The sequence below is a fragment of the Oryza brachyantha genome, chromosome 5 (assembly GCF_000231095.2).
Source record: "Oryza brachyantha chromosome 5, ObraRS2, whole genome shotgun sequence".
Taxonomy (NCBI): domain Eukaryota; kingdom Viridiplantae; phylum Streptophyta; class Magnoliopsida; order Poales; family Poaceae; genus Oryza; species Oryza brachyantha.
In genome coordinates, this window is record NC_023167.2 from 18,646,848 (window position 1) to 18,710,029 (window position 63,182).

A 63,182-nucleotide genomic window follows, 5' to 3' on the forward strand; every position below is an offset into this window, starting at 1 on the left:
ACAGGCACCCTAATCCAACCCAAGGTTTTTGTGCTCACCAACCATCAGAAAATGGCAAGACAACCACGATTTCTTATAGCAGTTAGCGAAAACCACGAGAAGCGAGGGGGTTAATTGCAAACGACACGCAACCTCCACCTCCGACGGCGACCCGGCCGCCGTTTGTTTACTCGCTCCTCCTCCTCCCCTCTCCTCCGCCTCCTTTTCTTTTCCCTCTCTATCCACCACCTCGATCGCCATCACCAACTCCACCCCCGCGTCTCGGATTGCGAGGAGAGGACGAGAGGAGACGAGCTGAGCTCAGCTCGCCGAGCTGATTAGCTCAAGCCCAGAGCGGCGGCGGCGGCGGCGGAGAGGGGAGAAAGGGTAGAGGAGCGACGTGCAGGCGCCTCGGGAAGACGGCCGACAGCGGTACGTGCATCCATCTGGCGCTCTTATGACACAAGAGGCCTGCTTTCCCCTCCTCCATCTCGCTCGCTCGCCCTCTCTTTCCTGCACCTCTGCTCTCTCGATCCCATCTTTCGCTCTGCTTTCAATCTGCAGAGGCGGATTGAATCGATTGTGTTGAGAAAGATGTCTCCTTTCGTGATCTTTGCTGTGTTCTTGTAGATCTTGTTGGTGAGAGGGATTCTGATTTAGCATGTTTGTGGATGGGCTTAAAGGGATCGAACTTACGCTGAGCTGACGTGAGGTGTTTCTTGCTACTGATTGCTTCTGCAGGTACAATTCTGCATCCGTATCTCCACATGAGCAAAAGGGACCTGAAAAGCAGCAATCTTGGACTGAAAAGCACGCGGTTTTGAGAAATTTGGAAAAAGGATACATGCATAGCGAGATCTTGATCTTGGGATGGTGTCCAGTCGAAGGAACACCGGGGCACTCCAGCGGGATGGGTCGGTTCGGGACTGGTCTGAATTTGTTGACCCCTCACCATCTCCTAAATTGTTGTATTCGCAATCGTATGTTGCAATGAGAGGATTGCTGTCTTCTTTGCTCTCAATGGACTTTGCCTTACTGTCGAGCAGGCTGAAATCTGCATGGGCGGCTATACTGTCCCAGAGGCATACTCGGTCTCCAGAGAGGTCAAAATCAAGGGGGCTGAGCTGCAAGAGACTTGCATTTCATCTGTTTCTATGTTTCATGGTCGGCATCTTCATCGGGTTTATGCCGTTCTTCTCGGTCGACGTATCTCAGAAGATAGTATCTGAGAATGGGAGGCTTCCTTTTGATGAGGGGGTAGTTGACAGGGGAATGATGGACACTAAAGTTAAGGAATTGGAGACAATTGTGGTGGAAAAAGAGGTTGACATAATTGACGAGAGCGAGGTTGCAGAGAGTCCTCCAGTTCCTGCAATGTTGGATGATGAGGCTGACTTTGTGGAATCATCCCCTGCAATACCTGATATCAATGATTTGGATATCCCTGTGAGAAAGCTTCTGATAATTGTTACGATTACTACTGTTCGACCACAGCAAGCGTATTACCTGAACCGTTTGGCTCATGTTTTGAAAACTGTACAGTCTCCTCTTCTGTGGTTAGTGGTCGAATGGCCTGATCAGTCCTTTGAAACAGCAGAAATCCTCAGGTCTTCTGGGGTTATGTACAGGCATCTTATCTGCAGGAAGAATACTACTAGTGTACGGAAAATTGCTGTCTGTCAGAGGAATAGTGCAATCTATCATATTAAAAAGCATCGTCTTGATGGTATAATGCATTTTGCTGATGAAGAGCGGTCATACATGAGTGATGTATTTGAAGAAATGCGGAAAATCAGGTAATACTTCTCTAGGAAAACTTCATCTTCTGTAGTGGCATATTTGACGTTGAATGACTATAAGTTTTTCTTATAAAAATATTGTATATAAAAGGTTATGGCCGTTTCTTATCAGAAATTAGTGTTTTAGTTTCTTCCCTTCCTCTTCTGTGCATATCTAATTTTAGAAACCACTGGTCCTCTAATCATACTAGTTTGGGTGATTGAAATGTTCAGTGTTCCTTCCTTATGGCACAAGCCACTACTAGGTTGAGTGTCACATTCCTTGCTTATGAAATCAGTGAACACTAAGTGGAGTGCTAAATGATTCTGTCTCAAGCATTATGTCATGAATTGAATTATTGAATTATCCAATTAGTTCAGAAAATAGTTCTGATTGAGTAATATCCTTTATTGTAATTTATGAAAAGGAACATCTTGTGAATTCAATGGGAAGTAAAATTTTGACCACAACCAGTCAGCATAATGGTTTTCAAAGTTTTGCACCTATGGCTGGCATTTCCTGGACATTTGCTGGCTATAATTGAAGATTTCTTTTTTTTTTTTTTTTTGCTTATCGAGTTCTATGACATATCATTCTAAAGCTATTTTATGTTCTCCACTATAGTAAGAAGAATGATTCAATAACTTGCTCTCTTTACCAGCAAAAAACTAACTTAAATAAAAAGAGTCTCGCCTACTTAGTTGTTGAACGTTTGACATACTAGTGAATATTTATAGAGCAAAATACTTCACATGTATACCAATCAGGGTAGCAAAAGGGTCGTGCTTTGTCAGAGTGGAGCATAAGTAGTCTTTTCAATAGTGAAACTTCTGGTATCAGGTGAAATAACATTAGTGGTTTGTTGCCTTAATTGTCCCCCAAAAAATTTCCAAATGAACCACTATCGTATTAAAGCAGAAAGAATAAGACTAATGTACTTATTTTTGCCGTAATATTTTTCCTCATGCTCTCTATCTCTTTCATGTGCCTGTACCTTTTTTGCAGGCGGTTTGGAGCATGGCCTGTAGCAATTCATACTGGGATCAAGTACAGGGTGGTTTTAGAAGGTCCTATATGTAAAGGTAGTCGAGTGACTGGATGGAACACAGTCCAGAAGAAGGGTGCAGCACGTCGATTCCCAATCGGTTTCTCCGGTTTTGCTTTCAACAGTACAATGCTATGGGATCCTCAGAGGTGGAACCGCCCACCTATGGATTCTGTCATCGTCCACTCAGGTGGAAGAGGTGGTTTGCAGGTTTGTTCTCGAAGTAAACTGCATAGATCAGTCATAGTAGCATGGCTTATGAAATGTTTTGTGTAAATCCCTATTGCTAAGTAGCATTCTGAAAGTTCATTACTTTGTAATGAATGAAATAGCATAAGATACAAACATAGGATCTCCTAAAGCAACATAGGATCTCCTGAAGCAAGTATAGTAGTCATGGTTACTATAGATGCAACCATCGATTCCAGAATGTGAGGGACTTGCAGCCTCATCTTTCGCTTCTGCTTGTGCTTATAAGCCACAATTTGAATTTTCAACCTAAAATTTGGAGTTTTTTTCATCGTAGTTTATTTTTCAGAATTTGCTTTTAGATCGTTAAGAACACCTATATAAAAGTTTTATTCAAAAATTATTTTTCGTTTGCAAATATAGGTTTTGGCTTTTTTTTAGGGAAAAAGCCAAATGATGAGGGCTTTGATATCTATCGCCGGATGCATCACATTTGACTTGTTGCACATCCACATGCAACCCCAATCTTATAGATCACTCCTAAATAAATAAATGTATATATTTCTATCATTAGGTAGCATCATATTCTTAATGCATTCAAATTGGAGTTTGTAATGAACCAAATTCATCTAATGATACTTGATGTGACCAATGGTTGCATCCATAGTTAGTCATGGTCGCACCAATATCTTTTTGAATGAACATGAAAACCATACAACAAACAACTAAAATGTACGATAATGTAATGTAGATGACCTGACCTGACAAACGTGCCATTGCAGGAGTCGAGATTTATTGAGAAGCTTGTTAAAAATGAGCGGCAGGTAGAGGGTCTCCCAGATGATTGCAACCGGGTTATGGTCTGGAATTTTAACTTGGAACCTCCCCAACTCAGCTATCCCTCAGGCTGGTCATTGCATAACAACCTTGATAGCGTTATTCCTGTAACATAAAGTCTTGCTGCTACCCACTGTGCTCTCCTACAGGTCACTTCTCTTGTCAAGCCAGAAGTTTGATTTGGTTCTTGGCTGTCAGAATGTAGCATGAATTGATTAAGTTTGTGTTGTTGACTTCTCTTTCGGAAAAAAACTGTGTTGCTGACAGGTGGCCATGGGGCTTGCTCAGTGACACCCTCCTGAACAAATTGCACACTCGATCGATTATGCGAAGTTGCTATGGCCTGATCCTACAGCAGTTATCATATCAGATTATCAGTAGCTGTGCAGAGCAAGATGCCTGACCAAACTTATTTTTTCTTTTTTTATGATGTATTCCCTTCATTTTTTCCCATATATCCGCCAGCTAGATGTTGCCATATAGAATTTTTTAGAGTCCTTTGTTATATTATGTGTTACCTTACAGATGTAAAAGCATGCAGCCATTGTAACTGTTAAGAGCAAACAGCACTCTTGATACGTGAAAGGATTTGAATCAAATCATTTACTTAGGTTGTAACCAGGAGTTATTGTGCGTTGCCGAATTTTCCTTTGGAGTTTTCTGAAACCTTGAGTTTACAAACAATGTATTTCTGATCTGCAGAAATTATAGATCCACCTGTAAGGTCTGATTACATTTTTCCTTTCATGTCGCGGCAAGTCTTTGGCGAGGCAAACTTCACTATGGGCCTGTCTGGGGAAGGTTTTTTCGGCTGTAGTTTTTCTCAAAACCTGATTCTGCTAGAAGCTACTTCAAACGGTACACAACTTCTGAGAACCTATTTCCAGATTTTCAGAAGCTGACTACTAAGTAGCTTCTTAGAATCTAAAGCTCACTCAAACAAACCCTAGATAAGCTATAACTGAAACTCTAGAATTCTTGATGATTGTGAATGGTTTCATGTGTGCTTCAAATGGTACAACTAGACTCCGGTTTATGCTGCTTCTGCACGAACATGTAAATGTAAGTTGACCCGTCCTAGCGATGGTTCGGTGATTAGTGGATGGCATTGTGATCTATAAAGATAAAAAGACAAGCACATCGTAGAAGAGCACTACCGTCGATATGTCCGAGTGGTTAAGGAGACAGACTCGAAATCTGTTGGGCTTTGCCTGCGCAGGTTCGAATCCTGCTGTCGACGCTTTTTTTCCCTTTTGTGAGCGATTTTTCAGTGATGGATCGAAAAACCAAACGATGTTAGAAGAGTTCGTTACCTTCTTTCATTTTCCTTCATTTACAGAGTAGTTTTTGTGGTGGCTGCAGCAGCTACTTCCATATCTCCCTAAAGTTTGAATCAAGGAGAAAAAGGCTTGAAGCTAGTTTTGTATTTAAAAAACCTTTTTCAGTTGTTTTTTATCTCAATTATGAGATTTAAGGTATAAACATCCATGTAATTTTAGGCTGTGTTTATTCACCTATGATATAGATGTCATATCTGTGTATATTATCTTAAATAACTCGTAAGTAAGGAATTTGAGTTTTAGATCCCATTGGTTTAATGCCCAAACAAGCTATGCAAAAGAATCAGGGTGTCATTTGGTTTTCTTAAAAAAGGAATGTGAAAGCTCTTTGTCAAGAAAAAATCAAACAAGAGCTTATTGCCAAAATTTTGGCAACGACAAATCTTACCACTACAAGAACTTTGGTAGGGTTTTAAATGACAATAAATACGAAATCTAGCATGAATAGCGTAGATATACTTAGATGTAACAAGCCACTTCTTTCACCATCACATAGAAAATAAGTGAGATGTTGATATGGGAAAATTTATGCCATGCTAACCCACGTGTCATTGACTTATGTGTAACTTTGTAAAATTATAATGGTATGATTGTAAATTTTTTGTTTGAGATAGTCTAATTATACATGCACCACCATTATAGTGTCTATTTGTTATTATTACTTGCCACCTTAACTGCACTCGTTGCTTCTTAGCTGTCACGCCTCTTTTCTGGCCTTCTCTACTGTCACTCGTGATAACGCCGCTCTTTATTTCAGTAGAATCACAAAAGTCATGAGACTCTATATAACGACAATAGTGATACGACATCCGTTAAAATTGCTACGACACGGAAGATATACTTGCTCTCACCTTGAGTTGTCATCCCTATCAAAAGGGGAAAAAAACCACTCTTCTTCCTCATTTGAACCGGGTGCATGGCATGCATTTTCCATGAACTGTTCTACCACCATCCTTTTCCATTACTCTTTGCCTAGCAGAAATGGCACCTGTATATATGTAGCCAACTTGCTCAAGCATACCAAGCGTTCACTGCAGGCAACGAGGTCGCAGAAGAAAACCTCTAAAAAATTCGCGAAAGGGAATCGCGTCGCGGCCACGACGCCGACAGCGCGCATGATTCCTCTCCTTATAATCACCGTGTGCCCGGGCCTCCTCTACCTCGGCAACGTGCTCGGCGGCGGGCGCGGCTGGCTGCCGCCGGTGATCGGCTTCGGCTTCTTGCCCGCCATGCAGGCGGCGGTGCAGCAGCTGGACCTCCTCCTCGTCGCGCTCCTCTACGGCTGCCTCTTCTCCGGGGCGCTCCTCGCCGCCACCGCGCTGGCGCTGCTCGCGCTGTTGTCGGGGGCGGTGCTCGTCGCGGTCGCGCTCGCCGCGTCCGACGCGCGCGGGCTCGTCGCGGGGCCCTCCGCCGCGCGCGCCGCGGACGTCGCCGCGGCCAACCTGAGGCTGGCCCGCGCGCTCGCCGTCTACGCCGTGGTCAGGGCGGCCGTCGGCGCCGCGCTGGTGGTCCGGCGCAAGGCTGCCGCGCTCGCGTCGCGCCTTGTCACGGCGCGCGCCGAGGGAGGCTGGGCGCGTGGCCGCGGCGCGATGAAACTTTTGCGGCGGGGAGCTGGGCGTTTCGCCGTCGTAGCATGAGGGTGTAGTTTTAAGAAGAGGTGGTGTGGTGTAAGAGTAACATGCCCCTTTCAGATTCAATAAAATTGAAAGCTCTGGAAATAATTTGAATATTTGTGTGCAGGATGACTTGTTGAAAACAAATACTATGTTCTTTAAAAAAATTTACCTAAATAATACGGTTTATACATAATAACACGTGATATTCTCTACGAAAAGCACCCTTATCTTTTCTCTTCCGCTTATGCTTATATGCCAAAATTTAAAATTAATTTTAGGTATTTTTATTATAGTTTATTTTTGGTCTTAACTTTTAAATCGTTAAAAATACATATAAAAATTTTAATTCATAGATTATTTTTTATTAAAAAAAACCAAACGATCCCCACCTTCTCACATAGTATTTAAAGTCACAGGCTTCCCATACATACTCGACTTGTAAAGATCTACGAGTGAAGAATTTAGAAACACTATTATGAATATAATTCAGACCTTGGGCTTGAGGACGTAGTTCTCCCTATAAGCCACGAGCTATGAAAACAGTTTAGTTTTTTCATATTTGGAGAAATTAATTTCTCAAAGACTGTTTTCCATAATCTTCAGCTCCCCAAGCAAGAGCAACCACAGTGTGCAGAAAAAAATAGATAATAAGCAATAAATGTTGTCTTCTTACCAGGTAATATATATTATGGAAGGAGGCAGCAACTACTACCGGTTGTAAGCTTATTGCCACCAAGTAAATATAGAATATATTTTGACATGTCTGTGAGTGAGGATCATGCAATGAATCCCACCTTAAATCTCTCCTAGTATACTTATACATTATCCATTATGGTGAGTGTAAATTGCTCTTACCACTTAATTAAGGGACCCACACTAATACCCACTTTCAACATATACATTGAACATATACGTTGAGGTTGCTCGAACCATAGTCATCATCCTCCACACGACACGCCTCCCGGACTCCTTCCCAAGAAAGCCATAAAACGCTCATTTTTACTCAACATCCTAATCCCGCCAAATTATTAATGGATCCATTAATCCATAGGACGGCCAATAGCCTAGCATAACCCAATATCCCATGGCAAAGGGACACCTTACTAGCAGTATACTAGTATAATATAAAAAAGAGTAAAAGAGAACATGAGAAAATGGACAAAATGAGCTCATATTATTTGGGTCGTATTCCGCTGTGATACACTTTTGATCGGATTAGAAGTTTGATACACTTCATTGAAAAGAATTGCAAACAAATAGGCATAAAACTGTAAAGCTATTCAACCTAGTATACAACAAAGCATCCTACTAAACCAAACAACAGTTGGTGCTCGACGATCCAAAAAGACAGGTGCTACAAGATGTACAAAAACGAATATTTTCACACTGCTATTGATATAAACTTTCGGCATTTGCCACGGTTTGAATTTCGAAGAAACACGCCAAGTTCTCAAATCTGCTATTGCAGACTTGGTAGATTAGTGCAACGGGTAAAAATTGGATGGCAGGCCGAAGCCACGTAGAGATTCACTATACATGAGCACCCAATGACTGGAGCTGATAAAAGGGAAAACGATGATTAGGCTTTGGGCAACATCAATATTAGGCCTTCCAAATGAGAGGAAATCATCTGATAAAATTCAAACCTGGCTAACAAGAAGATCCACTTGTTCTCTGTACATCTCTTTTAGGTCAACAATGTCGTTTCTTAGTTCTTCCAACTGAAAACACACCACAAAAGTTCAGAACAAATCCGCAGACAATAACAGGTAAAGGTTCACAAAACAATGCACTATTAATTGAGGAAAGCGAATTGCAAGCATATCTGAACTGTATTGTAAGTTGCCAATGCTTTTGTTGACTAAATCAAAACTAAATATGAATCCAGTCTGTCAATCTATGGAGTAATACAAACATATGTGAAATTGTACTGCTGACTCGAGCATCCGACTGATATATCCCTCTAGTACTGATACTACTGAGGTCTTGCTGAGTTTGCTTTAAAAAAAATGAGGTAGCCTATGTACAACTGCTCACTGTTATGATGAAGCATAAGTGCATCCCCCAAGAGAATAAGGGCTTGATTAGTAGGGCTCCAACTCCTAAATTCTAACTATGGAGTGGAGCTGTGGAACTACCTGAACCCCCTCTCCATCATTCTAGTTCATTTTTTTCAGATCACTCCAGCCCGTTCCACTCCATTTTTTGGTGCAGCTGAACAATTTTATTGGGCTCCAGCACCAGGAATGGTGAATAGAGCAGCAACCTGGCCAAACTGAGCCTATATCTAACATGTATGCATGTATGTACACCTATGCTTAATTTTATGTCTTAGAGGAAGGTAGCTAGGCAGAAAACAGAATGCGCCTAAATATATAACCACACGCCCAGCCATTACAGTGAATCCAGACTTCCACACCATAAGTCACTACAGCCTACTTGGTACAGGAATTGCAGGTTTAATGACCATCTAGGGTAGTTATAGAAAAAAATCAGTATATGCGCGAGCTCCATACCAGTTCAATACAAAGGCTTCTTTTATACTCCGTATATCATATGAAAAGAATAAATGATTAAGTCATGGTGCCTAGTTGCCTACTATGAAAGCCTACCTCTTCATCACGTTCTCCCATAAGTTCTAGCGCTTGAAAGTGTCTTTGTTTAAGAGCTTCCAGCTCAGCCCTTAAACCAGGCAGAGCAGCAGCCTCTGTCCGCAACTTCTCACACTGCATTGAAAAAACCATTTCAGTTTGCATACACAAAGATATAGTTAAAAAAAGACTCGTTGGTTCATCAGGATTTACTTGCTCAGTCATTTTTACCAACTCCTCTGCCAGAGAGTTCCGAATAGATTCTAATGAGGCCTGTAATATTGTAATGTGTTAGATCAGTGATGGGCATGTGCATGACTAGCGTACCAACACTGGCAAGCTCAACTAATAGCAACTACTAGGTAAATTAACAAAAAGGAAATATCCAAATGAGAATTAATACTTTCAGGATATATTTCCAGAGGATGAATAAGACATACCAAACGTGATGTGTAAGAAGCTAGCTCTCCATCTTTTTGACGGAGTGCTGATTCAAAAGCACTTGGAGTCATGCTCCGAAGATAATATGACATATTACTTTCAGCAGACATTCTCCTCTCTAATGAAGTGCTGTCTGATAAATCTAATGATGCTTGAAGGAAATGGCTTTCTTCCAGACTATTGATACTGCCAGCACTAGAGAGCTTTCTCATAGGGGCGTTTCCTTCAAGATAAGCAAAAAGGAAACAAACAACAGATAAAGCAACAGATATAAAGATGGGTTGAACTCATACAAATCAGTCAAAGATGAATGAATAGCATACTTGTCTGATCTGGAAGTGGAATTTTTGGTGCTTCATGTGATGATATTTTCTCAAGTTCTGCCCGGGCAGCCTTTTCCCTTTCAAGGTCCTGAAAGTGTAATTCGTAAAAGAAAATATGTAAGGCCAGAATTTTTTACCAAGTTCGTCATGTATAAAACCAGCACATAAGTAGGTTGATCATTTGATCTGGTCAACCATGTTATTATATAGAAGAGATGATTGATGCCATATACTACCCCCATTTTCAAATTTAAGTTATTTTAGCCTTCTCAACTCTTTCCTAAACGTAAGTTGTTTTGGAACTTCTGCAATAGTTCTTCCCTGTTTGCTCTTTTGATAAATAAACGCTACCCTTCTCACCACTAAATGATTTATCTCTTCCTATAAAGTATAAATGAAGGCCAATTAAGTTGTTCAAGTTGTTTCCTTAAATTTGTGCGCACATGTCTAAAGCAACCTATATTTGGAATCAGAGGGAGTAGCATAGTTCCTCATGGAGACAATATAGAAAGTACATAAGCATATCGGTACCAACTTTACATAAACAAATCCTTCTGTTAAATCCAGAAACAGACCTACTACAACAGAGATTTCAAAGTTCAGCATTTATGTCGGATGGGAAACTGATGGTCAGTTTACAAAGGTTGAAGACAGTTTCTCCAACGCTCAACTAATCAATGAACTTGACAGGACAAATATTGGTCATATAATAGTTACCAAATCAATCAAAATAATGACACGTAGATCCAGCTCTTTCCTGAAAAAAAGATTAACATAGTGAATGGCTACCTTCTCAAGCAGCTCCCTGTGTTCTGTTGCTTCTTGAAGCTCCTTTTTGTGCCTAGCCCTAAGCTCTTTTATTTCCTCTTCAAGCTGCTTTGCCCGTCCTTCTTGCATTGCCGCCTCCTCCTTAATCGCCAGGTACTCCTGTCTACTTTCGGATGCTCTCTGCCTCTCTTTTTCAAGAGATCGGCTGAGCTGTGTCTGCTCTGTTCTAAGAATTGTAATCTGCATAAGATCAAAATATTTGTGTAAAAGTTACTTTTCTGACTAAAAGAAAACCCTGGCCATATATTTTGGTTATGCAAAGAATCTTTTATTTCAGAATAACATGATGCACAAACCTGGGTCTCTAGAACAGTTATCCGGGATAAGCTTTGAGACAAACGCTCATTTACAGACCGCTCCTTTTCTTCTGCAGCAGCAGCTTTTGCTTCTGCTTCCTGCATATTAGAGTAAAGTAACAAAGAATTATGTCACTGAGATATTTATTTTAATGTTTCTGGAATTTTGCATTCACTGAGGCAAGGCAGTTACTAGTATTATTGCTTTGGTACACAAAATAGTGAAATCAGAAGGTATCTGGCACAACTAGGGGTATTTGTAGGATCACCACATCATTGCACTTCTACCATATGTGTTATACGACAATAATAAATATCCTTTCCTGTATTTCTAGATTTCTTCATTGATTTTATGGGATCACTGTTGAACAGGAAATTTCAGAACAGAAGAGACCTGAAGTCGAGAGTTTAAGGTTCTCTCTACACCAGCCCAAGCTTCTGTCCTTCGAGCAGCTGTCTCCTGTTAATGTTAACACACAATTAATTAACCATCTCACAACAAAAAGAGGTCAATTATGAATTGCAGAAGTGCTATCCAGATACCAAATAATGGAAGAAAGCAAAGTAAGCTCACGGGCAAGAACACAAAAGCACCAGTACCTGCATGGCTTCAATTTGCCTTAGGAGTGGTCTGGTGGATTCAGGAACTTGTGTGACCAGTTCATTGTAGCGAAGTTCACTAGCCTGAAGCATTAATTAATGAATGATAGTAAGAATCGGCCAGTGACTGTTTTAGCGTGCAACACCAACAAACTTAGAAGAGCCATGCTTACTTGATACCGCCTTTGAAGATCATCATAATCGCTTTTAAGCCTTTCTTCCCTGAAGGCAGCCTGAAACACCCTCAAAAAATATTTGCAGTTAGTGGGCTCCTAATTGGACAGATTCATAAGGCATGGATTGCCAGCACATATTGCTGACTATTTTTGCTGAGGATGGTAAAAGATAGATATACTGATGCTATTACATATTTTAATTTACCTCCTGTTCTTGCCTTGTGAGAGCATGCCTCAACTCTTCAATTGTCTTAATTAACATATTCTCTTTTTCACAAGCTTCTCTTAAACGGCTCTCAAGTTCAACTTTGGCTTCATTGTTGACTCTTGCTTCAGCTAATGCCTCAGCCTCTTTAGCTGCATTGAGAGCATTGGTGTAGAACTCCTTCTGAGCCGCAAGTTCAGTTTGGTTTCTTTCTATTGTTTCCTGTAGCAACTTCTCTGTTGCAGCCTTATCTCTTTTAATACTCTCAACCTTTGTCTCCTCAACCTGTTAAATCAGGAATTGCTAAATACATGATTACACTCAATACCTGACAGAAAATAGATATGATACTGGGAAAACATATCCTCCATTTATGAAGCTGTAACTAAATCATAAGTTTGGACACAGTTACACAAGTGATGCAAGTAACTGACATGAACACTAAAAGAGGCCCTTGATTTTGCATTATTGTGATCCAGCAGAGACATATTTTTCATTAGGTCTAACAAAGAAAGTTAAGTATTTTGCATAATGAAAGTAGATAAGAAAATTTTGATAAACTTCATAGATATACGAAGTCGATATTCATTTTACCTGGATCTTTGAGTTCAGCCGTTGTTTTTCTTCTTCAAGTTCACGAACCTGAAAATTACAAAAACGGAACAAAGTGAACTTGATAAACCATTTATGTTATAAAAACTTTTCATAATGATAAGAGTTTCATTCCATGCCTGAGCCCTAAGTTTCCGCATAGTAGCTTCTTGAGCAGCTTGTTTTTTTGATAGCTCTTCACCTGTTGATTGTTAAAAAAAAAAGGATGTGATGCCAAATAAATGCCCCAAAACCTACTAAATATAAAAACGAAAGGGGCGCAAAAATTAAATGGGCTCTGATTCCTCTGAAGTGTGAAGTTGGATAAACTTCAGACCCTTTTCACAGAGAAATGTCCATGTCTAAGTGCCTACCAATGGCAACCAGAACAGAACCTTACTGGTATCCAGGTCCATAGTAGATTGAACATTTTCTATTGTTGCTAATATGTTACTTGTGTGATGTCATCATAATGACTGTTATTGACAGAGGGTATTTGACACTGTGCATATACTCCCTCCAGTCATTAATGTCATATATTAGTGACCAGAGGGAATATTTGTAGATTGATGCCTAAAACTATGGTAGACTATATTTAATTAACATAAATGTTGATTTTGCGTGTCCTCGACATTACAATGGAACAATATATTGCAAATTTAACATTTGTACACACAATCATAATAGAACAGCCAAAAAAAGTTGGTTCTTTATACCTTCAGCCATGACCTGACTGATAATTTCATCCTTTTCTTTCAAAAGAGCAGCTGCATCACTTTTTTTATTTTGCTCTCTCCTCAATGTATCCCGTTCTTTGGTTAAGGCATATACCTATACACATTGAAGCATGCAAACATAAAATATTTGAGCTCTAAGCATAATTTTATGTCTATGAACTAGGTACCAAGAAAATTTGGTTAGCCTGTACTAATAAAATAATAAAAATGCAGCATGATTTAATATAAACTGTTAGTGTTAAACATCGAATAAACAAAACCAACTGTAGATAAGTGCATGAATATGTAGATGCACCCAACAAGTAAAATAGTTTGAAATTCATATGGGGTAATAAACTCTAGGGGTTAAAGTAGCATCCTGTTACTTTGAAAAATAAAACAATGTACTATTTGACTGCAGAGACTAGGCAGTGCCATTTAAGAACTTCACTGGAGTATAGTTGTCTAAGCATAATTATATCTACCAGACTAGTGTGCAACTGTGCATCCACGGTTATTAGTCCTAAATATTCAAAATCAATGACCATAGAAGGATTCAAATAAAAAAATGACAATGTGTCTCACCTTCCTTTCAAGAGTTGCTACTCTCTGGTGATATTCATCTTTAAGTGCATCCATTTCGGCTTCAACTGACTTGCTCTGTTTCATGTCAAGAAGAACTCAATCCCAGTTTATCACATGCTTATGGCACTACTGAGTAACTCAGGATATTTGTGTAATATTCATCTTATTTAGTTTCACACAGATTAACTAAAATATTCAGCCATTGCTAAAATTTAACATCTCGGATACCTTTCTAGAGAAGGAAAAACACAGAATTTGCTACCAAGCGTACCTTAAGATCATCAATTGTTGATTTCAGTTGTTCATTCTCATTCATCAGTCTTGCAATTTCATCAGCTTTGGACTGCACGAAGAAGTATTATGAGACACTAAACTGTAGTGAAGGGCCAGGTATATATGTTGCACAGAGATGATAGAATATGGGAGCAGAAGATGTACTTAGTTGTAAAAAGTTCTAACAGTATACTGAATGCACATGAGTAGCATATACTCGAGGAAACTATATTTGTTTGCTCGCGATATATATAAATCATGCAAACATGAAAGCCAATAGTTTTAAATAGCCCATGTTTTCATGCATCCCAAGAATATAAGACAAAAATAAGACTACTCAGTGAGCATGTGGAAAATATTAGACGACTGTGTCACTCTTTATTTGTTGTTTCCAGTAAGAATGTTGCAGCAAAAAAGAATGTAACCTGAATGCAATTAATTGACCGAATAGTCCCAGACTAGCAGCAGTTCATTTCCTTGAAAAAAGACCATGCTACAATTAAACTTTCAAATCAGATACTGTACTTCAATTAGTGTTCTGCGGGATTAGAGCATATTTCAATAAGACAAAAACATTTAGGGATTTTCATTTATAGAAGAAATAGGCATGAATTCACAAACTAAAAAAAGTTTAGCTAAAAGAGGAAAATCTTGTGGTAGTTCTCTTAACATACAGTTTCAACTGCACAAGTATTAACTGTGTTGCTATAGCACCTAGTAGACCATGTGGAAATGATACCTGGGATTGTCTTGCAGCACCTTGCAATGCAGCTTCCATCATCTTCATTTCACGTCTTAATTTCTCGAGTTCTGCGATAGAACCAGCAGATTCCAGATGATTGCTGGTTGTAACCAAGCCCTGAATATTATCTTCTTTTCTCAAATCATTTGAAGTGGAACCAACTTCTACCGGTACAACAGGCACATCTGCAGAAGTAGGCACCGACTCATTTTGCGAGTTTGCATCATTTTTCACAGTTATGGACTTTGAGCTAAGGTCTTCAAGCTGCACCAAAGTATTGTCCTCCCTTTCAACAATAGTTGCTGCCTGTGCTTCTGTTTGATTAGCTTCTTCCTCATTTTCAGCACCATTAGTACTCTCATCGCGTTCTTTGACTTCCACTTGACTAGCTTGATCAATGGAATCACTACTCTCCTGCAAACTGCTTATTTCATTCTGGTCATTATGTCCTTGAACAATCTTCACTGCTTCATTTACATCATCTGAATTGGCTATAATGGACTCTACTGGTTGTGATTGTATTGCATTTCCATCATCTGTGTCTCCAATTCCAGAATGAAGGTACTCAACTGCTCCCATGTTACCTGATTGATCTAATTCAGTATGTGAAGAAGGTTTTGTACCATCAGATATGTCTCTCTCAAATTGTTCAAGCTGACTTTCTAATGCTTCATCATTAGGACCAGAATATTTGGCCTCTTGATGATCCTGGTTTTCTGTCTCTATTGTATTACCTGCCTCAGTGGACCCACCGTTTTCTTCTACTGTTGATAGATTTGTGGGAGATTGTGGTGTTTCTGATACTCGAGTGGGTGATTCAGTAGAACCGGTAGGCTTTTCTTCTGTTGCTGAAAGTGGTGTTGAAGTTTTCAGTGTTGTTGGTTGCTCAGAAACCTCAGCCTTGGATACAGGTGACTCAGTGGAGCTGATAAGAGTCTCTTCGTGTTCAGATGGTTGTTTTGGAGATTGTGTTGATCCTGATTCTTCAGAAGCATCTGCCCTGGATGTAGGTGGCCCTGCGGAGGCACTTTGGTTCTGTTCTGCCGTTGGTGTACTTTTTGGAGGTTGCTGCTTTTCTGATGTTTCAGTAGAATCCTCGCCGTTATTTCCCATGAATGCCATGACAGGATTAAAGAACCCTATTCTATCGGAGTTAGATGTGTGTGATCCAGATCCTACAACAAAAGGACACGCTGTTTGGTTAATCATGTAAACAAAGAAACAAAAAAACCTTAAATGCCCCAAATTTGGCCTCCATACCAATAGAACCAACGACTATTACAAGTTTACAACAGTTGGGAAAGAAGCGTGAATATGCCACTGCTACTAGTATTTGTCGAAGTTAAGAAAATTAAGAGGTATTTTGGTGATCGGATAAACCAATTGGACACACAAGATTCAGCTGGAGGGTACTGGCAGTATTTAAGGGCATAGGCTTCGCTAGCCCAGTACACAGAGTATGACTTCATAGCCTACATTAGATGCTGTGATGGCAATGAAACTATGAAAAGAGTGATAAGCAGAATCAAACTTCCTACGATCAAATCAGCCAATCTATACAGATGTCCAGATATGTAACGGAATAAATGAAACAATGGAGTGTTACCTACACTGGTCATCCCATCACAGTTTCAATTGAACACTTGTAAATAAGCACGCACGCACGGATGCACCAATGCAGCCGAATTACACGGATGAAAAGGGACGAGAGTGAGAATTTCAGTATCAGCGAAGCTACAATACCTTCTTCATCGTCGTGCTTCTCCTCGAGTCCAAGCGCGCTGTCGAAGTTCTTCTCGATGTTCTTCACGCTCTCGCTGATCTTATTCACGGCGCCGGCGATGTCCTGCAGGCCACCGAGAGACACCTTCCCGGACCACCACGCCATCGCTCCGGCTCCGCTCCGATCGCCGCCGCCGCCACCACCAGAACCCCACTAGATCTCGCGCATAGACCAGATCCGCACCTCCCGCCCGCGCGCCACTCCCACTCGCCCGACGCGCGGGATCTGGACCCGCGACCCCTCGCCCCGATCGAAGGCCGGCGGAGCCGGGGAGCGGCGTCGGCAGCGCAGAGCAGAGCAGCGGCGCGGAGAGGAGGAGCTTCACGCCGCCGCCGCGGCGGGCGGACGCCGTGGGTGGAGATGTAGGATCAGCTGGGTCCCGGTCCCGTGTCCCGTCGGGTCAGGCCAGGGCGCACCGCCGCACGAGCACGACGGCGTAGTGCGTTTGGCCGCGGGCGGTGGCGGTGGCGTGGGTGCGCCGCGTCGGTGATCGCGTCTCGCCACCGGTGCGCGGTGTGATCTCGCCGCACCACCAGCAGCAGTGGGTTGGGTGGATCTCGGCCTAAAGTCTCCCGTGGTGGAACGGAAGGTGCAATGCAACCCGACACACCGGCGGCCCAAGAAGAAATGCTGGGCCCAACACAGGATTCCCGGTCACGAATGTTTGGGCCTCGCTAGGCTTTGTTGAGCCATACCCAGTATACGATAGAGTTTTGGTTTGGGCCGGAAGACAGGACGAATGGACGATCTTTGAGACGACGTACACAGTCTGCAATACTAAAGGCGTAGACCGTAGACGAGAGCGTACTACACGGAAATAAAAACTCGACGAGATCCAGATCTCTGTAGTAGTACCAGTGGATTGATGATGGTGCATGCATAATCTTCGATAGGGGTGGAGCTCGTGGCTCGTTATCATGCTCGACTCGTGACAAACTCAGTTCGACTCGTTTCTTTTTCTAACGAGTCGAGTTGATATTTTCGCTCGTTAGTGATAACGAGCCAGCTCGAGCTGCTCGCGAGCCTTAACGAGCCAGAGTACATCCCTAGCCAAATGCCACAATCCCAACATAGAGACCCACTAGCCACATCCCATAGCCCAATAAAGAATAATAACCCTATTAAAGCCTCAAAGAGCGCAGCATAGTCCTTGCTCCCTGACCGCCGCCACATCACGCATGCAGCACAACAGCAATGCAGCAACCATCATACTGTTCTCCCACCTCGAGCACTTTTAGCAAGGGTTGCGCGCCACTCTGCTGGCCGCTTATTGTGTTACTCGTATCACTTTATTCTTCATTTTTATCTTGATATTTACTTGAACGCTTTCTAAACTATTAAATAACATATTTTTAATATATATAAGTTTGTCATCTTATATTTCTAAAATAGATTTTTAACTTTTTAAGTAGTTTATTCTCTCGTTTATACTATTAACTAGTTATAAAAAATCAGATAATATTTTATCTAAACAACTTGACCTATGAAAAGGGGGTAAAACAACCCCTATACAAGTAAGCATAGACAAATGCCTTCTCATACAGGTCAAGAAAACCTATGGCATTGTAGCCATGCAAGAATGTCCACCGACCTAGACCGAGTCTTAGACATTTACTTTGGCGTGGGATAGACAAGAGGATTCTTTTTTACCCCAATATAAAGGCATGGGATCAACGAGAAGATATTTTATCCTAATACAACATTTACTCCCACGGAAAGTCGAACCCAAGATCCAAGAGATGCTACTACAAAAGGTCATAAAATTACTCCATCTGTACAATGTAAGTCTTTACCTAGATTCATATGGGTGTTAATGAATCTAGACATGTATATAAATTATATATATTCACCAATTGATGAATTTAGCCAAGACTAAAAATACTTACAATATGAAATGGAGTTAGTAGTTATGTCTTTTGAGCTAGATTAATCCTTGGTCGACTGTAGTGTACAGAAGTCCATCGCCTCATATCATTTAGAATTTTATAATGGTTAATACTGTTATTTATACTATTAATGATGAAGCTTCTAGATTCTATTGTAATATACTATTTCTATTTTTTTATTTGACCTCGTTGACTTTTAAAATAGTAACTAACTATTTTTTATTTTAAAAATTACATATTTATTAATTATTTTGTTATAATTTATTTTATCACTAAAAATAACTTTGCATATTTAACGAATGATCAAAGATTTAAAAAATCAACCACGTTAAGAAAACGGACGGAGTATTTCTTTTTTCATGCATCCACGCCCAAATTTTCAGCTGAGAAAATCATCTGCATTCGATGCAACTGGCGACTGGTGGTGTTATTGGGTTTGTGCGATCTTTTCTTTTCCAGCATGAAGCATGAAGGGTGCCACGTAGGAGCGCCATGTCAGCGAGCACCTTACTCAGGAACCAGGAGGGCCAGGATAAGGCTATCCGGAAGGGGCCACGCGGCGGGCTCCGATTCGGCGCCGGCCACAGCGGAGCCAGCCGCGGTGGCGGCCGATCGAGATGAGCCACGCGTTCCAAATCCTCACGCCGAATTAAGTCCGTGCACACACGTACGCACAGCAGCGATAATCCTCTCCACCGCCGCTGCACGCACGCACGCACTAATTCGGCTCCAATGGCGTCCCTCGTCGCCGTCCAGCCGGTCGCCGTGAAGGGCCTCGCCGGCAGCTCCATGTCCGGCAGGAGGCTCGCCGTCAGGCCGTCGCCCAGCGCGCTCTGCGGCCGCACCGCCCGCAGGTACGTGCGTGCGTCCGAGTTAATGTTAGTGCGGGAGCAGCGAGAGCGAGAGCGAGAGAGAGAGAGAGAGAGTGTGTGGTAACCGGTGCGTGTGCTGCTGCAGGCCGCGCGCCGCCGTGGTGGCCAAGTACGGCGAGAAGAGCGTCTACTTCGACCTCGACGACATCCGCAACACCACTGGCCAGTGGGACCTGTACGGCTCCGACGCGCCGTCGCCGTACAACTCGCTCCAGGCACGTAACCAATCCATCGATCAATCTTTCTTGCCACTAGCTAGCTAGCTCGATCTCGATGATTATTACTCAATCAGTCAGGATATATATATCTGTGTTCTTTTAGTTAGTAAAAGTTATCTGATTTTCCATAGGTGTTTTTTATAGTATATTACAATGCAATCCAGAAGCTTCATCATTTGTATGCGTTTTTTACGATGGCGAAAAATTATCTGATTTTTTTAACTATTTAACGAAATAAACGATAAAATTATCTATTATAAAATTAAAAATCACTATTTAAAGATTATATAAAAAAACATAAACTGAGAAATAATCTGGTAAAAAAAAAAGGAAGCAGCCGTATACTAACTAATTACTGCATGGTGCAGAGCAAGTTCTTCGAGACGTTCGCGGCGCCATTCACCAAGAGGGGGCTCCTGCTCAAGTTCCTCCTCCTCGGCGGCGGCTCGCTGGTGGCCTACGTGAGCGCCTCGGCGTCGCCGGACCTGCTGCCGATCAAGAAGGGGCCGCAGCTGCCGCCGACGCCAGGACCACGCGGCAAGATCTAAATTAAATCCCCCATCCCCATCTCATCACCTCGATCGTCTGCCCTCCTCCTCTTCTTCTCGATCCGATCCGATCCGATCCACCATCTGTACTGTACTGCTAGTCTCCATGGCCGATTTCCGCTGTTTATGATGTTGATATTGTACTCCCACGGCTATAAGTTATAAAAGGATCCAATTCGATATGCTGCATGCGACGTACGACGATCCCATGTGTTCGGTTTTAGTTATCTGTCTCCCTTCGATTTCGCATCTCGGTTTGCATAGTTACTCGGTTTCTGCAGTATTTATGGTGGATTTCTGGTTCAGGAGTAAATCAATATCCATATTTACTTACTACTGTTACTGTTACTGAATATTTCATTCATTGGTTAATAGTAGTACTCTCTCTGTTTCACAGCGTAAGACTTTCTACCTTTGCCTAAATTCATGTGGATGCTAATGAATCTAGACATATATAAATTATATAGAACTAGAAAGTCTTATAATATGAAACAGAGGTAGTATCAATTTAATCAGTGTTTTTTTTTTGGTAGAAGGGTCATTGTACTTTTTTTTTGGTTAATTCATGCAATGTATGCTATCAACTCATTGTCATAGCTTTGTGCACCAAGCTTCCATGGGAATGAAGGTGAAGCTGGCTAAAATTTGCCAAACCTCACACTGGTAAGTACATGTTCGATTCTGCATCTCATGATGCTATGAACCATCTGAGCTATTTACACACATGTATTTTCTGAATGAGCTGCAGAAGCATGCATCATCCATATGTCTTTCCCCCCTACACATAAACTAGTGCCTAGATATTGGGCTTCTTGTTCCACCCAAAGTCTCAAGTTTTTCTAGGTAAGAAAACCTCTTAGTTGCAATTGGCGAGACCTTTGTTAGCTTTCGACCATGAGCATCCTCCCTGCGTCCTATGTCTTGTGAGTCCATCTTCGTCGCCTCAACTTCTTGATCTCGAGGGCCGACGAAGTCGAATAGTGTCGCCGAAACTGGTTCCATTCTTCTCAGTCTCTCTACCTCAGCCTTAGCATCCAGGACAACCTTATCAGTGTCATCTGCTGATAAACTGGCCATTCTCATTGATTCTTGGGCTGTAGAAATTTGTGTGATGGAGTCAGCATGAAGAACATCTTCGATTCTGGACATAACTGTGAAAGCTAAACTTTCAAGGGTCCTGGAGTAGCTCTCTAAAATAGCCAAGCCAATATCCTGAGAAAAAAAATTAACAGAGCAAATTTATGCATTGAGTAAACAAAAGTGCTGTAGTAAATCCGAAAAGGCAGGTGCTTTTCAGTACCCTGTTGTACTGAATTTTGCTTATGTCAAGAACTGACTGAGCAATGCCGGGGAATCTGTGCTTGATGAGAAGAAGGACATTCTCTGCTCTGGCTTCAAATCGCTCCCGCTTCTCAAATTTGACACCATGACCCCATGTCAATTTACCTTCCTTCTGGACCATTTTCCTTTGCCAAATGACCACCGAGGCTTCAATTCGATTCTTAAGATCTACGGTGTTGTGCTCTTCTGACAAGTCCACAGATCCTAAGAGTTCTTCTGGATCGAAATAATCATCGGTTATGATCTTGTACATCGAATCTCCAAGGGTGGACTTCCCATTCTATCAGGCCACAAAAAGTAACACAATCAGCAATTAGAAAATATGACAAATTGTGGGACTCTTTTTGGTACAACGTGGTGTCATGGTTCACCTTGGGTAAGGACTCTATATACGCTTCAGGAATATCCATTTCCATAAGGACGTTAGCGTTGATGGCCATTGCTGCCTTCAGGACTTGGTTGACCAGGTCCTTCTGATTTTGAAGCCACTTCCTTGATGCATCTGACAGACCACAAGGAGGGACTCTAACAACTGGGAGCCACCATTTGTCATCCTCCCTTGGAGTGTTGCCCTTCTCCGATTCATCTGCGTCTTTTGACACGTACCAAAACTCCTGCTTGTCTTTGAAATTATCAAGATATTCCTGCTCCAGAAGATAAATATGCAACAAAAAGGAAAATGTTTGGTTCAGAATTCAGGTATGAATGTGTTGATTTTGGTGGCTTATAGACCAGCAAAGCAAGCATACAAGGAGCATTCCATCAAGTTTGCGCAATGCAGGGACATTCATCTGTAAATCCTGACGTTGCTGAGTTATCATGATCTGCTTGACAAGAAAATGAGTCGATTAATTTGGAAATACAAGTGTTGAGAATTTGAATGCACTAATTCAATGCACTAATTCAATGTAATAACGTTCACTACCACGTTGAACGTGTATTCAATGGGAATAAAAGGGTTCGTTTTCTTTTTTTACCTCCATGGTGGTTCCATCCTCTGAGACTTGTTTTGATGGGACAAATTCGACGATGTGATCAGTAACCGACAAGAGCCAGTCGATCTCCCTCCTCCATCGCGCCTTCAGATCGGAGGCCATCGGCTGGAGGCGGCGCTGCTCGCCAAAGACGGAAGCTGCAATTTGCAAGAAACGAGGTCAAAACAGACAAGAATATTTTTCTTCAGATAACATGCTCAATTGGGGAGAACAAAGAAGGAAATTAACATTACCTGCAAGATTGGTGATGGCGTTGGAGAGAGCGAGAGCAGAGGACACCCCTTTCCCGGTGCCGGACATGTCCTCCCCGAGGAGAAGCTTCGAGAATTTCTCCCTCACCATCTCCGCATCTGCAATTTCCAATGCAAATCGTTTATCGAGCAATACATCAAACATCTGGCCGGCATTGATGCTTCCCAACAAAACAGTCACCTGAAGGTGGGCCCTCATGCAGCACGGCGGGCCTCGCCTGCGTCGGCGCCGGCGCCGGTGCGGACGAAGACGGCCTCGGCGCTTCCTCCTTATCCGACGGGCCACCCGCCAACGGGGGCAGCTCGAACGACAGCCTCCCCCTCGACCCGCAGCTCCTCGACAGCGCCCGCCTAGCCGCAGGCGGCATCGCCGGGTCCATGGGGCTCCCCATATCGTCGTCCGACGACGCCAACGACAACGGCGACGACGACGACGCCGACGAAGCCGACCTCCGCCGCCTGAACCTGTCGAGCCCGTGCCCGATCTTCAGCAACGGCCGCGCCATCACCGACGCATCACCAGCTACCTCCGCCTACACCATCCACACGCCCACACGCCGCCGCCGCGCACGTCGACGACGACGCAGCTCAGGAGAACACGCCCACGCGCGCGCGCGCGCGGGAAGAAGAGGACAGAGAGAGGCGCGCGCACAACCTGCGGGTTTGTTTGGTTTTTTTCTGTGTTTGTTTCGTTCGGCGTCGCGCCTGCCTGACTTGGAGGAATTCAGGGACGTTGCAAACTTGGACCACGAGATATTTATAGCTGCCTTGCCTGCGTCACTCTGGCTGGCTGGCCGGCTGGATGTATTTAGACCGTATATACGTACGTACGTGTACTGTGTACAGATGTACGCACGCCTATTTTTAATCCTTGGCGTGATTAATTTAGGACGTACGTACTCCAGGTCAGTAATTGCAGTGTACTGTTTTTATGGTGATTTCTTTTCTGATTCTTTCATGCGAAACAGGCGTAGAATTGTAGAAATATAACTAATGTGTAAATTGATTGACTTATTTACGGCTTATAAGTTTTGGGGGTATATTTTATTGGAATATAGTGCTCCTTGCTGGTTATAAGTTAGAGAACATCTTTTAACATAGCTCCGGCTCATGAATTTCTATTCAACGAGGCTGTAGTCGAAAAGTTACTCTATAAGCTAAAATATAAATTTTTAATCTTAAATTTAATCTTTTTATTGTATTGTATTTTTTATTTTTCAGTAATAGTTTTTAGACCGATAAAAACACATATAAAATTCTAATACAAATTATTTTTTATTTGTAATATGCCGTTTGATTTTTTTCCGATCGATTCATAACTTTTTTTATGATGCAGGTAGATCTACGCTAAAAATACATAACAAAGGACAAAACTAATTCTCACTAGAGCAGAAATATTTTAGGTTTGGAGTGTCAGCTGACAATAAAATGATCATTGTCGAGGAAAACATCCTAAACGGAACGACCAACGCTTTTGCACAGCATAAACCACCAGATTTGCTTGCATTTTATTACTCTCTCAACAGCCACGGGCCCAAGGCCCATCTATGGCCCATCATGCAGCTAAGAGACAATTACAAGGGTGATGGGCCTTTTCCGGCCCAGTAAAGTGCTAGTCGGCGCGGCCCGAGCCGTACTTGAGCCCGAACTCCCGGAAGCCGATCTCCATGTCCGCGGCGGCGACGAGCAGCTCGGCCGCCTGCGCCGGCTCCAGGATCTCCACCGCGCGCCTCATCGTGCGCAGCCGCAGCGCGTCGGCGCGGCCGAGCACCGCCTTGACCCGGGCCACTATCCCGTCGACGTCGATCTCCCCGCCGGAGGCGACCGCGCCGTGGCCGTCCTGCACCTGTGCCATCTCCCGCGACAGGCCGTCCTCCTCGGCGACGGTCCGGCGCTGCAGGTCGTCGATCTGCGCCAGCTGCGCGGGGCTAAGGTCGCCGAGGTTGCCCGACCGCACGCCGAGGAGGAGGTCGGGGAGCTGCGACTCGAAGCGGCGGCCGGACTCGGTGTAGAGCAGGTGGACCAGCGTGGTCGGCCGCCAGCCGGCGAGCCAGTACGCCGCGCCGCGCTCCACGGGGCTCGCCCACGGCGCCGACAGCGTCCACACCGGGTCCATCTCCGCCCGCGCCGCGCAGTAGTCCTCCATATGGGCCACGAACCGGCCCACCAGCGCCCCGAGCTGGGCCGGGTCGTGGGCCCACCGCGCCGACCGGAGGTCTCGCCGCAGCCCCCGCAGCCCGCGGAACCAGAGGTGGAACCGCCGCGTCGCCGCCTCCAGCTCCATCACCTCACCGGGTTCCCTCGCGGCGGCGGCGGCGCCCCCGTCGCACCGCAGGCCGGTGGTATTTATAGCCGGTGGCCGCGCCATCCCGGCCGTGGATCGCCGCGCGCGGACGGCTGCGAGCGCGCGCAGTCCCGGTGTATGAGGTGGTGATACATGGCGCGCATGCAGGAGGCCCATGTGTGACCACAGGGGCTGGCCGTGAACGGCGACGGCGACGTCACGCCGCCGCCGAGGAGGGTGGCCGCCGTCAGCCAATGACATGTGGCCCAACCGGGCGAGTGCCAGTGGGTGCCCGCTGACGCTGTATCGCCCAAAGTTTAGTGCTTTTTCGCGCCCCTTCCTCTCAACGATCACGCGAGCAATATTCTATGCTTGCAAAACTGCAGTCCAGTTCATACGATTGTCGCGTCACGTGCAATCGTCCGTCACCAACTCTCGCACGCAACGGATGATCTGGGATCGTGAAAATGATGTTAAATTGTCTGACTTTTAGTTTTTTTACTGTGCAGGATGTTTAAATATTGCTTCTTTCTTGCGTGCTTAATGGAAGAACCCTACAGATCATCTCTGGATTTCCAGCAAGGTTAGTATCTCTATCTGTATCTTGGTACACTGTGATCCTATCAACCCAAAATATGTTCAACTGATAAGCCGTTTAAAACGGGCCTATATGATGCTACCAAAACAGAAACAACAAGACCTGATACCCCCAATACTGATTGCCTTAATTTTGAGCAGTGAACCCCTGGACTGACGACGTGATGATCATGGGCCTGGAAATATCTGTCGCCTGACGTGAGCAATGAGCCGGAAAACCGATCAGAAATCATCGATGCACATCATGGGAGTTTGGGCCGGTCTCAGCAACGCCTTTTGGTTTGGTTGGGTTCCATCTGGCTGGCTACAGATGTTTTGGATGGAGTCCGTAGCCGCAAGAACAGCACAGACCATGGCATCATGCGTTCCAGCACAGTTTTGGCAGATTAAAAATGGGGTGAAATGGTGAATGTGGTTTCTAGTGTTGTGACTTGTGAGGATAGGAACATTTTGGGGGCTGAACATTTTGGGGGCTAGCAGGAGCTCAGGACAATGTGGATAGTGTTGTCTGCTACTGCTCACGAGGTCAGATTTACGTTTTCTGGTGTCAATAATGGGGTTCTCTACGTCGACTATGGCGGCCGAGGGCGGCGTGGCCTGACCGATCTGACTTTGGCCACCTTTGCTCGGGTGGTAGCGTAGAGCGTTTTGCTCTGACTTTGTTTTTTTCTTTTCCTATACAAGTATACATGGTTTTGGATTTCAGACTTTCAGAGATTACTACTACTATCTTGTCAGTAAGCTGCTCGTCATTTGGCTGCATGGTTGTACCAACCGTATGCCAAAGTCTACTGGAGTTTCACTGGTATTATTATTGCACTCAGAAAGTACTAATCTTTAACATTTACAGCAGAAAGCACCAAACATGGAAGAACTGCACTCGCTAAGGATCTAAGGTTGCATGAACAGCAGTATGCACAGCACGATCCTGCAGAATGTTGGTTGAAGAAGCATCCATCCATCCTTGTTTGAGACTTTCAGTTGTCTCTACGTTGCCTCAACTGGTGAGAGGACCTCCAGCTCTGCCCACCAGAGTGGAGACAGTCTCGGCGTTGCTGCATCCGGTGAAATGGCGATGGCCTCTCTCAGCCTTGTGGTGATCTCCCTCATGCTTGGTCTCTTCTTCGGGTCACTCTGTATGCAGTCAAGGATTATCTGACAAATCAAATCTAGCTCGTTTTCTTTATGCGACTCCAGTTTTGGATCAAGCAACGAAGCTATACTTCGGCCTTTGATGATGCACCCCAAAGCCTGTAAGCCAAAAAAAAAAAACAGACATTTTTATTTTCTTTAATTTGATGTTGAATTGGATTCCTTTGTGTAGGCTAAGCTTATGCCTTTTTCAGACTGCTGTCATTACCAGATTCACTAGGGAACCCTCGTTTTCAGAGTATGGGAGCTTCCCTGAGATGATTTCAAGCAGCAGTATACCAAAACTGTAAACATTCCCTGCTAATCCGGCAGATATTGGTTCTTGATGATCACCGTTTGTTCTCGGCATTTTGCCTTCTGAAACCACTTCCTGCCAAACGCTCAAGTCTGCAATCTGCAGAAATGATACATATTTTAATTCTAGCATCAAACCCTAGTACTGCCCTGAATCTATACTAATGAGTAGTGGTGGTGGTGATGGGTGGGCGATGACTCTGCCATCTACCTCACCACCAACTCACTCCCATTTTTTAAAAGAAAAAATAATTAAGAATTATATATCAAATAATTTTTATTAACTCTACTTATTAACATACTAATAATATTTTTTAATAAAATTCCGTTGCAACGCACGGGCGATATGCTAGTTCTGTGTAAAGCCTGGTAGGTACTGAAATTGGGCTTTTTACTGGCACTTAGAAGGTGTTAAGAGGTATGGTGCAGTAGAAGTTTTAATTAATTAATTGGAACAATACCTCTACTGACTACTGAGTATATACTCCTATTAGGAGGCATTATACCTTCAGATTAATACTAAAAATACCTTAAGAAATCACTTAAACCAATCAAAACAAGTGATTATGGCTACACTATAATAATCAAGAAGTGGTAAAGAAGGATTAGTAGATCTTACCTTTGCAGCACTATCTTCAGAAAGAAACATAGCGCTTGAATGCAGATCAGGGTGCACCTTGGCAGGGCTGAGCTCATGCATGTGTTGAATACAGTATGCTACTCCCATAATTATTCTCATTCTACTTCTCCAGTCAATGTGATCAAAGCTCTCATCTGCACAAACAATTTCCCAGCATATCATACTCCGTAACGGCAAGGGCAACAGCGAGATCAGAACAACTTTTGACATAGTATAATTTACCATGGAGATTCTCATAAAGTGTTCCATTCGGCGCGTATTCAAGCACCATGACCCTCGTGAAAGGATCTTCCTCCTCACAAAACCCCAGCAGATTGATGAAATTCTTATGATTTATTCGTGAAAGGGAGTCTATCTGCTTTGTGCATAGGAAAACAGATGGTTAATTTTTTATGCTAATGCATATATACTGCAAAAGGTTTAGCTAATTTGATGAAGATGAAAGATTATATGATTTCTTGATAGCTATTTTATGATAAAAAATAGAGTTAATTATAAAAAAAGGTTGAAAAGTACTTTAAAAATATGAAATGATAAACTTTTATATAGAATCATTTAAAAAACTACACCGTTTAACCGGTCGAAAAGCGTACGCGAAAAAAGCAATGAATAATCTGTATTGTTTCAGTGTAAAAGAACTCAGCCTCAAGTAGGCAGATGATGACTACCTTTTTCCTGAAACAATCTTCACCGTGCTTGGACCAATCCTTGCTGGATTTTATCGTTGTCGATACAACGGCGATCTCAACACCAGATGACAAGGTTCCCTTGTAGACAGTGTAGTATGGATGACTTGCCACAATGTTACTGAAGTCCTCACAAGCACGCTCCAGTTCTGAACGCTGAAGTTGGGGCACTCCTGAATCACATTTAGATCACAAGATACAATGAAAAATTAGACTCAAATAAGATGAATATTTGATCTGAAAACCAGACGTGAACACCATCTGACATGTATAATGGCAAACATTTGCAGTACCTGATACAAATGCCTTCTGCAGCTGGCCACTGAGTCCAGTCTTCCATGGGCCTATAGTTGCATCTGACCTCTTGCGACATGGCGAAAACATCCATGCTATGCCAGCGAGCAACACCCCAGCTGCCACTGGGATCACAACCGTGTACAGCCACTTCTTGGATCCTTTTTTGCTTGACTCTTTCTTGGCATGAACCTCATGAGACTGTGATGAAGACGATGATGAACTGTGTGGAGTCCCGTTTGCATCGTTTCGCGGTTGATCGGATCGTGGAAACGTGCTGCTTCCAACAGATGGGAGATGATCTCTGTGAAGTAGATCAGGATTTCTGTCCTGCAGTAGCCTCCGGTTGCTAGGCTGCTCTGACAGATCGAGTGACGAGCAGCTGCTCACGGCAGCTTGGAGCGTCAACACCACAAGCACCAAAGAACTCAGTGAATCCATCATTGGTGAAGTGCTCGCGAACAACAACCAGATGATCCCTTTGCGAGCGTATTGAGTAAATCAGAACTCACGGGCAGAATCATCAGCCAAAGCTCACCTGAAAAAAGACAGTGTTCATCTCTTACTGTCAAATGTTTTTTTCTGCACGGCAAGAAGGGAGGAGGCAAAGAAACAGCTCGGTTTCAGAAACAGATGAGAACTGAAGATACTCACTCCATCACCTCGAAAGCAATTGGAAGCACATACCTCTCGCCTAGCTTCTGTTCCAGACTTCAGAAAATTTCTGCTCACACCCTGAAGAAACTGGAGCATGCAAGGTTCGGACTAGACGACGGCAAGAGTGGGCAACAGGAGCACATCTTCAGATAAACAGGATACAGGAGTTGGTAGTAAAATCCTTGGCTCACTGCATTCCCTTGTATTCTTTTCTCTATGTCAAACATCGGTTTGTGTTGATCAGTTAATGCATGGAATAATAATAAAGAAGAGCAACGAGAGGACGAAGACGAAGAAGACTACTAACCCCATCGTTATCTCCATGGACAACTCCACTCACACGCTAATTCCACAATTGAAAAAAATGGTCCACGTAATCCTAGCCAAGAAGCAAAGCAACAACCACTGCGTGATGCTTGCTGCAGGTTTTTTGCCGGCGGCTGCAATGATGGTCACAGGCGATGACGCTAACCCTGAACTGGTCCTAGCCATATGCATGGCTACTTCGCCGGATACAGACTCCTGGTTTTGTCAGAGAAACCAAGGGAGACGACGAAGAACTCATGTCCTGCTGCACTAGAAAAAATAAAGCAATTCCTCGAGATAGACGCTAAGATTGATTAGTACTAGTACAAATTACGCAGCAACTGACAGCGACAAAGTAAATTAAGCAGCTAGCCGCGGACTGTTGACTTACATGTTCTACCCCTCTCCTATTGGTTTTTTCCTGAAAATTGTGCTGATGGGGAGCCTAACCTACCAACCCTGTGGATCAACGAGTACGAAGATCGAAGAAGTTTCTGAGTGGGGCACTAATCTAATAGGCCACTATTACTGCCAAATCAATGCTATCAGTGTACACTGATCACCAACGTTTACTGCTAGCGAGAGATACTGTAGTGCATTATACCATTCGATGCATAGAAGCTATGCAAAAGATGTACAGAGGGCAGAGGCAGAACACTGACATAAGCAGACATCTTTGCTAAAGCTGAGACATGTGACACTGCAAGACATACTAAGGCTAAATTTAAAATTTATAACTAAATTTTAGAATTAATTTTAGGTTTTTTATCATAATTTTTTTACTAATAATGTTTAATTCGCTAAAAACATAAATATAAAGTTGTAACTATAATTTCGCTTGTTAGTACGATGCCTTTTTCGTATTTGGCTAGTCGATATCCAGCTCCGTCCTTTACCTATTCTCCTCGATTTACATGTTCTCGTTTTCGTTTTCCACACGTATAATTCTCGTATAATATCATTATACAGTATATATTTTTATAAAAATAACATATCATAAAGTTATATTGAAAATTATATCAATTAATTTCTTATTTTCAGAGCTAATAACTAATTTATCATACAACATATTTTAAGTGCCACTTCCCAACCAACTAAGACCCTATTTAATTCTCTCTCGTCCCTGTCACATCAAACGTTTGGATGCTAATTAGAAGTATTAAATATAGACTATTAACAAAACTCACTTCATACTCTGAACTATTTTGCGAGACGGATCTATTGAGCCTAATTAGTCCATAATTAGCGAATATAATGCTACAGTGAACATTTGCTAATCGAAGCTTAATTAGGTTTTAAAATTTTGTTTAAAAAATAGTCTTTATTTATGTAATTAGTTTTGTTATCTGTCTATATTAAATAATCCTAATTAACATTCAAATATCTGATATGATAAAAGAATTAAAAAAGTCTCTGTATCCAACGGCCGGCCGCTAAAGAGAGCGACCTGCTCCGCATCAAATCAACGAATCCATCTCCGGTTTATGTCGCCGGATGTCCGGTTCGTTTTCACTTCTCAGGCGAACGCATTCAGGGGGCGAAAATTGATTCTTCCGGAAACGGAACCTAGAAGGCGGCGGACTCCATTGATATCAGTGGCCCAGCTGCAGGGACGAGATGTGTGTGGAGTAGGAGAGGCCGTCGCCGTCGCCGTCGTCGTCCACGACATGTTCTCCTGCCCCTCTCTCTCTCTCAGCCGCTGCCTCTCTGCACTAGCCACGTTCGAATTCTTGGTATATTTCAAACAGAATTTAACGGATGAACGAGCACTCTGTCCAAATTTCTTAGATATTTTTTCTTTCATATTATAAGTCACCTTAAATTTATTTTAAATTAAAAATTTAAATTTAACCAAGTTTATAAAAAATACATTTGCTCCGGTCGAACAAAAAGTATCTCGAGATACCGGCCCAAATCATTTATTACAATTGGATAGCTAAGTAGGATGCGCACGGTTAGATTCAATGATCTAATTTGGTATCGCGAGATACTGATATCTCGAATTACTTTTTATTACTTTTTATTGAACTGAAAAAATCTTATATTTTTTATATGACGTCGTTAACTATTATGTTTATTATTGTTCATTCATCTTATTCAAGTTTTTTATCCAGATATATAAAATTACATGTCATACAAATATATACAAAATTACATGTCATACAAATATATACAAAATTACATGTCATACTTAAAGTTCTCATAATAATAAATTAAATTATAATAAAATAATTAACACCTAAATATCGTTTTAATAAAACAAATGATGAATGGTCCACCGTGGATAAACACGAGGGCAAGATTTTGGATCGCAACGGAGCGGCCAGTGCGGGCGTACCAGTCCGGGATTCTAGAAGCGCAGACGAAACCGTCAAAAGCGCAACAAAATCGCGCGCAGCCGCAGCAGCACTGGATCCATCCGCCTTCCCCGTGGCGACTGGAGTGGAGAGCGCTGCCATTTTCCTTCCCCTTCCCACGATCCGGAGGACGGAGTAGCGCCGCGCGCGCACGCACGCACGCGGGAGGCGGAGGGAGATGGCGGCGGAGGAGGTGTGGGAGGAGGCGGAGGAGGAGGACAGGTGGGGCGGGCTGCTGCCGGAGCTCGTGGCGGAGGTGGTGCGGCGCGTGGAGGCGTCGGGAGGCGAGCGGTGGCCGGCGCGGAAGGACCTGGTGTCGTGCGCGTGCGTCTGCCGCCGGTGGCGCGAGGCCGTGGCGGACGTCGTGCGGCCGCTGCCCGAGTCCGGCCAGATCACCTTCCCGTCGTCACTGAAGCAGGTGAGGAGCCCGATGGGAAATTTTATAGGCGTAGCTTTTGGAACGGAGCAGCAGGGCCGTAGAAATCTGTGTTTTGTGGAGGATTTTTGGAATATCAGACTGAGATCGATATGATCTGCGGAGTATTTGGCAATTTTGGACATTGGGTGGTGGTCTGGGGTTGGGATTCAAGAGAATATTAGTGTTGCTAGTATGTAATGGAACAGATTTATATCTGCCTGAGTTCCAATGTGATCACTACTGTCCATTAGGACGGCTAGGTTTGTGCCAACAATCTTCGTTATCTGGGACATCGTCTCGTTTTCCTTTATTAGATTCAGTAGCTTAGCACATATATTTAGCTCATTAGCTATGCTGATACTGTCCAGTTCTTACAACTTGAAGAGTGGGCTCGAGGCATCTGCATTTGCATTTTGGGGAAGCTATGCAGCTAACGCTATATCCTTTTGCTCCATTCCATGTTGATTGAACAGCCAGGCCCTAAGGACTTCCCAATCCAGTGCGTCATCGAGCGAAACAAGAAGGAATCTATGTTCTATCTTCACCTAGGCTTGTCGAATGGTATGTTTCTAAGGCATAATCCAAATATGTAAGTGCTTCCGTAATGATCTGAAACATCATAGTATTGTATTTCCCTTACTTCTGAATTTCAATTTGAACATCATGTGTTATTAATCAGTCTGATTTGTTTGTTCAAATGAGGTGTGAATAGGTTTTTTTTTCACCTCATCCCTGCATCAGGTTTAGTCATGTTTTTTTAATGACTGTATACAGAACTTATTGCCACCGAATAATCTTGTATTTGAATTGCTTTGCACATTTTTGAGTGACTGGGAGCTTACACATGATACGTTCCTATGGCTACTGTCTACTGCTGATGTCATTAGTTAATAGTTACTGGCTATCGATATGTCTACCTGCTTGATCCTTCTGATACCAAATGTTAGGTTGCTAGTTCTATTTATGTTATCTGCTGAGTCTCTATTTGTTTGCAGTGCAATTATGATCTATATATAACTCAATACAAGATTTCTGCACAGGCTGTATAAGCAGACATATAATAGATAGTTTACACGGGTGATTACAATAGTTGTGTTAGACATGCATTCAGGATAATACTGACACTGTTTATGGTGTTCTTTCTTGATTTCCATGATAAACGAAATTTTCCATAACAAATGTTTTGCACCCTTATCTTTTCACTTTTGCTTATGCTTATAAGCCAAAAATTGAATTTTCAACCTTAAATTTGAAGTTGAATTTAGGGTTTTTTTCAGTGAAGTTTATTTCAGCCTTGGCTTTTAGATCAATAAGAATATGTACATCAAATTTTATTCGTAAATTATTTTTCATTTGCAAAGATGCTGTTTAGAAAAGCCAAACAATCACCCCTAGTAACTATCTATTTATTTCTTGTTTGACAGCTACAATGGATAAAGGGAAGTTTCTCGTGGCTGCTAGAAGGTTTAGGAGGGGCCCCCAGCTAGAGTATATTATTTCCCTTGATGCTGGTGGCCTTTCACAAGGAAACAATGCATATATGGGGAAACTGAGGTAGCTTTCCTGTACTCTGTAGTAATCATTTACTACCTTCCATTGCTCCGTGTGTTTTCTTCTGTTTATTTCTTTTCTCTGCCAACAAACAGGCACATAAACATTTTTTTTCCAAAGAGGACATAATGTACGTAGAGTGATTAATGGGTGATGCCAATACATAGTACAGGATATACAAAATTAGTTGTTTTACTGTGTTGTGACTATTGTACGTTCTGTACATGATTGTGTAAAAGGATATTACCTTAGCCCTTAGGGAGAATACTAAAAATGGGGAGCTTACATAATGGCAGGCTTATGCAAGAAAGCATTGTGTCTTCATGTGCATATCTTTCTCAGGAATGGTATATGCAAATCTTTCATGTTATCTCGCTTATATGCCCTTACTGGTCTTGTGGAATATGTTTTGGAATTTTGCAAACTAACAATTGCTATTTGCTAGGAATTTATGCTAAGCAGTTCTAAAATTGTTGACCATTCATTGTCATATACTGTATTCTCTTTCTATTCCTTGGCGGTACTGTTTGTACAAGTGTTTCATTTGTTATTTCCTCTTTAACTTGATTGTGTTTCTGCCCCACCATTTTTAGGTCTGATTTTTGGGGGGCAAATTTCAAGATATATGACAGCCAGCCACCGTACGATGGTGCAAAAGCATCAAGCACTCGATCTAGCCAGCGTTTTGAAAGTAGCCAACATTTTGGAAGTAGGCGGATCTGCCCCCAAGTATCGACAGGCAACTTTGATGTTGGGCAGGTCACATACAAATACAACCTACTCAAACCCAGAGGACCTAGGAGAATGTTTTGCACAATTGAGTGCCCTTCAACTCAAGAAACCTGGGAGAATTCCCTCAAGACAAAATCTTTGAGGCGCACGAGAACCATTCTACTAAAGAACAAAGCTCCCCAATGGCATGAGCACTTGCAGCTCTGGTGCTTGAACTTTCATGGGCGGGTCACAGTTGCATCCGTGAAGAATTTCCAGCTTGTGGCCGCAGCTGACCCCAGTCACCCAGATAGTGTTGGGGACGAAGAAACAGTTGTCCTGCAGTTTGGGAAGGTTGACAACGATATCTTCACTATGGATTACCTCCAACCTTTGTCAGCATTTCAGGCTTTCGCCATCTGCCTTAGCAGCTTTGGTACTAAACTAGTTTGTGAGTAAACAACAATCTTGTCACAGCGTAGGCGCATACTTCATTGGTAGATGCTGCTGAATCTCTTCTACTGGCTGTTACCATGGCCATCTTTTATTTTGGTTTGGATCATGGTGGTGTTTCTGTATGTACCAAGGAACATACTGTTAATCATGTGGGTTTAGCCGAGCCAAAAAAATCAGGCTAATGTAGATATGCCCTTGCCCATCTGTTATTATTCCGAAAAATCCGTCATTTTAAATTGTTATAAATTGAACAATAATCTGAGCTATATATCATCATGGCGGCTGGTATGGTTAAGTTCAGTAAATTCCTTCTGTCAGAAAACTTGAATGGCATCTGACTTATGTGATCATAGTGAGAGAAAAAAATCGAAGCCCTGAAAGCTGGAACTGATTTGGAATTCTGCAACGAGATGAAATTGCAAAAGCTAGCATCTAAATCTGCCTGCATGTCACAAAAGCTATTGCCTAAAACGAAAGATTGCTAATACATTTCTACTCGTAGGAGTCGCTGCTGGCCTTCGCGACGCCAGCCTCCAGTGTCTCCATCTGCATCTCCAGCAGCTTCAGCCTCTCGTTCATTCGTTGCAGTCTCTTCCTCGCAGCCTCATCTGACAAAGAAGCGCAGGCAGAAGAACTATCAGTTTCTCTCATCTCTGAACGTTATGCCAAGGAGTATGGAATGGCCATTGAAACGGAGGTCTCAACCTACCGAGCTGTGAGGCCTGCTGCGAGATGAAATGCGAAGCAGCCACTTCCTGGCCGTTGTCAGTAGCGACGGTCGTGCTGACAGGTTCACTCGACCTGGGCGTTGATCCTTTCTTCCTCCCAAGCATTTCTGAATGCAGTTTAGCTTCTCCTCCCGTGTTCACTACGCCAGCAGACTGGGTTTCAGGCAGGGTTGTGACTTGCGACAGGTCTTACACATATGCTGTCTTATATACTAATCCTAGCTTGGATCATCTCAGGTTCAATTCATCCGTTGGGTTGGTCTAAAGACTTCATTGATTGGGCTCTAGTCAGATGTCGAACACTAAGTCAAGAGTCAGACCCGTCGACTTGGACCAGACTCCCGGCGGCCAGCCGGGCAATTATGAACGGAGAAGGTCCAATATGAATTCACCGGCTTGGGCCCTGTCAGAAATTTCATAGATCTACGATAGTTGGCTAGGCAGGAGTTATGTTCTCTTGGCTAATGAGAGATATATTATCTGATTTTTATAGTTATTTAATAAATAATAAAATTAATTAATATATAATAATATAATAAAAATATACTCTACAAAATTAAGATGATAAACTTCTATATAAAAACTTTTTTAAAAAAAATTATATCATTTTAACAATTCGAAAAATATGCGCGCAAAATTCTAGAAATAATCTAGACTAAAAAGAACGCAACCATAATGCTTGGCATGAGTCCCTTGATTGTACATTTTTTCACTACTATTCTTCTCCACTTATGGATCATGGATTATTAGGGACATACTACTTTCTAAACTTACTAACGTGCTGCACATGCATTGTAACGGAATTTTATTAGAATAATATAATTAATGTATTATTAAAATAAAGTTAATAAAAATGGTTTGATATATATATATATATATATTAGTTATTTTTACTTTAAAAAAATAAGAAAAAACTTGGGTAGGTGTCAAATTCACCACCATCAATACTCATTTTTATAGGAGTATAGATAAACAGTAAGCTTCATACATAAATTTTTAATATAAAAGTTTCACCAAATGTTTTTCTAAAACAATTTTTTTTGTAGTAGCTAATTTATTCATTTATTTCCTTAAATAATTACAGTCTTCGTCTTAAAATATAAAAACCTAATAGTGGATTTGGACATACCTAGTCCGTTGCACTAGATTTGTTATGCCGGATTATGTTTAATCCAACAATAGATTTTAATATCTTGAGGTGTTTGGACTACCATAATCTGTACTACATATGTCATTAAAAAACTTTATTTTTTAGTCATCTTCTTGGTCTCACAAAGACTTTATTTTGAGGAATTATTACATTGAAATTTGTTAAACTAAAAGACAAATATATTAAGATTAAAATAATATCATACAAATGCATTGAAGTTTGAAATGTGAATAATATTTCAGTCTCCATCATCTTGCAGAAGTATATGAAAGAAAGGTAAAAATGAAGTCTTTATATAATGGAGGAAGTAACTTGTACCGAAAATTTCCGCTAACCAGCGGAAAATAACGGTGCCCCAATGCAAAGATCAGCGAAAAATGCCGTGCTATGTGTTCGGCCGGCCCACGGTTGGTTTTACACGCCGTGTGGCGTTTTCCCAGCTGATCGTCCGTCATTTCCGGGCTAGTTGCAGGCACAGTCGCTCGTCGGCTGATCCCATCTCGCGTCGATGTGCATCCCCGCCTCGACGCGCAAGGACGTGCGCGGTTGATGCGTCCACCGACCGGGCGCGCCTACCGTGCCGGATGCCGTGCGGTGCGGGACTAGCTGCCTGCGCTCGCTGGCGTCCGTCCATCCGGTCACTTGTCCATGACTCCATTTCCATCGCTGTAGCCTGTAGTAGTACTAGCTTACTCCCTCCGTCTCAAAATAAACCAATTTTTCATTTTTACCTATAATTTTTTACTCTTCGTCTTATTCAAAGTTTTTTTGATTGATATTTTTATTTTTATTAGATGATAAATTATGAATAGTACTCTACGTGTGACTAATTTTTTTTAATTTTCTAAATTTTTTTTAAATAAGACAGATGATCAAACGTTAGACATGGAAATCAGAGAATTGGTTTTGTCTGGGACAGATGGAGTAGTTGTAGCAGCAGCAGCAGCAGCCGGTCCTCGCTGCGATTACGCAGGAAACGCTCCGGCTCTTCCGGGCAAAAGCCCCTGCGCCGCGCGTGAGACCGCAACGCGTAGCGCGTGAAGCCCCTCGCTCGCCCGCGGGCCGCGGCCCGGTGGCATGGGTCCACCGCTAAAAACTCAGGAGGAGGAGTTCACGTTACTTGCAGAAATACACCGTGTTCTTAAACTTTTATATATATATATATATATATATATATATATATATATATATGTCTTTAAACTCTTAAAATTCATTTTTGGTATAGGTCCAAACGAGCTTCAACCCACTCCATCCACTGACGTGGCATGCCATGATGGCGTCTACATATTGGGTGTGTCATGTGGGTCCCACATATCAGTTTCTCTCTCTTCTCCTTATTCTTTTCTCTTCCTTCTCGTAGGCGCATATGTAGCATGTCACGCCAGTGGATGGAGCAGGTCGGAGCCCGTTTGGACCTATATGACACCTCCGGACAAGTAAGTTCGGGGATAAAAAAATACATTTTAAAAGTTCAGAGACCCAGATAACACATGCATATAAGTTTAGAGATTGCCGGTGCACTTCACTTGTACGAACGGAACAACCGATGCTCGATTCACGAACCAGTTTCTGGTGAAGGAAAAAGATAGTAGGCGAAATAACAACTACGGTTCTCCGGAGCACAGAATTATCCATGATTTGCGTTATCGCGATTATTATTGTCCTGATGGTCGCTCGAGTCGCTGTGGCATGAATTTGGTAAACCTTAGTAAGAAAATTTCGTGAGATTTTAAATTTTTTAAAGAAAATGTAAAAATTCCAAAAAAAAATCCATGTAATGCACTGTGATAATCGGATCTTATCGTTATATGGTGCCGTTTGGGAAGGAGGGACTTATTTTTAGTCCCTATCATATCAGATATTTGGACACTAATTTGAAGTATAAAAATAGACTAATTCGCGAGACGAATCTATTGAGCCTAATTAATCCATGATCAGCCTATGTGATGCTACGGTAAACATTTGCTAATTATGAAGTAATTAGGCTTAAAAAATTCGTCTCGCAGATTAGTCCTCATTTATGAAATTAGTTTTTTTATTAGTCTATATTTAATACTTCAAATTAGTGTCAAACATCCGATGTGACATGTGGCTAATAATCGTGGTTATCAATGTATCATGATCTCACGGGTTCAGTCCAAAACGATATTACAGAACCGGAAGTATCTTTATTAAAACTGCTAACGGATGATAAGGTGACATGGAGCCTGTTTGGGGAGCTTTTCCCAGCTACAGCTTCTTTCAAAAGCTGCTTCTGTCAGAAGCTGCCCCAAACGGTTCACAGCTTTGAGTACAGATTCTGGAAAATGAAAGCTGGGTTTAAAACCTTTTCCAGATTCTCAAAAGCTGGCTACAAACCGCTTCTCAAAATCTAAAACTGGCCCATGGAGTCCTTCCAAAACAGAAACGAAATCAAAGCGCGCGATGAGTAAAGCGGTACAAGGGGCGGCAGAAACGGGGGTAGAGTAGACTAGCGGCAACGGCAAGGCGACGTGTCGGTACCGGGCGGCCGGCCGGCCGTCCCGGAATTGATGGGTACGGCGCACGCGAGCGTTACTCGCGGCGCCGGACGGGGGCCTCCCGTCCGTCCGGTCCCGGGGCCGATCGAATCCGATGCTGCGAGCGCGAGCGACCCCGCGGCGGTGGTGGTTCCAAGGCCCCGTACGTAGCTCGCCCGTGCCGTCCGGTTCGCCGGCCGGTCTAGTGCGTGACAGCCAGCCTCGCTATAACGCGGCACGTCGGTCCAATTCAATGCGCCACGCATGGCCGCCGGTGAGGTAGCGGAGGGGAGGGTGCCACGTCGGTGGGGGCCACGAGCACGGGCACGCGGCTGCCCAGCCCTGCCGTCCACGGCCGATCACCGGCGCACCGCACCGCACGGCCGGTCGGTTTTCCACGGGGAGGGGGAGGGGGAGGGGGAGGGAGGAATGAATCCGGCGTGACGTGCGTACGCTACGGCTGGCCGCCGCTCCGCTTGACTCCCCTCCACTCGGCCAACGACGTGCTACGCTGTGCTGATCGTTCTTTTATTATTTTTCGCCCCATTTTTCAACGAGAGGAGTTCGTGCGAGAGGCGGCGAGGGCGATCGTCCGTCCGTCCAATCTTGCGTCTGCTACGAACGGAAGGAGAGAAAAAGCTGGCGCAAAGGCCGGTTTTTGGGTGCAGCGGCAAGCAAGCGACCGAGCCGCTGGCCGGCCGCCCGTCCGTCCACTTTTCCGGGCAGGTCGCCACCACCGCCCGCCCCCGATGGAGACAACAATAATTGCCCGCGCTGCCCTCGCGCCGGCGGGGCCCACGCCACCTCACCCACCACGCCACCCCACCCACCCCCTTCTCCCTCTCGCCTCCTCTTCTCTCTCTCTTGCTCTCTTTCGGCGCGCGCGGGCGAAGCCGACCAACGGCGACCACCTCAGCCAGCGCAGAGACCACGCCTGCGTGACCTGACACACCGGGCGTCCCCGTGCCGCGCCTCCGGCTGACCGCGAAAGCGAACCCCTCCCCCCCCACCCCCCCCCCCCGGTGGGGCAGCCGCGTAATTTCCCCGCCGCCACCGTATTCCTCCTCCCGTTCGGACCCCGGTGGGCCGTCGCCCGCTCCCGCCTGCCTGCCGCGCCTGTCTTTATCCCCCACCTCCTCGCACGCTTTCGCCGGTTACCCGGTCAAATTCATCCAACGGCGGCACGGCTCCGATCCGGTCACCTCACCCCCTCCCCCGCGATGCGTCGCCGGTTACCCCTCGCCCCCGCGCGCGCGTCGTCACGTGTGACGCGCGTGCCGAGCCGGCTCCTCCCCTCTCCTCTCTCGGCCGGCGCCGTGTTGTGTCCTTTTATTCCAACCCCGAGACGACCCTCACCGCCCCACCATTCACGCCACCACGAGCGAGACTCCGTCCGTCGTCTAGGGTTAGGGGGAGGGGGAAGGGGCGGGGGGGGATTTTGTGTGCGAGATCTGAAGAGAGGGGATGGAGGTGAGGGAGATGGCCGTGGCGGCGGCTGCTGCTGCTGCTGCGGCGGCGGCGTCGGGGGGAGGCGGGGGCATGAGGATGCCGCCGCCTAACCCTAACCTGCCGTACAGGGAGGATTGCTGGAGCGAGGGCGAGACGGACGCGCTGGTGCGCGCGTGGGGGAGCCGCTACGTCGAGCTCAACCGCGGGAACCTTCGCCAGAAGCAGTGGCAGGAGGTGGCCGACGCCGTCAACTCCCGCCGCGGGGCGGCCGCGCGCCGCCGGCCCCCGCGCACCGACGTGCAGTGCAAGAACCGCGTCGACACCCTCAAGAAGAAGTACAAGGCGGAGCGCGCCCGCAACACGCCCTCCAGCTGGTCCTTCTTCGACGAGCTCGACCGCCTCGTCGGACCTACCCTCTCCGCCTCCGTCTCCAAGAGACCCTCGCCGTTGCCTGCCGCTCACTTTGCCCTGCCCATACATCCGTCTGCCGTGAGGAAGCCCCCCTCGCCCTCGTCATCTCCATCTCCGCCGCCTCCTATGGCCCTGCCGCTGCCCAGCTACCGTCGTGGGTCTCCGCTCCCGGCCGCTGCTCTCATCCAGCAGGAGGCCGCGGCTGCAGCTGCTGCGGTGTCTGATTCGGAGGACTCTGAAGGCCCTGCTGGTAACAACAATAACAACGCACAGCAGTCGCCGTCTCAATCTGTGTCATCGCGCTCCGGCAATAGCAACAAGCGCAGAAGCCGGGAAGCTGTGGCAGGCGATGATGGCGGGTTCAGGGAGCTGGCAAGGGCGATCGAGGCCTTTGCGGAGATGTATGAGCGTGTCGAGAGTGCAAAACAAAAGCAGGAACTGGAGATAGAGCGGCAGAGAATCGACTTCCTGAAGCAATTGGAGGTCAAGCGTATGGAGAACTTTGTGGATGCACATGTGAAGCTTGCCAGGGCAAAGCGCCACAAGAAGCATGCCGGGACTGCACCCGATGGTGTTGGTGCTGTGGAAATGGTTTCATCTGTCGCTGCGCTGCCTTTCCTCTCCACCTCCACCTACCTATGATGTGTTGAGGAAATGTCAAGGTAAAAACCGACCTAGCATTTTTGTTCCAATTGACTTTGTCATGGATAATGTTCAGTTATTGGGTATGTGCTATTGTTAAGCTGTAAATTGTAGTTATACACTGGTGCTTTAAATTTGCTGACAGTCCTGTCTCCGGTAGGATGGGAATTCTGTGGTAATATTTTGCTGATGAATGATAACATCGGTATGCCTCAGGAAAAGATGTTCTGTGAATATGGTGTGTGTGGGCAATAATTTTCTGTGACTGTGATCTCCATCTGCAATCGAATTTCAGTAATTGGAATTTTAGTGTTGCATATTTTCTTGATAGTAATTGGAAGTTTATATATTTTTATATAAACTCGATCAAACTTAAAGATGTTTAACTTAGTACAAAGCCAAATTGACTTGTAATATGATATAGAGAGAATATCATACTAATAAGTAATAGGTGTGTAAACAAGCTTGAACGATATTGCCTAGGTGCGCTAAGGTAGATGCAGGTTCAAGCTTAGATTGATTGGGCTTAATAACTCTTGAATACATATGCGTGTATGGCAATGTCGGTGGATTGGGAATGGGTGCATTTTCAACATGTAGGGCTTGATGATAACAATTCGAGCTCAAGTATGTTCTAAGCCTCTTAATTTTCAGTATCTGTGCCTGTTTGTTAGATTGCATTACTACACCTATTTTCCTGTTAGAACACAATTTGCAAAAGCTTGATTGACTGTTGTGTAGTTATATTGGTGTGTTTGAAGTTACTTTTGTTCCAATGGTCTAGCAAACTAGCATGTGAACGCCCGATACTTTTACCAATTGCCTGGCCTATTGGTGATAGGAATATTTCATACCCTTGGGCCTGAGCATTATAACTACAAGTTGCATTGGTAGCTATGTTAACCTTTCTAGTCTATCTTTCTGTTAAATTGGTGTTGAGAGCTTTGTTAGTATGCTTTTATGTCTGTTCTTTTCAACTTGTATGATTCCCTGAGCCTTTTGCTGATTGGTTGAACTCTGTTGTGTTATACTATTTCTGTAATGTTTAACTAACAACTTGAAGATGTTGAATAAATTTTGAAGTTTAAACCGTATAGTGACAAGTGATAAAACAAGAATGATACCATAAACTGAATTTTGCAGGTAAAGATGAAATAGTCTTTCCAGACTTAAGGTGTCTGTTAAACTGTTTTTTCTATGTTTAACCTATTGTAATAAACTATGTACTTGTTTTTGCACGTGATGAATACACTAGTTTGATCATTACTACCATTTCCTAGCGTGATTGATTTCTCATGGTTTCAATTTTCTGGGTGCAGATTATCAGTGCGAAGTTCGTTAGATGGCCTTGCTGACCATGGGAAGACTGGTTTGGCACTTGGCAGCGATTCATTGTAGTTCGTAGCATGGCAGTATATGGAAATTGAAGACTAGAAGTTCCTAGTGTAAAGCAATGTTGACATTGGTGCCTGTGGGCTGTTACTCTATTTACCTATTGTTTGATTGACATTGTAGGCATGCAACTCTGACATTCTGTTTTATTTTTCTTAAGAAAATGTGTATTGATGGAAGTTGTTGCAATCTTTTTCTGTCGTTGTTGATCGCCTTGATTCAAGTACCAGCTTATACGGAAATTCTGATGAGCATTCAGCGTTATGCCCTCGGTGTTGCGTTGACGGAAAGCTTCTATCTGTCTATCATGTGGCGTTTGCTTGGCAATAGAATATTTGAAACGTTTTGCGATAGATAGAATGACCAAAGGATAGTACTAATACTTTTTTTTATATGTTATGGGTTACAGCCTTATAGGTACGGTGATTGTTCTCGCGCACGGATTGTTCTCGCGCACATCTTTTCACTTGTGCTTATTACTTATAAGTTAAAATTTAATTTTTAAAGCTGAAATTTAAAGCTGATTTGATCTTTTCACTTATGTTTATAATTAGATGTTATAATTTGAATTAAAAGCTTAACATTGAAGTTGAATTTATGGTTTTTGCCGTTGTGGTTTATTTTTCAGCATTTGCTTTTAGATTGTTAAGAATAAGTGTTATCTTTAAATTATTTTTCTTAATCATTAATAAGCTGTTTTCCTTACGTTTGTTCCAAGCATACTGACGATGCTGCTGGCACTCTCCTTTAAGCCGATATGAAATTGCTTCCTTGCCAATCGCACCATTGGTTTAAGGTTTTGGCAAAACCGGCTGTTGCGAGGTTTCCATTTGGTTCATTATCAGTTCTTGGTTATCATTGCCTTGGTGAAATCTTTAATGGATGTTACTACAAGATGATTAAAGCATCACAATTGTCCGCCCTCGACTCCTAGGACATGTATTCATAGCTCTATAACGAATTAATTCTTATCCTTGGAAGATTTATTTTGAAATGGAAAGAATATGGTTAAAACAGTAGTCTCCAAGTCATGATGTCGACAGATACATCACAACTTCGGCATGAAAATTTTTACATGTGACATTTGATCGTACGTCGAAAGAGGTTTTCGGACACGAATAAAAAAACGAATTTTACGGCTGACCTGTAAACCATGAGACGAATTTTTTGAGCCTAATTAATCCGTCATTAGTGCGGGTGGGTTACCGTAGCACTTATAGCTAATCACGTACTAATTAGGCTTAAAAAATTCGTCTCACGATTTCTCATGTAACTGAGCAATTAGTTTTTCGTTTTATCTATATTTAATACTCTATTTAGGTGTTCAAATATTTGATTTGATGTTTTTTTTGAACTAAACAGCCCGTCAGTTTCTCGGATCCGCCACCGACGCCGGCGCCTCCAATGCTTTCCGCAGGCGGCGGCGGCGGCGTCGACTCGGCGAGTGGACGGACGTGAGCGGGAGGGGCACCGCCACCGCCACACACACCGGTCGGCGCGGGCAACACGCGGGAAAGCGATGCTGTGATGGGCTTGGGCTTCTGCCGTCCGCGCGGCGCACGCCACGGCCTGGTCGACGCGGGCCGGCGAAATCGCTCGTGGTCAGAGCCCGCGCGCGCTACAAGGCCCATTTCTGGCTATCTCGCCGGCTGCGTCAACGTAATTTGGGCTTCCATGCTACACAAACACAACGATGGTTCGTTCGTGCCACTGGTAATCGCCTCCATCGCTTTGAGGTGGAAATTTTGATTTTTGAGTTGGGGTCCAGGTCTGGCTAAGGATGACGATGATGTTCCACAGAGCTGGCTAGGTCTCCAGATAGGGCTGTACTGTACTGTTTTATTCCTCTCCGAACGAATTTTGGACAGCTGCATGCATATGTGCTAGTACTAGCTAGCTTAGCTCCCCTTTATTCTGACAGACACACATCCTTGCTCACGTTCAAAATGTGTCCTGTAGATCGAATGTAATGCCATACAAGCATTTTTTGATTATTCAGTAGAGATTAAGACAAAAGACCATGATAAACAAGGAATAGATGGAGATGGAAAAGATAAATTTTAAAAAAGAAGTTATTGGTATGACAAGTAATACTATGAGTAATATTTAACATATTTATATTTTAATATAAAATTTAAGTCTCCGTTTATATTTTGGAACGGACAAGGAGAAGAAGGAGCAGCATAGAGAGAAGATGGTCACCGTTCGTTGTCTCTGGCATATATCGGTCCTGCATGCAGGGCCCTGACCTATCTATCTATCTAGTCGGGACCGTGTATCCATGTGTTTGCAGAGAAGAGAGATGCACCGGAACGAACTTTCACTCGCTCTCGGAGGCCCCCCCGGCTGGCTCCAAGATATGACTGACGCTGATATGTCATGCACACATACACCCACGAGCGAAAAGAAGAGATGGATGGCTCGATATCTTTAGCTCTAGCAGCTGCGTCGATCTCATCTGAAACCAACGTGTAGTACGTACGCGAAACACAGCACGAGATGAAATGAACCGAAACGAAAGCTAGCTGCTGCAGCAGCTGTGCCCTCCTCCATTGACAGGTCCAATCGGATTCGCGATGAGGAGGAGGAGGAGGAGGAGGAGGAGGAGGAGATGAGATCCCAGCTACATACTACTAGCTGCCACTTACACCTGGCGCGAACGGCAGAGATTCTCTGGCAATGTTCCCCTGGGGACAGAACCGGCGGGCATCCGATCCCGGCGAATCGCGATGGCTGCAGTGCAGGAGGAGGTACAGCGCCTTGCTTGCATTGGTTAATGGCAGCTCCCCAAAGGCAGACAGGAGGAGGTGGCGCCAGCCTCGCCTCTTCTCGCACCATGCATGGCCTCGATCTGCAGCGACCTGCCATTTTTCTTTTCCCCCGGCGATTTCCGGCACACAAACCATGGTTTCTCTGTGGCAGTTTTGGGCAACAGAATGTTTGGGTTTTCATGAAAAAAAACAGCATATTTACAAACAAAATATAATTTATTAATAAAAATTTTATATACTTATTTTCAGCGATGTAAAAGTAAATGCTGAAAAATAACCTTCGGTGAAAAATTCTAAAAGTCAACTCTAAATTAAAGCTTTAAAATTTAAATTTTGATACATAAATATAAGAAAAGGCGAAAATAAATCCATGCGCCATATGCGTCGCCGGCGCCACCAGCCGCCCCGAGCTCGGTCACTGTCTGCACTTCAGTGCAGACCTCTTGTGTGTTTAACTGTTTATCACTGACGAGCTGAACAGTGCGCATGATTACGCAGTTCATCGCTGAGGCTTATCCTGCAGGAGTGCGCGCACCACACTGCACCAGGCCATGATTTCGTGCTGAACTTGTGATTGAGGTGAATACTGAACAGTACCAGACTTTCAGTTACCTGTGCTTTTCTGTCGAGGAAACTGTTAAGCCATCTCTTCTCTAGCTCTCTTCTGTTCTGTGCTGACTGCTCTGATGCTCTCATCAGTAATTCAGTATATTCTGCTAAGCTGGGGGTAAAGCCGTATAAACTTGCGGGGCATACATGCTGGTTCACTTTGTTAAATAAAGCTGGATGGAAAAGTCATCGATCTGAAAATTGAACAGCGTGTGCGTACGGTAGCATCTTTGCCCTCGAAATTTCGTCTGAACTCATGATAGGCTGATATGAATCTACACGAGAATACCAAAATTTTACTTTAACCAGGGTTTACAATATAACATATTTACCCCTAGCTATTACGATAATCTCATGCGGTAACTTTCCTAACTTTTGAAATCTCTCGGCTTTACGCGGTTCCACTCATAATTTTAACATCGTCCGTCGAAACGATGGGTAGTGGTAACCTCTATCAAAACGGTAAGAGGAAATGGTAGAGAAAACCCATACCTCAATTCATAGCTACAAATATACAACCTCATCTTTTTCATCTCTGCTTACGTTTCTAAATTAAATTTAAATTTTTAATCTTAAATTTAAAGTTAATTTTAGGATTTTTTTAATTATAATTTATGTTTTAGTATTTACTTTTAAATTACAAAGAACACGTATATAAAAAAATATTCACAAGTTATTCTTCGTTTGCAAATACATTGTTTCACTTTTTTCCTCAAACGCCATTACCATAATTTTTGTATGGAGGGAATAGTAGAAGTTAAACCCAACCATCTGAGAGCTCGAATTATATCTCAAAATGATTCTCCCGTCAAATTTTAGCATATTTAGATAAAACTATCCTCTAACAGATAGAGACTTGCCAAGAAGCTATCAAACCATCTGGCTAGCCAAACAGTCCCACACGCTGGCCCTATTTGGCAAGGCAGAACTGCTTGCTATTTGTGTGGGTCCCACCCTCTTTCTGTTCTCTCCGCCCTTCCCTTTCTAGTTGTTCTCGCTGAAGCTCCATCGACCTCGTCCTATCGTCTTTGCTCTCTCTCCACTGGGGCTGCCGTGTAACTCGGCCATTACCCCTTCCCTTCTTTCTCTAGCCACCGATAATAGTCACCGTTTTTTCCTTTTAATTATGTTTATAAGCCAAAAATTAAAATTAATTTCAAGTTTATTTTAGGGCGTTTTATTGGATTTTATTTTTCAGCATTTGGTCACTGAGAACAAGTATGTAAAAAAATATTTATAAATTATTTTTCATTTGTAAATATAACATTTGAATTTTTCTCGAGAAAAATCAAACAATCGCTCTAGATGCCTCGTGCATCTAGTCCCGCCAGCCATGGTTATCGACGTCGACGTCGAGTTTAGGCGAGACGGGAAACAGATTGAGCAAGAGCCAAGAAGGTAGAAGAGGATATTAGAGACTCTTGACATGTGAAGTTTAAATACAAATTTGTGGGGATCGAGTAAGATACTAAGAATCTTTTAGAGCACATAAAAACACATGGAGAGTTTTTTTTTTCGCAAGTTTACTAACTAGATAAATGGACAACCAAAAATAGTTATGCTGCTAGACTTGCTACGAGAGGACACTGAATGCCGCTGGAGATCGATTTTGCATCCACGTGATTAATTACAAATTTCGTCGGTTGCAAGTTTTCTGGTCTATTAATAACAGTATATATGCAACTAATTTTTGTACTACCGGAAAACATGAAATTGAAACAACAAAATTTCTACTGGAAAAAGGCGGTGCTGCAGCTGCATGGTGGCGCTGACTATTCCAAGACAGAATCCTGTACGGATTTGGAGAGCGGAGAGGGGCCCCTGATTCGTGCCTTTTCCTGGACAAAGTGAATCTTCAGGTGGGGGACTGCCTGCTCCGTCGTCAATAATAATGACGTCCCTAATCGAAGGAAAACGGTATCATTCCCATGTGACTTTGCTGCTAGTATTCCTATACCTAGTACTCCTGCTCCAGTAAACCATGCATTCTTTTAGGCTTCCATGCATGCTGGGTGCAGTTGACAACTGTGGTAGCCAGTGACACCCCCCACATGTTGCACCACTCTTACTGCTTGTTTGGGAAGTTTCCCATGGCTAAGGCCATTTGATTCAAAGGAAATTTATAAGAATTTTAATAAAGGATTTTATTTTTATAGGAATATTTCCTACCAACTCCTTTGAATCAAAGGAATAAACCATATGAAATTCTATAAAATTTCTATGAAATACCTCTTTTCGTACAAGTTTTGGAGGAATTTTAACATGAAGTTATCCTATGAGTCCAATCAAACCGTCGTTCCTACGTTTTTCCTGTGTTTTGCAATCCTCTGTTTTTACACTTACATTCATGTCAGAAACCTATGTTTTTCCTATTCCTTCGGTTTTATATTCCTATGATTCAAAGGTGCTCTAAAGATTTTTTATATAGAATTTTTAAAAGTCGGAAGTTCTTTTACATGATAGTTAACTTTTGAGAATTTAAATCGTAGAATCCCCTAAATGAATTAGAAGTCAGAAGCTGAAAAACTCAGCTTTTTCAGACCGAGAAACTGGCTTTTTACTGGTTTTTTCCTCAAAATCTTAAGCTCTCTCAATAGACTTTTAAGCTCACTGGGAAAATTAACAAACACGAGATTTGAGATCGATCTAAGCGGGAGAAATTAGGGCAGGAGGCCCGGAAAAGAAACCTCTACCGACGGCGACTAAAAAGGCGTCCAATTGATTAGCAGCCGCGAGTTCTGGCGTTGGTCGTGATCAACGGAAAAGTTCTGGCTCTGGTCGTAGTCTCTCCAGACTCGAGAGCACAGACACTTGCTCGAGCTGTTTCTCGCGCAGTTTGATGCATTGCCTGCCTGCCTGTGCCTGCCCGGGATACGACGTGACAGTGCGTTAAGGCCATGCATGCACGTCCTTGTCCAACTTATACGCTCGCATATTTACTAGACTACTAGAACATGCATGCATGCCTGCCTGTACACATCGACCCGATCTCTCCCGAGATCGCCTCCGAAAACAACAACGAACAGTGTAAACCGTAAAGTCGGTGAAAGCAACCTGCATTATAGAATGAGTTAAATCTGTTAGCCTATTAGCGCCGGTTTTATTTACTCTTTATTTTTGCCGGTATCAGAAAATACCCTGCACGGCTGCACTGATATTATCATTTATGCCAGATCCATCTAATTATTTGTGACAGTTATATAGCATACCCGATGTCTATTCGTTAGTATTGGATATTGCATCATTTGAAGAGGCGAGCCCAATGGCGCATATATCTATACCGGGTGGAACCAAGTCACCAACTGTGATGATGTCAGAAATAGATACAGGGTGGAACCAAGAACTGGCTTAAGGGTAGAGCCCAGATAATGTAATTTGTTGAATCTTCTAATGGGCTCAGTTTTTGAATGAATTTACAGGGGATTAAAAAGACAACTACAGGATTCAAGCCCTAGCTGTTCTGAATTTAGACTGCGTTCGTAGGTGATAATGCACTAAAACATTTCTATCGTTTTTCATGTGCACGCTTCCCGAACTGCTATATGGGGTATTATTTTCAAAAAAAAATAAAAGTTATTTAAAAAAACAAATTAATCTATTTTTTAAGTTTACAAAAGTTAATACTCAATTAATCATATACTAATGACTTTTCTCGTTTTACTTGCTTTTTATTTGACTAATGCCGGTGTCACTTACGAACGCTGCCTGGTTCTACCGCCGTATGTTCGTAAGCAGGACATATATAAGACCGTTCCGTTGATGTACTAGTGCGCGTGCAGCGCGCGGGCACACTACACGTTTACATAAGAAATTAAGAACGACACAACAACGGGAAAAAAAAGGCGTACCACTACGTGATAATGCTATCAATCGACCGAGACACGTATCCTAAGGTGGGAACAAGGCCCCCGCCTGTCCGCCCGCGTCCGCGTCCGCGTGTATACGAGACACAACACACGTCTCCGCGCGCCTGCACGGCTGCACCTGCACGCCGCGCGCGCGCTAGCTTTAGCTTTTCCCCCGTGCGCGATGCTACGTACGGTGCCAGGAGATCGCACTAGCCCGCACCCCCCGCGCGTTCCATCGTACGTGCTGCTGCTGATTTCGCGAGGTGTGCGTGCCGGGGGCCCGTCGTTCCCGTGTGGCCGCCTGGCCGGGTGTGTCGCGCGCGGGGGCCGGGAGGCTCTACCACGTGGCTGCGGTACGTACGTGATGAGCGGCCACCGGTCCGGATGGATGAAATGGACGGGGAGGGGAGTCTCCTCGGCAAACGCTAGCCGGAAGCTAGCTTAAGCGCGCGAATGCTAGCTGCTTTGTGCGTCTATTTCACCTTTTTCTCTTTTAGCCAGCCATGATTAGCTAGCACATGTACTGAAACTTGTACTAGAAATCAAATTGAACCTTGCATATGTTTTATAATATATTACACATTAGTCTATAATAAAAATAACAAGGAGATATCCCTCGAGAGATTAAAGAGTTTCCCGGCCCGGTCAATCAATTTAGCTGTACATCTGCTACCTTTATTATAGTATATAAATAATTCTAGTTTTTTCAGTACAGATTAAGATTGCAAATAAGATTGCCTTGCCTCATAGTGAGTAAGTAATAAATAAGGATGGGAAGAGTGCATAGAGATAAAATGGAAAATGTTTGATATGATAATTAGTATTGTAAATAGTTTTAAAGATATATATCCGAAACCAAAGCACAGAGTAATCTTAACACCCCATTTTTTGGCTTCTGTTTATGCTTATAAACTAAAAAAATAAATATTTAACCTTAAATTTGGAGTTGATTTTGAGTTTTTTTTATTATAGTCTATTTACTAGTTTTCATGTTTAGATTGCTCTAAATACATATATATAAAAGTTTTATTCATTAATTATTTTTTTTATAACTATGTCGTGTGTCCTCTTTTCAGACCCCAAAAGATGACCCTGAAAAGCGGCAAATCTCATGGGGGAACAAAGGCGCGGACCGGGGGTGCATGGCATGCACGACGTACAAAACGCATCGCTCGGCCGGCCGCAGCATGGTACAGTGTACTGCGCATTTCTCCTCTCTATGGCTGCCTATATATATATGTGGTGCAGTAATATTCTTTTGCCACTTGGAGAACAGAACACTAGATTCGCAGCGACCGCGCGGCCCTTATCCGGTAGCGTGTCGTTGAAACTCGGGAGCTCGTAACCCGGCCCCGTGATTACTGGCTCTCGATCGCGTCATCCAGGTCAAATGACGGTGGTCGATCGCTCGCTCGGCTCGTCCATACTCTATGCACCTATATATGCTGACTAGCTACTTATAATTAAGCCGCTACCGCACCTAGCTACTCTTCCCTCTCTCCCTGCAGTGTCATCGTTTTTTTTATTCTTAATAAGTATTTTGAGATACTAAAAATTTTAAAAATTTTAGAGTAAAACTAATACCGTAAGACATATTGAAGATACTAAACTTTTACGTTAAAAAAATATAGTGTATCGATGTACTTTTTCAAGGTGTTGAAAAACTCTTTAGGGTGTTTGGAAGAAAAGGGCAAATGACACATTTACAAGTAAAAAATAATTTATAATACAACTTTTATATATATGTTCATAGCAATCGAGAAGCCAGAGCTGAAAAATAAATTTCGGTAAAAAACATCAAAACAAACTCCAAATTTAGAGTTTTTTAACATCCTTGAAAAGTAATTCTATGTATCACATTTTTTATTATAAAAGTTTACTACATCGAGATACAGTATATCTTAAGGTACCGAAATTTTAGACCAAAATTTTTGGTACACCAAATTACTTTTGAATGATTGTAAAAAAGTCTCTAAATTTAAGGTTGAAAATTCAAATTTGTGTTATAACCTAAACCAAAAGCTTAAAGATGACAATGTATGCTAACGGCAGATGGTTGTCTCTGGTAGTGACCTGCAATGCAGCAGAGCAGCAGGTCCGATCTACCCGAGTGGTTCGACGGCATTGCATTCGTCTGTGTAGTAGCGTTTTTGATGGTTTCGTTCAGGCAAAGTTTTATCCTAGGAAGAGAGACGGAGGCACGGGCCCCTACCTGCATGCAGTGCATCCAGGAGTGATTCGCCGTCGATCTCAAATCACATCAGGAGATGCCCCGGATTCGCCGGATCCGTGAATCCATACACGAGAGATTACGTGAATCCATCGACGACAGGGCCGGAGAGCGACAGACGATACAAGTGCAATCAGAAGTCGGGAACAAGTCGCAGTAGTAGCAAAGATCACCGGCTGATCGATCCATGTGCACGTTACGCATTATAGGTAGGAAAAGGCCATACACACAGACAGTTACATTACTGCTATAGCTAAGTTGCTTACACATCGGTACATACACTTACACACTCAATGGTGTAGTTAAGCATTATCATTAGCTACGAACGACTGCACCTGACAGCAACCGGCCGGTAAAACCATGCTACAAAAGGGGCGGCAGCGACAGTAGGAGCAGCAGCACATAATCACGTACTCCTGCGTGCAGCGATGGAAGCAGCATGCGGCAAACTGTTTTACACGGCATGCGCTGCACTGCAGCGCAGAGAGAGACCCAGGAGGACAGAGGAGTACTGCGCCGCAGAGAGGAATGCAAGGAGGCAGCGCGGCAGTGCCAGTTTTGGGCTGGCCAAGCAAAGCCAACGCAACGGCGCCCTTTTGTTACCAGAAATGGGTTAAAAAGTGGTAACAGAGGGAGAGAGAGATGGATCGATACGATCATCAGGGATGCTTGCCGGCAAGGAGGAATGTGTACAGATGGCGGTAGGAGTGGTTGATCGATCGTATGATATCTCGGCTAGAGCTAAACTACACTAGTAGCAGCAGTTGTTGTAGTAGTACAATTCACAGTTCACAAGTCGTGCCGGTGGCTGCGATGATTATTTGGCGGCGTCGTGTTTGAGCTCGTAGGGGCCGAGGCGGTTGTCGCCGAGGCGGGTCTTGTAGGCGGCCTTCTTGTACTCGCCCCAGGTGAACTCCCTGTACAGGCTCCGCTCCCCCTCCCGCATCACCTGCGGCAGCGGCGCGATCCGCTGCGACGGCGCCGGCCCGCCGAAGTAGATCACCGACAGCCTCGACTCCCTCCCCTCCGGCGCCACCACCCTGTGCTTCACGCTCCTGAACCTCCCGTTCGTCAGCACCTGCACGCACGCACATCATCACCTTCAGTTGGCTAATCGCATTGCACATTTGCGTGCACTAGAGGAAGTAAGTGTGTGTGTGTGTGTGTTAAGTTACTTGGAGGGAGTCGCCGACGTTGACGAAGAAGGAATCGGGGTCGGGGGGCACGGGGACCCAGCGGGCGTCGCGGAGCAAGATCTGGAGGCCAGCGGTGCAGTTGGACCGGAGCACGGAGATGATCTGTGGGTCCGTGTGCTCCCCGAAGCCCGTCACGCCGCAGTCCCGGCCCGCCGGCAGGAGGCAGGGCGGGTAGTGGTTCACCCGCACCATCTCCTCGCTCCCTTCCCTCCCCACCACCATCCGCCGCAGCACCTCCCTCTCCTCCGCCGCCACCCCGAGCCCCTCCGCCATCAGCTCCATCACCCTCCCTCCCACCTCCCTCACCGCGCGCGTGTACTCCTCCAGCGCCACCCTGTCCGTCCATCATCCAGTCTCGCCTTCTTCATCGAGTTCTTTCATCACGGAAACAGATACATGGATGGATGGATGGGTACGTACCGGAGCGACGGCGGCAGGGCGGAGCTCGGGACGGAGCTGGAGCTGACGGAGAGGAGGAGGTACTCCAGCCAGCCGACGTCGCCGTTGGAGCCGATGCTCTTGCTGCCGTAGCCGAGGGGCCGCGCCGGGCCGGACATGTCCAGCTTCTCCTGGTGCGGCAGCGCGAAGAACGCCATGGCGCCGGCCTCCAGCGCGTCGGCGAGCCCAGCCGGCACCCCGTGGTTGGTCGCCTTGAAGAACCCCAGGCTGCGGCACGCCTCGGCCACCGCCGCCGCCGCGCCGGGCGCCGACAGGTCGATGGACGGGATGACAGCCGGCGGCCCGGCATTGGCCTTGGGGCACCTAACCAGCGGGATGTGCTCGATCGAGCTCGGCGCCGTTATCGCCACCATGGCCGACCGATCAAAAACACACCCCAACCAAGCTTTTCTTGCTGCTGCTGCTGTAGCACAGCAGAGTGGAAACAGAGCAGGAACAGGGGAGCTGGTGTTGCTCTGCTGCTGCACGTTCGCACTTGATCTGCCTCTGTGTGTGTGTGTGATGGCCTCGTATATATAGGCAACCGGAAGTAACATTGCATGCCTTGCTGCTTTAGTGCAACGCATAATGATGCTCGCTGGGAGTAGGAACCATCGAAGTGACATATTAGGTGAACGGTAAAGCCGTCTGCACAGATTTTTAATCTCGGTAACAGTGTGCTTCCAGCTCACTCCGGTTCACAGTATTTACCACCAGATTCTGACCTTTCTATCTTCATGCTCTGACCACTTATTTTTAAGGCCACTATGTGAAAACTACCGTCAACAGTGATGACATATAGGTAATATAAGGCTTTGTTTAGTTCCAAAAATTTTTAGAAGAGTGATCACATCGATGCGTATGATTATATATTTAAAGTATTAAACGTAATTTAATTATAAAACAAATTTTAGATTTCGCTTGAAAACCGCGAGACGAATCTTTTTAGTCTAATTAATTCGTTATTAGTACTTGTTGGTTACTGTAGCACTTATGGCTAGTCATGTACTAATTAGGCTCAAAAGATTTATCTCACGATTTCCCCAGTATAATTTGTTTTAATATTCATATATATTTAATGCTTTATTTATATATTTAAAGATTTTATGTTATGTTTTTAAAACTAAACTGGGCCTAATTCTCATGATATTTTGCAGCCCACCATCTTTACAGTGGTATTTTCAAAATTATCCCTGTTTGTATTTGCAGTAGAAGTAGTAATAATAATAACAACAACAATAATAATAATTACTTAAAACATGTTCTATTATGAAGTGTGTCGGTGATAAATATATCGACATCATAGTCTTATATCACAGTCTAATCAATTAAAGGTCAAAGTTTATCACATCAAATATCGTGATCTAATCAATTAAAAGCTGCTAATGATCAAAGTTAAAACACTACCGGCAATCAACAGTGATGACTACTTGGAAAGAAACAGATTGAATAGTAACCATCACTTAAGAAGACTATCACTCCGTCTATTTGTTTATGTTTATGCTTAGAAGTCAAAAATTAAATTTTCAACATTGAATTTGAAGTTAATTTTGATATTTTTTCACCGAAATATATTTTCTAACTTTAACTTTTAGATTACTAACAATACATTAAAAAATTAATTATAAATTACTTTTATTTGTAAATACGCCGTTTGAAAGCCAAACCATCGCCTTCGAGACATCGATGATCACAGTTCTAGAGTAGGGAAGGCAAGCTAAGTAGGCAACCACTGGAACCCACCACTTCTCTCGGTAGTCTCAGTAGCTTGGAGCATTGGACCACAACACGCTGGCTGATTAGGACTCTGCACGCTAGTGTGTTGTGTTGTTGTACAGTACAGAAGGGATTGACACGGGCTGACTCGTGATGACTTGATTCATCTCGCCAAGATAACTATTCTGTGGTCGAGTGAATGACAAGAGTTAGCGTATGCATTCATGTTTTAGAATCTTTGTTAAGTTTGGCTTTATTCGCACAATCCTAGCCAAATTTAAATTATGATACTTAATTTAGAGTTGATTTTTAGTATTTTTTCTCATAATGTATTTTTCAGTCTTAGCTTAAAACAATAATTAGATATAGTTGTTTTGTTCACTTTTCTACGTTTTTATCTGTCCTGGTTCAAGTACAGATCGTAGTGTTATTGTTTGTAGGTATTTGAGTTCAAATTCAATCTCTAGTCCGGTACATGGACAGAGGAAGAAGCATTACAAATATTAGGACAATTGAGGAGTGTTCTGTATTCATCAATAATTTTATTTCCCCCTTTATTTTTCAGTCCTTTTCTGCCATGAATTGTTTGGTAGGAATATATGGGAACATTATTGTGCATGCTTACTTTTAGACCGGAGTACAATTTAGGGATGTGGACGCTCGACAGCTTATCCTCACGTTTTGTATTCAAGCACACAAGTTCTTTCTAAGCATAGTATGTTTATGCTCCTGATCTGCCACCTTAGACAATTGTTTATGCATGTGATGTGATTTGGAGTTCAGCTTATCTTTCGATAAGAATGTTTGACGCCTCGGCCCTTGATCCAAAGGGCAAGACCATGCATATTTAATTAGTAGTTAGTTTAGCACCGGCCATTGACGAATCCAGATGGTGAAATACCAGGGGCTAAAGTCCACAGCACTGCACTTTCCAAGTCCTCCCTGCAGCAAGGCTCGATCTTGGAATGGCTGAGGTTGCTTTCAAGATTCCAGGCTTTGGTTAGGCTGCTTACGTGATCTTACAAAAAAAAATTTCGATAGTTCCAAACAAACGCAGACGTTTCATCGCAAGGAAACCAATGTGCCACAGCCTGATTCGGGGACATGGCCGGTGGTATTGTGTTGCCTTGGTGCAATCCCAGGATCAGCGTTGTCTTGCTACAGAAGTTCCAGAGAATGGAAAACATTATGTGTGAAAATCGAAGGAGCCCTGATATTTGTCAAATTATCTTTGAACTTTAACTTCTTGTTATCTTGGGTGCATGATGGCAAAGTCACTTTACTTTACGTAGTCGAATCATTATTTAGCAAAGGCTGCTTCATTTTTTTTTCTCTGAATCGTCATTACCTCCGGTTCATATTTTTTTCGCGTGGCCATTGCAATTTTTCTAATTATTATGGATCCAATAAAACTAACTTTCCTGAACATCGTTGCCTCCTGTGACCTGTCCTAACTACGGTTTGCGATTTCTGTTCTGCCGTCTCCGGTAGCAGTATTATTTTTCGAAATTCCTGATATGATTTTTTTCAGAACTTATGCATTTGGTGAGAAAATTATCATTATCAGCATTTAAATTTGAAAATTTTCATGTAACCAGAAATTTAACCCCCCCCCCCTATAAAAGTACTTATCGAAATTGCAAACACTAGTCCTAGCCACTCAGCTTCCCTAACGTTTTCTTCTATTACCACTGTCCTCTCCTATGGTTAACATGGTGTACTGCTGCCTTCACAAAAAGGTTTCTCCAAATCATCATAAGGGTTTATGTTATCTTGGAGGTACCGATATTGTTCCCAGTGATACCAACGATTACCCCACCGTGGTTGAAACATGCAAATTCACGTCAAATTTAACAAAAAATAAATTATTTTAAAATTTTATTTTAGTTTAGTATGGCTATCGCAGTTTTACGGTTACCTACTACCCATACCCATAGTAACGTAGTTACCACAAGCATATACAACAAGGAAATCACAATATATGTGGAGAAGAAATCGTAATAAAATAAAAATAAGAATGATAGCTCTCATACAAGATATGGTCCTACACATATTTCAATGTAGATGTATTAAATGTATAATGATACAAAGACATAGGAGAATATATATATATATATATATATATATATATATATATATATATATATATATATATATAAAATATAAGTAAAACTGACCTTATAACTAACATATTATATATATTAACTCTAAATATATTTATATATACCTATTAATTAACTTCCTCTTACATACCTTTCCCCATCCCGCGTCCACGAATGGGATAGATGCAGTTATGGCAGACGAGGCATATCTTGTGAAGCCTTCTGGAAGAGCGATAGAGCAAATTGCCGTATGCATGGTTTCATCATATCTGAAAACCTCAGTCATCCGACAAGTAGAAAAAAACGCGAACTTTGGAGAGCCCAAAAACGACGTGCTTTTCCTGCTCAGTCGTTTTTCTTTTCCTGAACGTGACACGACGACCTTGCGTTGCGTCCTCGCCCAAGCTACAACTCCTAGCGTGTGCAGTGTACCGTACAAAACTATCCTCATGCATGGACGCTGAAACTTTACAACTTGTAGTAGCGATTCGCTTGGCAGCATGTTGCACACTTCACATCACAAAATGGCCATATACATCGACAGCAAGGCAACGCACCTGCCCGCGAAATGCAGACGATGGTCCAGTGGTCCGGCGATGTATCCGCCTAGGTTTTGCAAGCCACCGCGAAAACTTGGTGTACCGTGCACGAAACTCATAGGCCAAAGGTCCATCGAGCTTGCCAGAGCTAGCATAGTCAAGTATGTACACATGTTGACGTTCTTGTACATATAAAATTAGGTCTTTCTAGATAAGATTAAGTTGATTGAATTAAAGACGTACATCAGCATGCTTTTTCACAGAATTTAAGCTTGAGATTCCAGGTTTTGATTGATTACTTGATGAAGGGATTCATCGTCATCTTTTTCTTCTGCTTATGTTTATAAACCAAAATTTAAATTTTTAACATTAAATTTAGAGCTTATTTTATGATTTTTTATCGTATTTTATTTTTCAAATTTAACTTTTATATTGATAAGAGCACGTATATACAAGTTTTATTGAGAAGCTATTTTTCGTTGCAAATATATCGCTTGGCTTTTTCCCTCAGATATTTTGTCACATCAATTGTTTATCATTTAGCTGAAAATGTTAAAATATCAATATTTTTTTATACCTAGGATCTCTTCAAGATGCATGCTGTATCAATGATACTAACCACGTCTTTCTGCTTCCTTACCTTTTCCATTCAATTAATCTCTTGCTGTCATTCTTTCTTATCAGTAATTTATTGTTCTTAAGAAAATACTAAGAGATACTATAGCATAAAAAATCAGTGTCTTCAGTTACTACTAAGTTATAAAAAATTTGGGTGTAAATTTTAATACCTAGAAGTAATTTCTCAATAACGTTCTTGCTTAATAACCACTCTAATTTAGAATCCACCGTCACTAAAAATGGGCCATTCTCCTCTCCTACAACCGAGGTGACACCGCTTTTGTCCTCCTTGCAGCAACAACGACCTCCAGCCTTGCTACCTGTCCATGTCCGGACCCCCGCTTCCTACCCAAAAACCTAATTCTGTGCACCACTACCATTACCAGTGCGTGACGCTAGTAGAGACCATGATACCAAAGAGAGAGAGACTGGAGCACGAATTTTGGGATCGACAATGGATAAATTCAACTTGTTTTCTTTCATGTTGTTTCTTTTAGTTGGCGGATGACTACCAAAGGCACTTGATAAACCCCCTCTATACGTGATAGGACACACTAATTTAAGGCTTGGATGATGATCGTATATGCTTGTTCACAAGAATCGATTCGATCAAGTCGCGGAGTGTAGAGAGAGTGGACACACTTGCAAGAAATTCGGGTAACGTATGTCCACAAGGGATAAAGGAAGGACCAGAAGCCGCGGTTGTAAACAGTAAACAGCGTCGCCCGGTCGGTCATTGTGCGCCTCTAGCTGCGGAATGACACGTTAGCATGCATATATAATTAATCCCCACAGAACATTGAAGCCAGCCGAGAGCCTTCAGCACCAAGTTCCAATCATCGGTAGCATCTATCGATGGATGGATGGATCGAGCAACGTTACGATCACGTGTTAGTACAGGCAACATGCTCGAACAGCTGTCGCCGGCCACCGGACGATCAGGATGATGATGATGATGAGGAGGAGGAGGGTCATCAGCCAAGCCAAACCGAGGTCCACCGGATTAACTGGGAGGCAGCCGGCCGGCCGGCCGCCGAGGGTTTCGGCCCTCTCGCTACGACCCTTGAACTTTTCGTCTCCAAAAGCCGGGAGAGAGAAGCACACCGCGGCCGGCCCGCGTCTTCTCTCCGGCCCGTTGCGTGGCGAAAGACCCAAACCGGGCGGATCGATCCAAAGGTGTGTGCCTCACGCAGTCGGTCGGCCCCGCGGCACACAGTGCGTCGATCGCCCCCGCGGCCGCGCGCTCTCGGGCCGTGGTGCTCTGGTCGATCCCCCACGCGATTTGATGCGAGCGACACGCCACGGCCACGCGCGACGTACGTACATTAGGTTGGCGGTGCTCGCGCGCAGGTCGGGACGGACACACACGAGACGACGTGTGTCGTGGACCGATCCCCCTGCTTCTGCTGCTGCTGCTGCTTTCATTTCGTCCCAATTATTGAATATTACGGTGCCGCGTGCGTGTACGTGGGAGGGAGGAGGAGAGTGGAGACCGCTACCGAACTGTAACTTTTAAGGCACAGCCACGCACGAATTAATTGATCCAAAGTACCCCTCCGTCTTTTTACTTATACTTATGTTTATAAGTCAAAATATAAAATTTTAAACTTAATTTTAGAATTAAATTTGTGTTTTTATCTATTTTATTTTTCAGTCTTGTATTTTAGACCACTATGAATATATATATATATATATATATATATATATATATATATATATATATAAACTTTTATTTAATAATTATCTTTTATATTTATAAAAAACCAAAGAATTACCCATACGTATCAAATCTCTTCGATAGAGAAGAGACTAGCCGGTTGGTTGGTGGTGTGTTCCCTTGACATCGAACCGGTTGAGCCTGATCAATCGATCGATGGGCGATGGCGAATTGGCGATCGGATCGATCACTAGCTACTACAACTATAGCTACTGCTAGTAGGCTAGTCCATCCAGACATGCATGCATATGTCCACCGGTTCTACGTACCTCGCCGTCGATGTATACAAACCACGGCGATGTCTCGATCCATATCCCGGCCGGCAGACGGCGGCCACTGCGCGCATGCACCGGGCCAAGTGCAGATAGAACATCGATGGAGTCGATCCATCTAAGAAGCTTCCACGGGTCACGTGACTCGTTACGTCAGGTGTGTGTCGTACGTTTCTGTCACTTGCTTATCCTCCGTTTTATATCATCAGACTTTTTACTCGCATATATATTAAAACCTAAGCATAACATAAACAAGCTACATGTATATCAGTACTCCCTCTATGCCAAAACAAACCAATCTTTTTTTTCCGTGTCTGATGTTTGACCATCGTCTTATTTAAATTTTTTAAAAAGTTAAAAAAAATAGTCACACGTAAAGTACTATTTATGATTTATCATCTAATAAAAACAAAAATGTTAATCGTAAAATTTTTGAATAAGACAGAGTCAAACGTTATAGGTAAAAGTGAAAGATTGGTTTATTTTGGGACGGAAGGAGTACTATAGTAGAAAATCTTACATAATATAATAAAATAGAGGTAGCACATGGAAGCATCTATGTCTGCGTATAGCTGACCTTTTTTAGAGCATTCCATCTTATCTCTCTCTATCATCATGCATGTATCTTGGCATGCAGTCGTTGGTTTTTTCTTAATGAACCAGAATATATGAATAAATCATAGCTAGCGTGAAAGGAAAACATTAATGCCACAATTAGTCTTGCCAAATTATAAGCATGCATGCAATGAACTTTAGTTGTGCAAATAAGGTAGCATAATCGCACATGTAGGTTAAGTGAAAAATAAATTGTTTTTTTAAGTCATTCATGCAAAAGTACCGTAAAAAATGTCTGAATTTTCCATGCGTCCAATTCGAATTTCATGATAATGAACATATTTTTAATTTTTTTCATTTGATATATAAATACATTAGATTGTATTGATTTAAAAGTATTTGTTTACATATTAATCTGATTTTGAAATAAATGGCAATGGGTTTATCCTAAACTATAGAAAAACTCCGGGTTTTTAAATCTAAATTTCATCATCTTTCTTTGTTCGAACTATAATAATATAAACATGTATACTGATATTTTTATTCAGAATTGAACATAATTATTATGTTTTTCCAGAATTATGAATTTAAAATAGAGACAAAATAGGGCAAGAGCAACATTAGCCATTGGATCGATGGTCGATGAACCATTGGCACAAAATAAATTTGGTGAATCATACCCAAAAAAAAAATATCCCACTAGTCATGGGTGGATCTACCACCCAGGCTAGGGGGCTTTAGCCCTCCCACCCGATCTACGCTATTGAAGTCCCCTTAGCCTTCGCAATAAAATTTTTGATATTATTGAAAAGAAAAAGAGCTAAAAACCCCTCTTAATAATTTTTTCTGGAT

General features: G+C 43.3%; 10 protein-coding genes, 1 long non-coding RNA gene and 1 other non-coding gene across 14 annotated transcripts; 6 read left to right on the top strand and 6 right to left on the bottom strand.

Annotated features, from left to right (window-relative positions):
- Positions 1 to 201: 201 nt before the first annotated feature.
- LOC102717250 (probable beta-1,4-xylosyltransferase GT43E) lies at positions 202 to 4,541 on the top strand. 2 transcript variants are annotated; one of them, XM_015837817.2, is made up of 6 exons: positions 203 to 411; positions 721 to 908; positions 1,026 to 1,775; positions 2,764 to 3,013; positions 3,775 to 3,978; positions 4,097 to 4,541. In XM_015837817.2, exons 2-5 carry the CDS (start codon positions 850 to 852, stop codon positions 3,943 to 3,945), a joined length of 1,230 nt encoding a protein of 409 aa, XP_015693303.1. In that variant the 5' UTR covers positions 203 to 411; positions 721 to 849; the 3' UTR covers positions 3,946 to 3,978; positions 4,097 to 4,541. The 2 variants fall into 2 exon arrangements, with proteins under 2 accessions (XP_006654773.1, XP_015693303.1); XM_006654710.3 differs by having other exon boundaries at positions 202 to 411; positions 721 to 1,775.
- A 446-nt stretch (positions 4,542 to 4,987) lies between these two features.
- Positions 4,988 to 5,069, top strand: TRNAS-CGA. The gene has a single exon. It is a non-coding gene; the product is annotated as a tRNA-Ser (tRNA).
- A 2,858-nt stretch (positions 5,070 to 7,927) lies between these two features.
- Positions 7,928 to 17,164, bottom strand: LOC102717899 (golgin candidate 5). Its single transcript, XM_006654712.3, has 19 exons — positions 16,896 to 17,164; positions 15,150 to 16,327; positions 14,409 to 14,480; positions 14,138 to 14,212; positions 13,553 to 13,667; positions 12,977 to 13,038; positions 12,840 to 12,887; positions 12,246 to 12,530; positions 12,038 to 12,097; positions 11,865 to 11,948; positions 11,659 to 11,724; positions 11,265 to 11,363; positions 10,930 to 11,148; positions 10,141 to 10,228; positions 9,817 to 10,040; positions 9,590 to 9,649; positions 9,398 to 9,511; positions 8,432 to 8,506; positions 7,928 to 8,342 (listed from the first exon to the last, which is right to left on the bottom strand). Exons 1-19 carry the CDS (start codon positions 17,038 to 17,040, stop codon positions 8,316 to 8,318), a joined length of 3,096 nt encoding a protein of 1,031 aa, XP_006654775.1. The 5' UTR covers positions 17,041 to 17,164; the 3' UTR covers positions 7,928 to 8,315.
- Positions 17,165 to 19,476: 2,312 nt separating this feature from the next.
- LOC102718177 (photosystem I reaction center subunit VI, chloroplastic) lies at positions 19,477 to 20,795 on the top strand. The gene is made up of 3 exons (XM_006654713.3): positions 19,477 to 19,675; positions 19,779 to 19,908; positions 20,280 to 20,795. The coding sequence occupies exons 1-3, from the start codon at positions 19,554 to 19,556 to the stop codon at positions 20,457 to 20,459; spliced, it is 432 nt and encodes a 143-aa protein (XP_006654776.1). The 5' UTR covers positions 19,477 to 19,553; the 3' UTR covers positions 20,460 to 20,795.
- A 255-nt stretch (positions 20,796 to 21,050) lies between these two features.
- Positions 21,051 to 23,709, bottom strand: LOC102718458 (rho guanine nucleotide exchange factor 8). Its single transcript, XM_040524147.1, has 7 exons — positions 23,228 to 23,709; positions 23,029 to 23,145; positions 22,778 to 22,932; positions 22,550 to 22,624; positions 22,172 to 22,444; positions 21,760 to 22,080; positions 21,051 to 21,671 (listed from the first exon to the last, which is right to left on the bottom strand). The coding sequence occupies exons 1-7, from the start codon at positions 23,550 to 23,552 to the stop codon at positions 21,249 to 21,251; spliced, it is 1,689 nt and encodes a 562-aa protein (XP_040380081.1). The 5' UTR covers positions 23,553 to 23,709; the 3' UTR covers positions 21,051 to 21,248.
- Positions 23,710 to 24,357: 648 nt separating this feature from the next.
- LOC121054560 (transcription factor TGA9-like) lies at positions 24,358 to 25,351 on the bottom strand. Its single transcript, XM_040524656.1, has one exon. It carries the CDS (start codon positions 25,328 to 25,330, stop codon positions 24,659 to 24,661), a length of 672 nt encoding a protein of 223 aa, XP_040380590.1. The 5' UTR covers positions 25,331 to 25,351; the 3' UTR covers positions 24,358 to 24,658.
- A 458-nt stretch (positions 25,352 to 25,809) lies between these two features.
- Positions 25,810 to 27,364, top strand: LOC121054389. The gene is made up of 3 exons (XR_005811750.1): positions 25,810 to 25,913; positions 26,069 to 27,180; positions 27,274 to 27,364. It is a non-coding gene; the product is annotated as an uncharacterized LOC121054389 (long non-coding RNA).
- LOC102718741 (protein MALE DISCOVERER 2-like) lies at positions 26,901 to 30,029 on the bottom strand. 2 transcript variants are annotated; one of them, XM_015836938.2, is made up of 8 exons: positions 29,958 to 30,029; positions 29,681 to 29,864; positions 28,993 to 29,531; positions 28,682 to 28,872; positions 28,236 to 28,368; positions 27,993 to 28,147; positions 27,288 to 27,473; positions 26,901 to 27,178 (listed from the first exon to the last, which is right to left on the bottom strand). In XM_015836938.2, exons 3-8 carry the CDS (start codon positions 29,435 to 29,437, stop codon positions 26,915 to 26,917), a joined length of 1,374 nt encoding a protein of 457 aa, XP_015692424.1. In that variant the 5' UTR covers positions 29,438 to 29,531; positions 29,681 to 29,864; positions 29,958 to 30,029; the 3' UTR covers positions 26,901 to 26,914. The 2 variants fall into 2 exon arrangements, with proteins under 2 accessions (XP_015692424.1, XP_006654778.1); XM_006654715.3 differs by lacking the exon at positions 29,958 to 30,029 and having other exon boundaries at positions 29,681 to 29,886.
- Positions 30,030 to 32,288: 2,259 nt separating this feature from the next.
- Positions 32,289 to 35,708, top strand: LOC102719016 (tubby-like F-box protein 10). Its single transcript, XM_006654716.2, has 4 exons — positions 32,289 to 32,731; positions 33,205 to 33,292; positions 34,156 to 34,285; positions 34,876 to 35,708. The coding sequence occupies exons 1-4, from the start codon at positions 32,492 to 32,494 to the stop codon at positions 35,450 to 35,452; spliced, it is 1,035 nt and encodes a 344-aa protein (XP_006654779.1). The 5' UTR covers positions 32,289 to 32,491; the 3' UTR covers positions 35,453 to 35,708.
- A 132-nt stretch (positions 35,709 to 35,840) lies between these two features.
- Positions 35,841 to 36,344, bottom strand: LOC102719298. The gene is made up of 2 exons (XM_006654717.2): positions 36,159 to 36,344; positions 35,841 to 36,057 (listed from the first exon to the last, which is right to left on the bottom strand). Exons 1-2 carry the CDS (start codon positions 36,280 to 36,282, stop codon positions 35,942 to 35,944), a joined length of 240 nt encoding a protein of 79 aa, XP_006654780.1. The 5' UTR covers positions 36,283 to 36,344; the 3' UTR covers positions 35,841 to 35,941.
- Positions 36,345 to 40,975: 4,631 nt separating this feature from the next.
- LOC102719587 (trihelix transcription factor ASIL2-like) lies at positions 40,976 to 43,898 on the top strand. Its single transcript, XM_006654718.3, has 2 exons — positions 40,976 to 42,347; positions 43,647 to 43,898. The coding sequence occupies exon 1, from the start codon at positions 41,290 to 41,292 to the stop codon at positions 42,325 to 42,327; it is 1,038 nt and encodes a 345-aa protein (XP_006654781.2). The 5' UTR covers positions 40,976 to 41,289; the 3' UTR covers positions 42,328 to 42,347; positions 43,647 to 43,898.
- A 9,458-nt stretch (positions 43,899 to 53,356) lies between these two features.
- LOC102705437 (gibberellin 2-beta-dioxygenase 3-like) lies at positions 53,357 to 55,285 on the bottom strand. Its single transcript, XM_040524463.1, has 3 exons — positions 54,794 to 55,285; positions 54,353 to 54,707; positions 53,357 to 54,255 (listed from the first exon to the last, which is right to left on the bottom strand). Exons 1-3 carry the CDS (start codon positions 55,183 to 55,185, stop codon positions 53,995 to 53,997), a joined length of 1,008 nt encoding a protein of 335 aa, XP_040380397.1. The 5' UTR covers positions 55,186 to 55,285; the 3' UTR covers positions 53,357 to 53,994.
- Positions 55,286 to 63,182: the final 7,897 nt, after the last annotated feature.

Excerpts from the sequence above, each read along its gene's own strand:
- LOC102717250 (XM_006654710.3), top strand. The coding sequence starts at position 850 with ATGGTGTCCAGTCGAAGGAACACCGGGGCACTCCAGCGGGATGGGTCG. Across the intron at positions 1,776-2,763 it reads GAAGAAATGCGGAAAATCAG|GCGGTTTGGAGCATGGCCTG; the intron begins GTAATACTTCTC and ends CCTTTTTTGCAG. Across the intron at positions 3,014-3,774 it reads GTGGAAGAGGTGGTTTGCAG|GAGTCGAGATTTATTGAGAA; the intron begins GTTTGTTCTCGA and ends GTGCCATTGCAG.
- LOC102717899 (XM_006654712.3), bottom strand. The coding sequence starts at position 17,040 with ATGGCGTGGTGGTCCGGGAAGGTGTCTCTCGGTGGCCTGCAGGACATC. Across the intron at positions 11,364-11,658 it reads CCTTAAACTCTCGACTTCAG|GAAGCAGAAGCAAAAGCTGC; the intron begins GTCTCTTCTGTT and ends TCTAATATGCAG. Across the intron at positions 9,512-9,589 it reads TGGTAAAAATGACTGAGCAA|TGTGAGAAGTTGCGGACAGA; the intron begins GTAAATCCTGAT and ends TTTTCAATGCAG.
- LOC102718177 (XM_006654713.3), top strand. The coding sequence starts at position 19,554 with ATGGCGTCCCTCGTCGCCGTCCAGCCGGTCGCCGTGAAGGGCCTCGCC. Across the intron at positions 19,676-19,778 it reads TGCGGCCGCACCGCCCGCAG|GCCGCGCGCCGCCGTGGTGG; the intron begins GTACGTGCGTGC and ends GTGCTGCTGCAG. Across the intron at positions 19,909-20,279 it reads CGCCGTACAACTCGCTCCAG|AGCAAGTTCTTCGAGACGTT; the intron begins GCACGTAACCAA and ends TGCATGGTGCAG.
- LOC102718458 (XM_040524147.1), bottom strand. The coding sequence starts at position 23,552 with ATGGCGCGGCCGTTGCTGAAGATCGGGCACGGGCTCGACAGGTTCAGG. Across the intron at positions 22,625-22,777 it reads AGGATGGAACCACCATGGAG|ATCATGATAACTCAGCAACG; the intron begins GTAAAAAAAGAA and ends CTTGTCAAGCAG. Across the intron at positions 21,672-21,759 it reads GCAAAATTCAGTACAACAGG|GATATTGGCTTGGCTATTTT; the intron begins GTACTGAAAAGC and ends TTTTTTTCTCAG.
- LOC121054560 (XM_040524656.1), bottom strand. The coding sequence starts at position 25,330 with ATGGAGCTGGAGGCGGCGACGCGGCGGTTCCACCTCTGGTTCCGCGGG.
- LOC102718741 (XM_015836938.2), bottom strand. The coding sequence starts at position 29,437 with ATGATGGATTCACTGAGTTCTTTGGTGCTTGTGGTGTTGACGCTCCAA. Across the intron at positions 28,369-28,681 it reads AAGATTGTTTCAGGAAAAAG|ATAGACTCCCTTTCACGAAT; the intron begins GTAGTCATCATC and ends TGCACAAAGCAG. Across the intron at positions 27,474-27,992 it reads CTGAAGATAGTGCTGCAAAG|ATTGCAGACTTGAGCGTTTG; the intron begins GTAAGATCTACT and ends TCATTTCTGCAG.
- LOC102719016 (XM_006654716.2), top strand. The coding sequence starts at position 32,492 with ATGGCGGCGGAGGAGGTGTGGGAGGAGGCGGAGGAGGAGGACAGGTGG. Across the intron at positions 32,732-33,204 it reads TCCCGTCGTCACTGAAGCAG|CCAGGCCCTAAGGACTTCCC; the intron begins GTGAGGAGCCCG and ends TTGATTGAACAG. Across the intron at positions 34,286-34,875 it reads GCATATATGGGGAAACTGAG|GTCTGATTTTTGGGGGGCAA; the intron begins GTAGCTTTCCTG and ends CACCATTTTTAG.
- LOC102719298 (XM_006654717.2), bottom strand. The coding sequence starts at position 36,282 with ATGCTTGGGAGGAAGAAAGGATCAACGCCCAGGTCGAGTGAACCTGTC. Across the intron at positions 36,058-36,158 it reads GCAGCAGGCCTCACAGCTCG|ATGAGGCTGCGAGGAAGAGA; the intron begins GTAGGTTGAGAC and ends CTTCTTTGTCAG.
- LOC102719587 (XM_006654718.3), top strand. The coding sequence starts at position 41,290 with ATGGAGGTGAGGGAGATGGCCGTGGCGGCGGCTGCTGCTGCTGCTGCG.
- LOC102705437 (XM_040524463.1), bottom strand. The coding sequence starts at position 55,185 with ATGGTGGCGATAACGGCGCCGAGCTCGATCGAGCACATCCCGCTGGTT. Across the intron at positions 54,708-54,793 it reads GCCCTGCCGCCGTCGCTCCG|GGTGGCGCTGGAGGAGTACA; the intron begins GTACGTACCCAT and ends ATGGACGGACAG. Across the intron at positions 54,256-54,352 it reads ACGTCGGCGACTCCCTCCAA|GTGCTGACGAACGGGAGGTT; the intron begins GTAACTTAACAC and ends GCGTGCGTGCAG.